Source organism: Vicia villosa, linkage group LG7, assembly GCF_029867415.1.
Source record: "Vicia villosa cultivar HV-30 ecotype Madison, WI linkage group LG7, Vvil1.0, whole genome shotgun sequence".
NCBI lineage: Eukaryota > Viridiplantae > Streptophyta > Magnoliopsida > Fabales > Fabaceae > Vicia > Vicia villosa.
The window spans coordinates 105,884,073-105,956,161 of NC_081186.1; the positions used below are offsets into that span (position 1 = coordinate 105,884,073).

Sequence of the window (72,089 nt, forward strand, 5' to 3'; positions counted from 1 at the left end):
CAGCGTGCCTGCAAATAGTAGTAACTTTGAATTTCTTTCTATAAATACCGATCTTCACCACTCTAACAAACTCCAACTCTCAATCCTTCTTTGTCTTTCCCATTAGTTAGAGCGAAAAGTATCTAATTCAATGGCTGCCTTAAAATTCTTACTCTTTCTCACAGCCGCAATAGCTTTGCTCTTTCTCCTCTCTCACTCCCCCCAAAACAACCACCTTCACCATTGCCTCGAGCCTCATTCCGAGTGGGATGATGACTTCAATTTCACCAACAATATTGTCTGCCTCTTCCCACAAATAGACATCGACCCAACTGATCACTATGTATCCGTCGATGAACTTGCTCACTGGAAACTTCATCATCACCAAACTAACCAATTCCATCGCACCAAGAAAGAGATGATCATTTATGATAACAATCACGACGGTTTTCTCTCTTTCACCGAGTTCCAGTACCGTCTTTCAACTCCACCGCAATACGCAGGTTCACTCTCTACTTTCATTCTTTATTTTACATTTCTTGTTCACTTTTTGGATATGATCTTTTTGGTGCGCTTATCAACATTAGCGTATCGAATAAACTGTTTTTATAATAAATAATAACAAAATTTTAGATTTTTTTTTTATAAAACTAAACTATCATTTTTTTTATCCAATATATCATTTTTTTTATCAAGTCTCTCAAACACTGTTACAAAACTTGGCCGGAGATAAGTTCCAATAAACTCATCCAAACGGTCCTAAAGTGAGAAACAGTGAGTTCTTAGTTTCTCACTGTTTAATTCAATTTGCCACTAAAGTCCAAACACGCCGCATATTCCTCCACTCACCGGAAACGGAACAAACCTCACCGTCTCTATCGCTGCTTTTCACTTCGCACCACCATCCGCTTCTTCCCTGCCATTCGCCAAACTTCGCACCGGCTATTTCAGAAATCCTGCTATTTTGCTTCCTAGATTCGATTGCTTTTTGGATTCTCTTCCTGGATCGGCGTCAAGGTATTCTAAATTTGTTCGGATTGAGCTTTCTTTTTGTTTCTTATTTGGTGAGACGCTTTCTTTTTCCATTTTTGTATGTTTGTTGAAAATATACTTTTTGGTTGAATCTAAGTTGACTTTGAGTGCTGAGTTTTGAGCATAATTTTTGGAATCTTAGAGATTCTTTTTGCTTTTTATAGCTTTTTGGTTGAATCTAAGTTCAGTATGAGTTCTGAATTTCTCACCAATAGGGTTGAGGGAATATTAATTTTTCTGAGGTAAATTTCATAATTTTGAATTGAATGTTGTAGTTTATGTTTTTCCTTTATCAGGTGCTGATGATTCTTTTGGTTATGATATGAGACTGTTGGAAGAAGATCATTTTAATGCATCTGATACAGATGGAGACGGTCGTCTAAACTTATCTGAATTCAATGAGTGAGCTTCTTTCTATCTAGATCTAGCTGCTGTGGTGAATGAATGATGATCCTTTTTTTTAAAACTAATTTTGTTAAATGTGTTGTAGTTTTCTTCACCCGGCTGACAGCAACAACCAAAAGCTTCAACAATGGTTGTCCAGGGAAGAAGTCTGGTAACTCCAAGTCTCCAATCTTGCTTGTTACATATATACATCATAACCTATATGAAATAATCAATGTAAATTTGTCATCCATAATATTGGAATAAATTTTTAGAGACTGGTGCCGGAAATTTCAACCGTATTTGTTTTGGTTAATCTTATTTTTTCTGAAAAGAATGGAAAATCTTAGCTTGTTTGATGTATGCTTATATTTCTTTGTAGGGAGCGTGATACAGACAGAGATGGGAAGGTCAGTTATATAGAATTTGTCAACGGACTCTTTGTTACCATAAGATCCTATGATGAAGAAAGTTACGGTTATTCACATCATTATGATGATTCTAAGAATGTTTATGCTGAGTTTATGTTTTCTCAGCTTGACAAAGATGGTGACGGGTATTAACCTTTTTCTTTTCCCATAATTATTCTACTTTCTTAAAATCAATATGATAATTTCCTAGTAGTATCCATTTGTGTTGGTGTATTCAACTTCCGCTTCAATTTGTGCAGGTATTTATCAGCTATTGAACTACTACCTATAATTGGAAAAGTCCACCCATCTTGGCGTTATTATGCAAGGAAACAGGCAGAGTACTTTGTTTCACAGGTATTGAATTTAACATTATATAATTGCACTCTTATTGTTGATCACGGAGGTCTTTTCAGTCATAGGAACATGTGAATGACTTTTGTTATCACACTGCATTTCATATTTTGAATCAGCAAGCTATGGTATTAAATCACTAGATTCTCAGATAACTTCATGCGTTAATTTCAAGAGTAACCTTTCTATACTGTTATGGTGACAGGCACAAGTTGGCAAATATGGGCATCTTAATTTGAATGAGATGATTAAGAATGCAGATATATTATATGCTGCCATTTTCCGCGATGAGTTCTATTAAGTAAGGACGGTTCTATCCTAACCTACATTCAGTGAAGATTTTCGTTACAGATCGGTGGAGAAGAAAGGGTTTGAAACATTGTGGTCAACGAGTATGGCTTCATAAGCTGGCGGATTACTATTGGAAGGTAGTAGGTTATCGTAAGATTAAGATATTGAGTTGAATAGCAATCTCCTTGTATCAGCAAGGAACAAAATTGGTAGTTAGACTGACTGATGGAAAAAAATGGATATTCAACTGATGTTACTAATATGCGAAGAAGAATACTCATGAAATCAAAAAAGGAGTTGGTGCTGTGCTAAACTCACGTTTGGCAATGCAGCAAGTGAAGTTTTGTTTTATGAACATGTTGCCTTAGTAAATCAAGTCAGTAGCTAGTTGATCTTTAGTTTTTTGTTTTGATTTATTGTTATGCATTATGTTTCTTTTGTTGTCCTGATTTTGTGACTTGGGTCCAAACTCTGTAATTTTGACTGCTCTTTCCTTAGCATTTCTTGTGCTTTGACTAGAGCATAGTAATGTATTTCTTTGCATTTTGGAAATCTGTGAGATTACTATTGTCTTCCTTTGCCACATATTTGTTAAAGGTGCTGCTACCTTTGCTTCAATGAAGAAGGTTTTCATGTTTCAACCTTTTTCTAGATATGTAAATTAAAAGGCAGCTAAACAAGAGTTCATTTTATATGATGCAGCAGATTAGGAATCATGATCAATTGCATCTGAACCTAGTTTCTGTTAAAAAATTTCATGGTCTTAACCTTTCTGTATCATGTGAAGGATTTGGTCTGAGATTATTTTTTTCTTTGTTTGCTTTTTTTTGGGTCGTAGGTAATAAACTTCTGAGTTGAATTTGATAAATTTCTATATTTAGCTAATTCCCACATCATCATTAAGGCAAAAAGAACAACATGTATATAACATGACGAATAGGACAAACTACCAATTTGGTGGTCCTATGACGTGGTCCTATTACATTTATCTTAAAGGTTTTATATGAGAATTTGAAAAGGAACTTTTGAAAAGTGTGATTTGAAAAAAATATAGAGAAAATTTTAATGATTTTTAGAATTGTGTTGTTGTATATTTATTTAAAAATTTAAATATTATAATAATATAGATTACATTTAAAAAATTATTTAAACTTTTTAAAACTTTCATTTTATACAACTTTTTAGTTCTTTAAATTAGACGAATTTCATATTGTGAATGAAAATAAATCCCCAAAATTTTATCCTTCTAAATCATGTAATTGTTTACATTCAATTCAACCGTTTATTTTTTAAAACTCTCTCTCAACTTTTTTCCAAACTCTTGAATAAGAGTATGTTTCCGAATTGATTTTTAAAGGATTTTAGAAAAGACCCTATTTTCTCATATTCTTTTAAAATTACATATTGTGGTTATATTCCATCAAATTGAAAAGGGAATCACGTGAAATGTTCAAGAAGTTCAAAATTTTGATTGAAAAGGATAATGGGAAAACAATAAAGCCTTTGAGGATTGATGTGGTAGAGAGTATACCTTATCTATTGAGATAATCAGCTAGATTTTGATTTTGAATTTCTTATTTGAATCATGGAATTACTTGCCTCGAATAAAAAATAGAATATGAATATAAGACTTTGCTTCTGTATTTCTGATTCCAATTATACAAAAGTTTGGCTCGAATCATAGATGTCTCGATTCGAATCACATAATAACATAACTTGAATAAAAAATTACATGCACATTTTGGATTTTGGTTATTTATTTCTAATTCGCATCATGAATTTGTATGACTCGAATCATGGATTTGTCTGATTTGAATCATAGATGCAATTTTATGAGATTTTAGTTCTTGATTCAAATCATTCACTCCCTCGAATCTAACCATACCTTTTGCTCCTCACTCGAATCAAATGAGTATTTTTTTTTCATTTTGTGCACTCTCTCCACCCCATATAAAAATCATTTTCTCTTAATCTCTCTAGCAAGATGCATATGATTTTGAGAATGATAACACATAACACACTTTTCTCTCAAACTTTCAAAAATTCATTGAATTTTTGTTGTGAGATTGCATGGGAAGAGAAGAATCCGTTTCAGAAGTTGTATACATCCGAAGAGAAGAATCAGATAAAAAAATTGTTTAATTTTCAACATTATCTCAAATATTATGGTTGTATTAAAGGCTCTTTAAAAACAATTATTAAACCATAGTGGAAGACTGCGAATTTTGAATTTTGAATGAGAAACAATTGGAAAGTGAATTAGACAAAAAGCAAGGATGGACATGTTAAATCCCGATATATATATATATATGTATATATATATATATATATATATATATATATATATATATATATATGTATATATGTATATATATATATATATATGTATATATATATATATATGTATATATATATATATATGTATATATATATATACATATACACATATATATATACATATATACATATATATATACATATATACATATATATATATATATATATATATATATATATATATATATATATATATATATATATATATATATATATATATATATATATATATAGATATATATATATATATATATGTGTGTGTGTGTGTGTGTTAAGTGAAAATGTTATTTTTATGTGAGAATTGCAGGAATAATTATTAACAATTTGATTTAAATATAAAAGATTGGGATTAAAAATTTCATATGTGATTCTTTTCATTATTTATAAAAAAAAAACCAAACAAAAAATAAATAATATTTGGCATGTAAAATTGAGAACTTATAAGTTGAACACTTAAAAAAAGAGAAAAATAAAAATAAATGTAAAAGTGCATTAAAGAACATTAATTATAACTTTCACAATACTTGAAAATAAAATTAGAAAACAGTAAATTATTGCATATATTTGATTTCTGAAAACAATCTTTGCTAATCATAATGCCTTTCACGGCTATATACAAAAGACAATTTGTATGTTTATATCAGCATTTCAATAGTCAATCACGTCTCAAAGCACTTTCTTAAAAAATAAATTAAATTTGTCCATTATTAGATATGTTTCGTCATTAGTTTGACATGTTTATATCATTAGTTATGCTTGTATTTGAGAAAAGGAACCATTGATAAAGTTGAGATCAGAACACAATAGTATTGGATACATGGTGTGTGGCTGAAAGATGTGGAGCAAGGTTGTTAAAATCTCGATTTAAAACCTAAACTCTATAGATTTCACGTTTCTAGGTCAGCATTTCATGTTAAATCGCAGGTAAAAACCTTTTTATGTAAAATCGTATTCTGGAACGATTTTACGTGATTTAAATCTTTCGAAAATCGGTGAAATCGTGTAAAATCATGTAAAATCGTTGGATTTTACTCTTTGACATGATTTTACTTTTTTTTTGTCAAAGTTATAAAATCACATGTTATATTTTGGCCCATAAATTTTCTCTATGGATTTTTAATTTTATTCACATTCATATCTTGATTATAATACTAAAGAATTTTTAACATTTGGAGATGGATTTAATCAAGTCGAATATGAATGTTCTAATTAATGAAGATGATGTTGTAGATGGATTGAACTTTAGATTAAGGTGAAAAGATTTGTTTTTTTGAACTTGAAAAACTTATGAAACTATTGTTTTTTTTATAATCTTTTGGATGTTACATTTTATGATTTGGTGGACAATTTATGTAATTTGATACTCCCTCTGTTCCTTTTTAAGTGTCGTTTTAGAAGAATTTTTTTGTTTCTATTTAAGTGTCGTATTATAATTTAATGTTATAATTTGTCATTTATACCCTTATTTTTTCAATAACTCCACCTCAAATTTTTGAATTAGTTATTGGAAAAAGAGAGTGTATGATTGAATTTATTTAGAAAGAGAAAAATAAATAAGGGTATAATAGAAAAAGTAACTCTAATAATCCACTATCTTGGTGGAAGAGCTTTTTGCTAAAACGACACTTAAAAAGGAACGGAGGGAGTACATGTTAGTGAATATTACACTTTATTATGATGATATAGTATATTTTTGTTTTAATTAAGTTAACATTTTAAATAATTAATGTATTTAGAATATTACATTAGTATACATATATATCGTATATATACATTTAATATAATTTTAATATGAGGTAAACTCCATGATTTTACGTTTCGATTTTACGTTTCGATTTTACCTAGGTAAAACGAGTTAAGGTAAAAATTCGATTCTGACAACCTTGATGTGGAGGATGTGGCTCAGCCGCCATTGTTGAATTGAAGTGAAGCACAATACTACAAAAAGCCTAATCCAATGAAATTAATAGAATTCTTTTCACGTACATTGAATAGCCATGGAAGAATAAATCCTAATCACCCAAACAAGATTTTTTTCAAAATTGAGAGAAAACGAAAATAGCATGGGAGAAAAGTCTTCAAAAGAAAAAGTTTGAGTTTGAATTGTGAGTAATAAAAAAGTACATCCAATCTTGTTTTAAATTTTGTGGGTCCAATTGATGTTGTTAAATATATGACAAGTGTAAGAAATAGAAACAAAAGTGTACTTGTCTTTCTTGTGAGAGGATAGATAACTTAGTTGTGATGGCGAGAGGTGATGTATGCATTGAGCCATTTTCTATACTCAGTCAAGGTTTGTTCGAACCACTAATAATGGTTATGTGAATGACGTCACCAAACACGTAAAGAACGCCGTTTGTCCTTTCCTATAAAACAGGACATTATCTACGTTGTTCTGTTTAACAGGCGACGGTGTGGTTAGGACATGATCATATAAAAATGGGACCGCCGTGTGACATTAAAAATAAAAAATTCAACACTCAAGATCTGATAAGGCTACATAGTAATTTGGTTTTCTTTGAAGCGATAAGAATATTAAAACTTGTAAACAAAGATAAATTTTGAGATTTGATGTACATCCCGGAAAATGAATATAGACCGGATTGTAGCCATTTTAGACGGGGTAGTTTTGAGGATTCGGTACGATAGAGGTGATTCTAAGAGTGACAAAACGGGTCCGGTCTTTTGGGTATATCTGTTTTATCCGCATTTTTGTGCCGGACGGACTAAGATTTTAGACCCCATCCTCTAATGTGACCGTCCCGCTCCGTTTTTTATGTTGGTTTTTGCGGGCATGAGCATTAACAAACTTTTTGCATTTTTACGCTTAAAAAGTGATATGTCTGTGGGTTTAGCCCTCCCTCACTTTTTGCGAGGCGGATCAAAATTTTAGGCCCGTGCCTTCAACTATGACCGCTTGCCCCGCCCCGTTTTTTTGCGGACATGCCTGTTTGCTACCCCTAATTTAGATAGACAAGCATTTATGAATCATTATAGCATGATATCAACACATTCAATCGTAAATGTTTTTTATGAATCAGATCAATGACCATGAGTATTTGTTACGGTGAATAATGACACTTAAAGCCTTTGTCCTGGATTAGGTGGCCTGAAACAAACATAAAAGGAAAGTTCAAGGGATGAAGAAGGTTGAGCGAGTTCTTTCATAGAAATAATTCTCTGCGACTTTTTCTGACATGCTTCAGAGGAGTTATAAATTAGCATTCTTGCATGAGCATTTGACGTTCGCCGTGTGACTTGATAAAATTGTCTTGAGCCACAAGTTCAAATCCTTCTAACGATACTGATGATGATGGCAGCAAATCGGTGGTGAGTGCAAAAAATACGTAAAATATGTAGACATTTATTAACTTATTTTACAAGCCATTAATATAGATATGGATGTTCATAGACGCAAGTCAATCCACTAATTATATGTACTCGTTCATTTATGGGTAATACCCGACTCAACTCACGTAGATTTGAGTCAGGTTTTGAGTTTGAGTTTCTTACTTCGTAGACTCATTGTTAGCATGAGATTTTTGACTCAAGTACATTTAGACAAGAATGGAGATGTGAGATAAATGTACAAGCTAGGCGCAGGTAGCTAAATCATAATTTTGACAAAAAAAACACAGAGATTCGGCAGCAAGAAAATTGATTCTCGACAGAGAAAGTTGGAGGACTTGAAGGAGTTTTTTGACAGCAGTAATGATTTTACATCAATTCAAGAATTGGAGGCACGTGGAAGAAAATCATATGACAAAAGTTCATGTGATAGTGTACGTAGGGGTGTTCATGGGTAGGGGCCAACCTGCAAATCCACTTATCAAATCAACTCAATCCTTATTTTTAAACCCACGAACCCGCAAACCCAACCCATTAACATGTCACTCTATTTTTATTTTATTCTATTTATAAATGATCTAGCATAAATCTTACAGTGCATATATTTTTTTAAATTATAGTTTACATCATTTGTATATTTTTTTGACTTGATCTGAATCGTAAAAGAATTTTTAGGTATTAAATGATAAATTTTATTCAAATTAAATACAAAATTTTATGAATTTTTTTAATGTTTTTTTAAAATAAATGAGTTAATTAAATTGATAATTTATTTAGAATTTAAAAAATATATTTAGTGGGTTACCCACAAATCCAACTCATCCCAACCCATTGATGAGCGGGTTGGTTTGGTTCGGGTTTAGTCTTAGAAGTACGGGTTGAACACTCAACCTAAACCAATGACTATTGATTGGGTCGGGTATTTAATTTAATCAGATTAGACCCAATCCAACCCACGAACACCCCTAAGTGTACGTGTCTAATGCTAGAAAGGCGACCATTATCGATAATTAGTGATGTAAATAGTTTATAAACATATTTCGTTTATATGACGGAGGTTCATATTTTTTATTTTTGTTCTCTATAGAATTCAAACAACATAGTTAAAGAGATAAAGAATTTGTGAAAAATGTATGAATCTGCGTGCCACTTTTGATCTAAATATTTTTACTCGATTTCTTTTATGATATTTCTTCATTTAATTTACCCTTTCAAGCGATTCTTCATCTTACTTCTTGGAATTTTGATTCAATTGTTTTACATTCAAATACTAAGTTATCAGACACAAATACATTTTGTCAAACTTTTTTGCACAACTTGTTCTTAGAATTTTTTCAAGTTTAATCCCTTAGGTGAACTAAACTTGTGATTTGTTTACTAAGAATACAAATAAACAAATTAGTACGCCCAAAAAATTCTTTCCTTCCCTAAAACGATGCTCCAAATACAGAAGAACAATCAATCAAAGCGACACTTGATGGTGTAGGAACTTCAACATCTATTGGAGTAACCCCTCCAGTTATAAGTCATATGTCAGTATCGACGACATTATTAGAAGTGGTGGTTCCTCCACCGTAAGTAACAAGTTTTCCAGCTACTCCCAGAGTTACACAAATCACTATAGGAGACCATATGCATTCTTTCCTCCCAAGCTTTATGCTACCCATTGATAGTAGAGAGTATCCATATGGCATGCCAACTACAATGATGGCAGACCCAAAAGCTAATGCATCTACGTATACAAATAATACAATGACTATTGCATCTCCTCTTAATCAATACTTAGCATCAGTATATGCTATAAGCAATACTAGTCGAATGACACAATCTCAAGGAGGGTTGGAATATATCCCATAAGTTATGCCACCCTTAACTACAAGTTCCCTATTTCCTTAAAGGCAACAAATGGATGATAGTACCCATGATATGGTTAATATGCTTACCCAACAAATTGATATCATGTGTAATCCTCTAATTAAAAACACAAACGATACTTACCAATAATTGGCACATAAAATGGCTCGAATTGCTAATTTCTTAAGTGCTTCTCAAGTGCCCATTCTTCCAGTTCCTAATAAACAAGTGCCACAACAAGTTATTCCATAACCTTTTGAACAACCTATAGCTAAGGCACCCCAAAAAGACTTGAGTCGAAATGGCCCAGATGTATTATTGGTCAATAGGATTCAGGATGCATATCAAGTGGTTAGGACAGTCCAACCAACAACAACTTTTTGGGGGGGGGGGGGGGGGGGGGGGGGGCAAAATAACATAGCCAATATGACTGAAAAAATCCTAGCCCAAAATGTTGTTAATTTTGGTTTCATAGGCCAAACTCCATTTCATCCTTATCTGAGTATGTATTGCAAATTGAACTTCCAAGGGGTTGGAAAATCCCTAAGTTCACTATGTATGCAGGTGATGCTAGTGAATCCATCGTTTGGCATATTGCTCGTTATCAATCAGAGGAAGGTGATTTGACAAATAATGAAAACTTAAAGATGAAATATTTCCCCAATTCTTTAACTAATAGCGCTTTCACATGGTTTACCCCCCTTCCTCCAAACTCCATAGACAATTGGAATCAACTAAAAAGAGTATTCCATGGGCAATTCTATGTGGGCCAGTTGAAAATTAGCCTAAAAGAATTTTCCAGTGTGAAGAGAAAATTCTCTGAGTCAATAGATTATTATCTCAATAGGTTTAGGTTAATAAAGTCGAGATGTTTTACTTAAGTTCCTGAAATTGAGTTAGGCGAGATGACTGCATGTGGCTTAGACTATTTAATTAGGAAGAAATTAGATACTCAATATATAACGAACATGACCCAAATAGCATACAGGATTTGAAAATTCGAACAATTGAAGGCTGTAAAGGCTAGATCAAATAGACACTCTAGGAAGGAAAAAGTTGCTTATGTAGAAACGGGGGAAAATGATCAAGATAATGACATAGTTTTCGAATGTATTCTTTATTTTGTTTTACCTTGTATAACCAACACAGGTAAGTGTCACTACTGGGGGTAGGAGAATAGGGGAACACACGATTGGGATGTTCCATGAACTCCAATTCCAAACTATTATCTTCAGACACACAAGGTTTGCCTGATGGTGAACTAAGGAATAATTTTTCCAGTTTGGTGGGTTTCATAGGTGATTTGGGTGGAGGACTCAGAAATGCATGAGTGATACTAGTGAGAGAAAAAGAGATTAATACCTGGGAATTCTAAATGGATTTTTTTCTTCTCCATTAGAGGTTCTAGAACATAACTACGTTTGTTGATGATGACGGATCCTTGGAGATCAGAGGCCCACGAAATTGGGAGTTGTTTCTTTGTGATAGAAGAAGCCATTTTTCTAATGTTTGAGCAGAAGAAGAAAATAAAAGTTGCAGAAAAATGAAAGCTCTCATGTTCATGAAAAAATTGTGAAAGAGAAGAAAGAAAGGAGGAAGATGTATATATAATCATGGAATACATTTTTTCAATTTTCTCCTCTAAATTAAAAACACATAAAATTTTGTTTTTTTGGATTAAAAATAAGTAAATTTCTTTTAATAAAGTTAAATCTCGTGGCCCATGATGGTCTAGTAAATTGGAATCATGATGACAGTTTGTGCGCACGTTCTTGATGTGACGGTTTACTGAAAGAGGTCATGATGGCGATGACGTATGCAGACTACCTTGAACAATGTGGAGAGTTTTACTATAAACACCACCTTTCTTCCATATGACAACATGAACGAAAGTGGCATTTTCATGGGGGATCTGTTAGCTTGAGAATTTTAGTGTAGCATTTTTCGTCATGAAAGTATGATACAAAGGTATGAGATTGCTAAATGTAAAATGACTTATTTATAGTTTTGACATATTGATTACTTCGACTGAGGTGGTGAGTTCGAATGACCTACTATGTGTTTTGGGACTTAGCATATTCTTGAGTTCAAGTATTAGATGACCTATAGACCCACTAAGTCTGGTTTGGAGGAATCTCGGAAACAACTCTACAAGATTATGACCACTCTCTCTTCAAAACATGTTCAAAATCTCAAAAAAGGTTTGTAGTGACTTGACATATTCGACAGAGTCAGTTAGAGGACTTTGATCAGTGCATCTTGATGCACATTCTCTTATATTTTTACTTAGGCATTTATTTACTTTATTTTGGTTATTCTTATGTTTTATTATATTTTTATATTTTACTTTATTTTTGCCTTTAATTGATTTTCGTACTTAATTTTCAGCTTCAGTAGCTTTCACGGAAACGATCATAGCTGGTGTTTCAGGAATCCGATTGAGGCGTTCTAATAATTTCCGGAAAGCTAAGAGAGAGAGCTACGACTTTTGGGTTGGATTCGAAGTCAGATTCGGAGCCTATATTTTCCAAATTTACGTTTGAAGCTGCTGTATTATATTTTATTTTAGTTTTGGGTCGTTAGTTGGGCCTGAGTTATGTTTTTGACCCAGTTGGGTTGTAAACCATTTGGTTCTCTCTAGTACCTAGGTCTGGTCGTACTATTCACTTTTTAATTTTTCATGAAAAATATTTTGGAAGTAGAACCGGTAGATTAACCTGTTAAAATCACTTATTTCAATAATCACTTTTTTTCAACTTTTGTCAATTTGATTCTAAACCAACCAACCCCCCTCCCCCCAATTCGACTTCGATTAATTAATATAATACAAGAATCCTTGTGAGACGATATTCGAGTTACCGTTACTGTTACTACATTTTTTTATAAAATTACTCGTTTTTGATCCGTGCGCGACAGTGGATCAGACTTAAAGATGTTTTCGGCAGAAGCAATCAAGATATTTCAGGGCAGGTGTTGACATGGGTAACCATTTGTAGCAGTTCAAGAATTGAAGATATGTGGAAGCAAAGCAGCAGACAAAAGGGCACATAATGGTATACATTTCGATATTTGGAGAATTGATTCTTGTCGACGATTATGGATGTGTGTAATATATAAGCTGATTTCGTTCATGTAACAAGGGTTCACAATTTTCGTAGTTATTCTGTATAAAATTCACGCATCCAAGTTTCGGAGATAAAAGGTCATGAGAAATGTATGAATCTGCGTCCCATCTTTAGTTTTAGCAATTTTACTCATTGTTATTTGCCATTTTTCTTTATTTTGCTTTATCCTTTTATACAATTCAACATGTTACTTGTGAATAATGTTATTCACTTGTTCTAATCTTCAAGCAAACACACATTTTTTTTCAAACTTTCTACACAAACTGTCAATAGGATTTTTTTCGAGTTTAATTTCTTAAATGAACAGAAACTTATAATTTGATTTACTGAAAATACGTGTAAACACCGACTTGGAATGTAGAGGACTGTTGGATGTGTTGGAGATAAGGAATTCCTGCTTTTGGGTCCTTGATGGTCTAGTGTTCCGGAGAATATTCTAGAAGCTTAGTGAATACTTGATTTGGATCCAAGACATTTTCTTATGGTGTTAAGACTATAAAAGGGATATGACCGACTCAAAATTCCTTCCAACCGATACCTCTTAATAGCGATCTCAACATAAATGGACATTTAACTTTTCTACTACAAGTAACTTGAGAGAAAATCTTATTCATGTAGTTTTCTCCCCTCTCACAACCCATAATCAATTTTTATTTTCTTCCCTTTTGTCTAATAGTAATAAAAAACAAGATCATGCTCTCTCCCAATATATTGCGCCTATGATAACACATCTCTTGAATAGAGAAATATTTGTCAAAATTGAACATATAATAAATCAGTAGTAAATAACATAACTCGATTAAAATTTTCAAAAATTAAAATAAAACATTATAGAAGTTTTGTCCGAATAAATATTGAGGTAATAAATGACATTGAGAAAAAACTATATATCCTAATAGGAAAGGGAAGTTGGGATTATTAAGGTTGATTCAAGTATTTTTAACTCAAAAATGATATTCAACTTAAATGTGATAAAGTTGAATTGAATTTTGAGAGATTTTGAATAACATATATTTTTATATTTGTTAAAGGCAAAATGAATAAATTGAGAAAGTAGAAGCAAGCACTAAGGAATCCATAGCTTATGGTTATGGAACACATTGAAATAAGTAGAAAAGACAAATAAAAATGACAAAGGGAGAACATGATTGTTGAAAAAGAAAACATGAGAGTTTGAAACTAAAAAAAATCAAAAAGGTAAACGCCGTTGCAAACTGGGTAAAGAAAAGAAAAGATGCTGATAGTGTCAATGTCAATCCACTTTCTTAATATTACCTGAAATAGTAACTTCCAAACAACACACGTGTGTCTCTACTCTCGCTTTTCTATAAATACCCCCTCTCTCTTTCTCACCAATTCAATTCAACCTTCTCTACCTCTCTTCCATTTGGTAGTGAGAAAATATCGAATTCAATGGCCATAAAATTCGTACTCTTTCTCACAATCGGAGCAATAGCTTTGCTCTTTCTCCTCTCCCACTCCTCCCAAAACAACCAGCCCCACCACTGCCTCGACCTCCATTCCGACTGGGATGGAGATGACGACTTCAATCTCACCAACAATATCCTGTGCGTCTTTCCAGAAATCGACGTGGACCCTACTGATGAGTACGTCTCCGTCAACGAACTTACTCAGTGGAAACTTCATCATCTCCAAACTAAGCAATTCCATAGCAGCAAGAAGGAGATGATCATTTACGATAAGAATCACGACGGTTTTGTCTCTTTCACCGAGTTCCAGTACGGTCTTTCAACTCCACCACAATATGCAGGTTCTCTTTCTACATTCATTCTTTCCATTTTTTGTTTGTTTTTCCAAATCATCTTTTTTATTGAATGTAAATTAAGTTCAAGTTCTTAGTTTCTTACAGTTTAATTCAATTTTCCACTAAAATCCAAACACGCCACGCCACACATTCCTCCACTCACCGGAAACGGCTTAAACCTCTCCACCGTAATCTCACCGTCTCTATCGCTGCTTTTCACATCGCACCACCATCTGCTTCATCCCAGCCGTTATCTAAACTTCACACCAGCCGTCACTCATTTGAAGTTTTAAGTTGGGTTTCAGAAATCCTACCATTTCCTTCCTAAATTCCAATGCTTTAAGGATTCTATTGATGGATCGGAGTCAAGGGATTTTAGGGTTGAGGTATTCTAAATTTCTTGGATGAATTTCATAATTTTAAGGATTCTTACTTTGTGGATTTTGAATTTCTTGCTTGTTGTGAAAAACGATACCAATAACAAAGTATAATAGGGAATTATAGGGGAGAAGAAGAACACAATAATTGGTTATAACCGTTATTCTTTTACTTTCTCTTAAAACAAGATTACAAGTTTACAAGAATAACAAATAACCTCTCTCACCCTAAATTAGGATTTGCAGCTTAGCAATGATGAGAGACTAGTATGCTATTTATAATAAAACCTAACATACTAACTAATGGGCTTTTACAGCAAGGCCCATTACACAAGTCAACTTAATAAACAAGCTAACTTAACAAATTAGGGTTTAAACACTAAAACCTAATTTAACATGCTAACAACCCTAGCATCTTCGACACAAGCATGTGAACAACCTTCGACTTCATGCTTAACCCTGTCGAACCAAGAAGCTACCCTTCGGCCATACTAGAGTTCGATCCAAAATCTCACAAATCTCCACCTTGGATCTAACTCTACAACATCAAGGGAACAAACTAGCTTTCTTCATGCAGCTTTATCAGCTGCATACAGTGGAAAAACTTGCAACTCGGCAATGTCTTGGTGATCATATCAGCAGCATTGTCTTCAGTCGAAACCTTCAGCACTTGGACTTCTCCACGCTCGATTACTCCTCTGACGAAATGCAGCCTCACATCAACGTGCTTAGTTCGCTCATGATAGGCTGAATTCTTCGACAGGTGTATTGCACTTTGACTATCACATTTAACAGTGATACCTCGACCTTGAAGTTTCAGCTCCTTCGCAAAACCTTCAAGCCACAATGCTTCTTTCACAGCTTCAGTTAATGCAATGTACTCCGCTTCAGTGGTTGATAGAGCAACAACCTTCTGAAGTGTTGCTTTCCAACTAATTGCTGTGCCAAACATAGTGAAAACATATCCAGAAATAGATTTCCTGGAATCAATACAACCTGCATAATCAGAGTCGACATATCCTTCGATTACTGCTTTACTATCTTCACCCAAGGCTCCACCATAAATTAGGACTCTATTCAGAGACCCATTTATGTACCTTAAAATCCACTTCAATGCTTGCCAGTGAGCCTTTCCAGGATTCGCCATGTACCTGCTTACAAGACTTACTGCGTATGCTATGTCGGGTCTAGTACAAACCATAGCATACATCAAAGAACCAACTATATTAGCATATGGGATGCTATTCATATAGGCTCTTTCGACATCAGTACTGGGACACTGATCAATACTCAGCTTGAATTGAGGGTTTGTTGGAGTCACAACTGGCTTCGAATTCGACATACCAAACTTTTCAAGAATCTTCCGTAGATATGCCTCTTGAGATAGGCATAACTTCGACTTCTTTCTATCTCTTCGAATGTCAATTCCAAGAATCCTGGAAGCAGCTCCCAGATCCTTCATATCGAACTCCTTATTGAGTTCAGCCTTCACCCTCATCACATCTTCGACACTGTTGCTTGCTATGAGAATATCATCCACATAAAGCAACAAAATAACAAATGAATTACCAGGTCGAAATCTGAAGTAAACGCAGTGGTCGAATTGACTTCTAATGAAACTTATGCGTGCCATGAACTTGTCGAATCTCCTATTCCACTGTCGAGGAGATTGTTTCAGACCATACAAAGATCTCTTTAACTTGCACACATAATCTTCCTTCCCCTTTTCGACATACCCTTCAGGTTGCCTCATCAGGATCGTTTCATCTAGATCACCATACAAGAACGCAGTCTTCACATCCATCTGTTCCAGTTCAAGATCGAACTGTGCCACCATGGCAAGCAACATTCGAATGGACCTATGCTTCACAACAGGAGAAAACACATCATTGAAGTCGACACCTTCTTTCTGAGTGAAACCCCTTGCAACTAACCTTGCCTTGTATCTTTTCGACGTCACTCCTTCAATTCCTTCCTTAACTTTGAAAATCCATTTACAGCTGACTAACCTTGCCCCAACAGGTTTCTTGATCAGTTCCCAAGTATGATTATCATGAAGAGATTTCATCTCATCATCCATGGCCTTCAGCCATTCAGTCTTATTTTGACTCCTCATAACTTCCTTATAGTCTCTAGGTTCTTCGTCTAGAACCTCACTTGCAGAGATTAAGGCATAAGCTATAAGATCTGCATATCCAAGTCTCTGAGGTGGCTTGATGACTCTTCTCGACCTATCTCTCGACAATAGGTAGTCATCGTCAGTTTCCTCAACTTCAGCATCTTCTGCTTCTTCTTCGACTTCATCTGGGATATGCAATTCAGCATCAACATGCTCCACCTCAACAGGAATTTCTACCTGTTCCAGCTCTTCGTCAGATGTTTCTGTACTTCGACCAACATCATCAGTTTTCTTAAAAGCCATTTCAGCTTCATTGAAAACTACATCTCGACTGGTGATACACCTCCTGTGACCTGGCTCTAGGCACCATAGCCTATAAGCTTTGACTCCTTCAGGGTATCCCATGAACATGCATTTCAGAGCTCTAGGTTCGACCTTGTCTTGCCTAATGTGAGCATAGGCTACACAGCCAAATACTCTCAGTTTGTCGAGATCTGGTGGATGTCCCGACCAAACTTCTTCAGGTGTCTTCATATCTAACGCTGTCGAAGGACATCTGTTTATCAGATATGTTGCTGTCGAAACAGCCTCAGCCCAGAACACATTCTTTAACCCCGCACTAGTCAGCATGCATCTGACTCTCTCCAAAATAGTTCGATTAAATCTTTCAGCCAAACCATTTTGCTGTGGAGTACCTGCAGTAGTTCTGTGCCTTGCAATACCAAAGGCAGCACAAAAGCTGTCGAATGCCTCATTGCAAAATTCAAGGCCATTGTCGGTTCTCAACCTCTTGACCTTCCTGCCAGTCTGATTTTCAACCAGAGTCTTCCAACTTTTGAAATTCTCAAAAGTTTCATCCTTAGTCTTCTGGATGAATACCCATAATTTTCTGGAATAATCATCTACTATGGATAGAAAATACCTTGCTCCTGAATGTGATGCACACCTTACAGGCCCCCAAAGATCAGCATGGATGTAATCAAGGGATCCATGTGTTCTTTGTTTGCCTTTGTTGAACTTCATTCTGCAAGATTTTCCAAGTACACAGGGTTCACAAAACTTCAGCTTTTCGACTTTGTCTCCACCAAGCAAATTTTGTTTCCCTAATTCGACCAGACCCCTTTCACTGACATGGCCCAATCTCATGTGCCAGATTTCTGTCTTCGACAAAGGTTTCGTGGATACAACATTTGTCGAACCACTTACAACTTCAGCCTCAAGGGTATACAAGCCTTGTTTCTTCACGCCTCTCAAGACTTCCTTCGAACCCTTCATGACTCTTAGGATATTTTTCTCTCCTTGGAAAACATATCCTTTCTTGTCGAATTCACCAAGAGAAAGCAGATTTCTCTTCAAATCAGGAACAAACCTGACTTCAGTCAACAACCTTATTGACTCATCATGGAGCTTGAATCTAATAGATCCAATACCTGCAATCTTGCAAGCCTTGTTGTTTCCCAGCAATACTGATCCACCATCTTGATCACATAATTCCTCGAACAAGTCTTTGTTTGGAGTCATGTGCCAAGTGCACCCTGAATCCATAATCCACTCTCTTCTCGAGTCACTGCTTGAAACTACAAGAACATCAGATGATTCAAAATCATCTTGAACAATGGCTGCATTGCCATTATCCTTACCTCCATGATCTTTCAGGCGTTCAGGGCACACCTTTCTTGTGTGACCCTCCTTCTTACAATGATAGCATCGAATGCCAGATGCTTCGCCACTGTAAGACTTCGACTGGCTTTTGCCTTTCTTCTTGTCGAACTTACCATCCTTTCGTAAGAGTTTTCCTTTAACGGCCAAACCTTCGCCAACAGTCGAAGGTTTATGCTCCTTTCGTTCATTCAAGTCCTTAGAGTACAAGGCTGATTGAACTTCTTCAAACGTCAGGGACTCCCTTCCATACAAGAGAGTTTCTTTGAAGTGAGCATGTGATCGAGGCAAAGAACACAATAGTAACAGCGCTTGATCTTCATCATCGATCTTCACATCAATATTTTCAAGATCAAGAATCAGCTTGTTGAACATATCCAACTGCTCAGCCAATACTTTGTCTTCAATCATCTTGAATGAATACAAAGCTTGCTTCAGGTAGAGTCGATTTACCAGCGATTTGGTCATATACAAACTTTCAAGTTTCACCCATAACCCTGATGCCGTCGTCTCCTTTGATACCTGCCTGAGAACCTTATCACCAAGGCTCAACAAAATTGCGCTGTGTGCCTTCTCAATCATAGTCGTCTTCTCTGCTGCCGTTAATGCAGCATTCATGGCTGCCTCTCCCTTCAACGCTTCCAAACAACCCTGCTGAACCAGTAGGGCTTTCATCTTCAAGCGCCACAGACCGAAATCATTCACTCCGGTGAACTTTTCAATCTCATACTTTGTTGACGGCATCTTCTCCACGCTCACCGCACCAATTTGTTGTGAAAAACGATACCAATAACAAAGTATAATAGGGAATTATAGGGGAGAAGAAGAACACAATAATTGGTTATAACCGTTATTCTTTTACTTTCTCTTAAAACAAGATTACAAGTTTACAAGAATAACAAATAACCTCTCTCACCCTAAATTAGGATTTGCAGCTTAGCAATGATGAGAGACTAGTATGCTATTTATAATAAAACCTAACATACTAACTAATGGGCTTTTACAGCAAGGCCCATTACACAAGTCAACTTAATAAACAAGCTAACTTAACAAATTAGGGTTTAAACACTAAAACCTAATTTAACATGCTAACAACCCTAGCATCTTCGACACAAGCATGTGAACAACCTTCGACTTCATGCTTAACCCTGTCGAACCAAGAAGCTACCCTTCGGCCATACTAGAGTTCGATCCAAAATCTCACATTGCTGTTAGGATCGATGGATTCTGAATTTTTTCGAGAAATTTCATAATTTTCGGAATCTTATAGGTTCTGACTTCTGATGCTGCTATTTATATATTTTGGTTGAATCTAAGTTGATTATGAGTTCTGAGTTTTGAGTTTCTCACCATTAGGATTGAGGGATTATTAAATTTTCTGAGGTAAATTTCATAATTTTGAACTGAATGTTGTAATTTGTGTTTTTCATTCATTAGGTGGTGATTCTTTTGGTTATGATATGAGACTGTTGGAAGAAGAGCATTTTAATGCATCTGATACAGATGGAGACGGTCGTCTAAACTTACCTGAATTCCACGAGTGAGCTTCTTTCTATCTATATCTATAGCTGATGGGGTGAATGAATGATGATCCTATTTAGATGAACTAACTTTGTTAATTGTGTTGTAGTTTTCTTCACCCGGCTGACAGCAACAACCCAAAGCTTCAACAATGGTTGTGCAGGGAGGAAGTCTGGTAACTCCAATCTTGCTTGTTATTAGCTTATTTGAATACTGGGTTGGTGTAATCTTGCCTGATGTAACCTTTTATTTCTCTATAGGGAACGTGATATAGACCGAGATGGGAAGGTCAGTTATATGGAATTTGTCAATGGTCTCTTTGTTACCATAAGATCCTATGATGAAGAAAGTTATGGTTATACACATCATTATGACGATTCCAAGAATGCTTATGCTGAGTTTATGTTTTCTCAGCTTGACAAAGACCGTGACGGGTATTAACCTTTTTCTTTTCCCATAATTATTCTACTTTCTTAAAATCAATATGATAATTTCCTAATGGTATCCATTTGTGTTGGTGTTGTCAATTTCCATTTCAATTTTTGCAGGTTTTTATCGGCTATTGAACTACTACCTATAATTGGAAAAGTCCACCCATCTTGGCGTTATTATGCAAGGAAACAGGCAGAGTACTTTGTTTCACAGGTATTGAATTTAACATTATATAATTGCACTCTTATTGTTGACACGGAGGTCTTTTCAGTCATCGGAACATGTGAATGATTTTGTTATCACATTGCGTTTCATATTTTGAATCAGCAAGCTAGATTTTGTATTGTAGTCGTAGATGTTATGAAATCACTAGATTCTTGGATAACTTCATGCTTTAATTTCAAGAGGAACCTTTCTATACTGTTTGATGACAGGCACAAGTTGGAAAATATGGGCACCTTAATTTGAATGAGATGATTGAGAATGCAGATATATTACATGCTGCCATTTTCCGCGATGAGTTCTTTTAAGTAAGGACAGTTCTATCCTAACCTACATTCAATGAAAATTTTCGTTACAGTTTGGTGAAGAAGAAAGGGTTTGAATCATGGTGATCTCAACAAGTGTGGCTTCGTGAGTTGGCGGATTACTATTGGAAAGTAGTGGGTAATCGTAGGAAGAAGATATTGAGTTGAATAGCAGAAGCTCCTTGTGTCAGCAAGGAAGATAATCGGGAGTCATACCAATAATGGATCTTCAATAGGTGTTGCTGGTAAGCGAAGAATGCTCATGAAATCAAAAGAGGAGTTGGTGCTGTGCTAAACTCATGTTGGGCAATGATTATGAGCAGGTGCAGGTAATAGGATTACAAGTCAGCAGCAAGTGAAGTTTTGTTTTATTGTTAAGTAGACATCAACTCAGAAACTAGTAGATCTTGAGCATTTGTTGTTTTTGTTATGCTTACTTTTTTTGTCCTTGATTTAGTGAATTGTTTGTTTTTAAACTCTTTGTAATATCTTTTTGCTCTTTTCTTAGCATGACTTGTGCTTGGACTAGAGTTTACTAATGTATTTCTTTGCATCTTCAAAACCATTGGGACTACTAGTACCACTGTTTTCCTTTGCGCTTATTTGTCAAAGGTGCTAAAAGTTACTTTTTGATAAAGAGGATATCTTATAATCTATCTATTTATTTTTGTTCAGTATAGTTTTGATATTTTGTTTTTTACTTTTAAAATCAAAGTTTGTTTGGTTAAAATTAGGGTTTTATACTCCAACTATTATTTAGATTAATATTGATCACTCTTTTGATCACTAAAGATCACTATACAACCCCACTCATTACTGTTACTATCGATCACCAAAATGATCACCATTGCCACCACTTTATCTAACTATAATCACGTATCTGATCACAATTGATTATTATTATAATTACTAGATGACCAATTCTAATCATCATTCTATCTATTTTAAATCACTAACTGTCACCATTACAACAACTATCAACAACCATTATGGCCAGTATTGACAACTACTTCGACCATCACTCTAAACACCATTCTAACCTCTCTGGATCACCCATTATATTCACCTCCGTTCACAAATTTGAACACCAATCTTTCAGTGACTCACACTATAGCCACCAACCAATCCACATTAAACTATCTCTAATCATCACAAACAACTAAAACTACTCATACCACAAAAAATTATCATTATAATCACCACCCGTAACTATCACCGATTACAATTCTGACCACTATCAATTAACATTTTGACGACCACCATTCACCACTTTGATTGACGTTTGCCGACAACAACCACTTTTAGATTCTATTATTAAAATTACCTATATATATATATATATATATATATATATATATATATATATATATATATATATATATATATATATATGACAAAATTTAGGTACAATTCTTTAGGTGTGATTCTTACTATTTTCCAATGAAAATATGACAAATGTACTTAAATATCATTTAGTGAGTGAAAATAGAAGAAATTTGCATACGTGTAAGAGGAAATTAGTCACTTGTCATATGTTCATTGGAAAATAGTAAGAACCATACCTAAAGAATTATACCTAAGTTTTATATGAGAATGTGAGAATGAATCTGAACTATTGGATTTTAAAATAAATGGTGGAAATTATGGTTGATTTTTATAAAGAAAATTTTAGAAATGATATTTGAATACATATAATGTAAAACCTCGACCAGACTCGTGCGATAGCACGAGTTTCCCGATTCATAATGTTTCTGGCAGCATCCTTTCGTCGGGTTATTGGGTCGATGAAAAATGGTGCTGGAATGTTGTCTCGGAGACAGATTTGTTACCAGCTATGGCGAGTGAAGAGCTGAACCATCTTTTAATCATTTTGGCAGAGCTGCAATCATTGCCAAACGCACGGGATTCCTTCATTTGGTGGAGAGATTTGGCTGGATTTTCGGTCAAAAGTGTTTATAAGTGGCTGCCCGGCTCGAGTCTGTTGGGGACTGTGCAGAATCCCACAAACTCTTCGGTTTTTAAAAAACTTTGGAAAGTCGCGGTTCCTTCAAACATTAAGTTTTTCGGCTGGAGATTATTGCTTGATCGTTCGCCAACGCGTATACAACTCGGGAAAAGGGGGATTACATTACCAAATGGTTCTAGCTGTCCTTTTTGTTCTAATGTCGAAGAATCTGCAATTCATCTTTTCTTTCATTGTTCAGTATCAGTCCAGCTTTGGTCAAGGGCATTTATTTGATTGCGCATTCCGTTGTTTAATCTGCAGGGGTCGGTCTTGGAGAATTTCGGATCGTTTGTGTATCCGATTGGAAACTCAAACGATAAGTTTTTGAGGACTTTATGGTTGGCAGCAACATGGATATTATGGAAAGCTAGGAATGATTTGATTTTCAATAACATAGTTTTCGATCTAAATGTTCTGTTTTGTCGGTTAAAAGCTACATTGTGGGACTGATTGAGGTTTTGTAATAGAGACAATATTGAATTATTTTGGGAGGATTGGTTGATAAATCCTACTGAGTGTTTGTAACTCGATGGTTGGATCGTAAAAGTTCGGTAATATTCCGGCTTTTATCTTTGTACTGTTTGGGCACTCCTAGTGCCATATTTTAATATATTCCTTTTGTTTATCGAAAAAACACGTTACGTTATCATTTTAAAAGTTTTTCAACAAAAACTTTCTAACAATAATTAATACTCTCCAGTTTCTTTTTAAATGTCGTTTTAACAAAAAACTCTTCAACCAAGATAGTGAATTGTTAGAATTATTTTTCTTATTATACCTTCATTTATTTTTCCTTTTCCAAATAAATTCAATCATACACTCTCTTTTTCCAATAACTAATTGAAAAATTTGAAATGGTATTGCGAAAATAAAGGCATAAATGACAAATTATAAATGAAATTATAAAACAACACTTAAATAGAAAAAAAAATTCTTCTAAACGACACTTAAAAACGAACGGAGAAAGTAATAATTTTCATTAAAATTAATAATAAAAAATAATAATTACATAAATAAAACTATAAATTCCATTAATTTCTTCCCAACCAAAGTTACCCAAAAAAAACTTAATAAAAGCCAAACCCTTCATTTCCAAATGCTTAAAAAATAATCAATAACAGTGATTAATAATAATTAGTTAAATTCATTGATTTCTGTTATTAAATAGACTAATGTGAACTATGTTAAACTAATGGCCACTTTTTCAAATGACCGAAAAATAGGCGGCCAAAATTTGTAATAAATAATAATTGCCACTTACCAAAATTACAAAAATTGGCAACAGAGCATCGGTGTGGTGGCATTATATTGTGAAGCCATTTTCCGTCAGAGAATAATAATATTTAAATTCAATAGATGTAACCACCGTTTGCAGCAGATAGCAACGTAGACAAAAAATAGCAACAGAGAGATTCAGGCAAATTCTTTGTACCCATACATTTAAGTTGTGTATGGTATTTTTATGTAAATTTTTATAAAATTTAAAGGGTCATGCTAACATGTGTCATAAGGGCACATGTTAAGATACTATAATTAGAAAAATTTAAAAATAATTAAATACAATAAAGTCTTATTTAAAGTTTCGATCAATACACGCATTCCAAGAAAATATTTCTATAAATATCTTATTATCTTGTGCCCTTGGGGCATATGTTAGCTTTTCCCAAATTTAAATTTATTTTAAAATAAATTAAGATAAAAAATTGATAAGAAATACTAATAGTTATTTTGAAACAACACAAGTGTTTTCTATAAATCCCTCTATATCTCACCTTTGTTAGTACAAAAAGAAAAGTATCTAAATACAATGGCTGCCATAAAATTGATACTCTTTATGACTGTCGGAATAATAGCTTTGCTTTTTCTCCTCTCTCCCTCCCCCCAAAACAACCATTCCCACCACTGCCTCCACTTCCATTCCGACTGGGAGGATGATGACTTCAATCTCACCAGCAATATCGTTTGCGTCTTACCAGAAATCGATGTGAACCCAACTGATCACTATGTATCCCTCGATGAACTTACTCACTGGAAACCTCATCATCACCAAACTAACCAATTCCATCGCACCAAAAGCATGATGATCATTTACGATAAGATTCATGACGGTTTTGTGTCTTTCACCGAGTTCCAGTACCGTCTTTCAACTCCACCACAATACGCAGGTTCACTCTCTACTTTCATTCTTTATTTTACATTTCTTGTTCACTTTTTGGAAATGTTCTTTTTGGTCTGAAAAAGAAATTCCTATGGGCTTGTTTCTTCGAGGTTTTTTTGCTGTATATATACTTGGAAATATGTTTTAAGCTTGAATTTAAACTGAAAATGAGTTCTGATTTTGAGAAATTCCTATGTTCTTGTTTCTTCGAGGTTCTTTTGCTGTATATATACTTGGAAATATGTTTTAAGCTTGAATTTAAGCTGAAAATGAGTTCTGATTTTGAGAAATTCCTATGGGCTTGTTTCTTCGAGGTTCTTTTGCTGTATATATACTTGGAAATATGTTTTACGGTTGAATCTAACCTGAAAATGAGTTCTGATTTTGAGAAATTCCTATGGGCTTGTTTCTTCGAGGTTCTTTTGCTGTATATATACTTGGAAATATGTTTTACGGTTGAACCTGAAAATGAGTTCTGATTTTGAGAAATTCCTATGGGCTTGTTTCTTCGAGGTTCTTTTGCTGTATATATACTTGGAAATATGTTTTAAGCTTGAATTTAACCTGAAAATGAGTTCTGATTTTGAGAAATTCCTATGGGCTTGTTTCTTCGAGGTTCTTTTGCTGTATATATACTTGGAAATATGTTTTAAGCTTGAATTTAACCTGAAAATGAGTTCTGATTTTGAGAAATTCCTATGTTCTTGTTTCTTCGAGGTTTTTTTGCTGTATATATACTTGGAAATAAGTTTTACCCTTGAACCTAACCTGAAAGTGAGTTCTGATTTTGAGAAATTCCTATGGGCTTGTTTCTTCGAGGTTCTTTTGCTGTATATATACTTGGAAATATGTTTTACGGTTGAATCTAACCTGAAAATGAGTTCTGATTTTGAGAAATTCCTATGTTCTTGTTTCTTCGAGGTTTTTTTGCTGTATATATACTAGGAAATAAGTTTTACCCTTGAACCTAACCTGAAAGTGAGTTCTGATTTTGAGAAATTCCTATGTTCTTGTTTCTTAGAGGTTCTTTTGCTGTATATATACTAGGAAATATGTTTTACGCTTGAATCTAACCTAAAAGTGAGTTCTGATTTTGAGAAATTCCCATGTTCTGGTTTCTTAGAGGTTATTTTGCTGTATATATACTTGGAAATAAGTTTTACGGTTGAATCTAACCTGAAACTGAGTTTTTTGTTTGAATGTTGTATTTTTTGTTTTTCTTTCATTAGATGGTGGTTCTTTTGATTGTGATATGAGACTGTTGGAAGAAGAGCATTTTAGTGCATCGGATACAGATGGAGACTGTCGTCTAAACTTCACTGAATTCTATGAGTGTGTTTCTTTCTATCTATCTACATCTAGATGCTGTGGTGAATGAATGGGAATCCTTTTTCTATGAACTAATTTTGTTAAATGTCTTGTAGTTTTCTTCACCCGGCTGACAGCGACTACCCAAAGCTTCAACAATGGTTGTCTAGGGAGGAAGTCTGGTAACTCAAATATTGCTTGTTACATATATACATCATAACCTACTAGAGACTGGTGTCTAGTATTAAAATTTTGGACAGTATTGGTTTTGATTAATCTTATTTTTCTGAAGGGAATGGAAAATCTTCTGTTGATACTTTATATACAATAAGCTTATTTAAATACTGGGTTGGTGTACTCTTGCTTGACGATCCTTATATTTCTTTATAGGGAACGTGAAACAGACAGAGATGGGAAGGTCAGTTATATAGAATTTGTCAATCGGTTCTTTGTTTCCATAAGATCCTATGATGAAAAAAGTTACCGTTATTCACATCATTATGATGATTCCAAGAATGCTTATGCTGAATTTATGTTTTCTCAGCTTGACAAAGATCGTGACGGGTATTAACCTTTTTCTTTTCCCATAATTATTCTACTTTCTTAAAATGAATATGATAATTTCCTAGTAGCATCCATTTGTGTTGGTGTTTTCAACTTCCATTTCAATTTGTGCAGGTATTTGTCAGCTATTGAACTTCTACCTATAATTGGGAAAGTCCATCCATCTTGGCGTTATTATGCAAGGAAACAAGCGGAATACTTTGTTTCACAGGTATTGAATTTAACATTATAGTAATTGCACTCTTATTGTTGACAAAGGTCTTTTCAGTCATCGGAACATGTGAATGATTTTGTTATCACATTGCATTTCATATTTTGAATCAGCAAGCTAGATTTTATATTATAGATGGTATTAAATCACTAGATTCTTGGATAACTTCATGCTTTAATTTCAAGAGTAACCTTTCTATACTGTTATGATGACAGGCACAAGTTGGAAAATATGGGCACCTTAATTTGAAGGAGATGATTGAGAATGCAGATATATTATATGCGGCCATTTTCCGCGATGAGTTCTTTTAAGTAAGGACAGTTCTATCCTAACCTACATTCAATGAAGATTTTCGTTACAGTTCGGTGAAGAAGAAAGGGTTTGAAACATGGGGATCTCAACAAGTGTGGCTTTGTAAGTTGGCGGATTACTATTGGAAAGTAGCGGGTAATCGTAGGAATAAGATATTGAGTTGAATAGCAGAAGCTCCTTGTGTCAGCAAGGAAGATAATCGGGAGTCTTTCAAATAATGGACAAAAAATGGATCTTCAATAGGTGTTGCTGGTAAGCGAAGAATGCTCATGAAATCAAAAGAGGAGTTGGTGCTGTGCTAAACTCATGTTGGGCAATGATTATGAGCAGGTGCAGGTAGTAGGATTACAATTTAGCAGCAAGTGAAGTTTTGTTTTATTGTTAAGTAGACCTATTGAATCAACTCAGCATCTAGTAGATCTTGAGCATTTGTTGTTTTTGCTATGCATAATGTTTACTTTTTTTGGTTGTCCTGATTTTGTGAATGTTTTAAACTCTCTGTAATATTTTTTGCTCTTTTCCTTGCACGACTTGTGCTTGGACTAGAGTTGAGTAATGTATTGCATCTTCAAAAACCAGTGAGACTACTAGTACTACTGCTTTCCTTTGCGCTTATTTGTCAAAGGTGCTACCTTTATGCCACATCTGTTGAACTAATTTGTACTTGTAGAATGACATAAAAACATGGGCAAAATTGTCTGAGACGCATAATTGCAGTCAGATCTGGTTGCGGAGACTACCGCATCAGCATATTACGACCGCAGTTACGGTTGAACACAGCAATTTAAAACCATGGTTTGGACTCATATATAGGATTATGATTACTAGTGCTTTGCAATAGCTATAGTGTATATTTAGTTGGTGTTTAGATGCTTTTTAACATTGTAGAGTGTAGAGATGAAACTTTGCCATATAATAAAAAGTATATTGATTCATTTTAAACAAAAATGTCATCATGTGACAAAAAAAAAAAAAACCCTACAGCATGCATGCTGAGCTCATGATTAATAACTGTGAAGAAAATTCATGGTACAAACTTCAGCTCTACTAAAATAACACACTAACAACTACTATGTGACTACAAAAGCATAGTAATATTACAACACTCAATTTAGAAACACACTAGAAGCATAGAAAAGTTATCTGTATAAGTAACCCTATGTAAATTGTGAAAAGTATATAAATTGCCATACTCGGTAAATAAATTGGACCTTCAGCATTAACTTCCATGTGTTGAATGAAATTGAGATACTGTGAGCTGTTTATTGGGCTGACCCCTACTCCTCTCAACAACATTTCTTGCATGTACCCTGATTTCGGTGTTCCTGATTCCACAGTAACCTTAATTTTGAACTTTGACTGATTTTTCACCCGACTATTTAGATAGCGAGACAAACCTTGATCATACAGTAGATACACATGATCTGATTTAATTCCAAGACTAGGTCTATCCAAGTAAACTTGAATATTTTCATCGTCACCATCAATACTAATATTAAATCTCAAAATGAAACCCTGTGATTCGATTTGTGGAACAATGAAGCAAAAAACAAAGGCCAGTTGATCAGAGGAATGATTCACAAAAGAGAGATCAATAGTCATGGAATCACCTTTTGTCCTATACACCAGCCATTTTGGAACACTGCTTCCTGGATACACATAAGTGCCTTGAGCATCATAATTATGATCATCACTAGATGTAGATATTTGCTTGTGTGCAAGTTTCATCATGTTAATCTGTGCATTCAATTCTATTTCTTTCAGAGAATGTTGATCCAGTTTCAGGCAATTCCAGAAGGCAACCCTTGTTTTGTTTTCCTTTAACATTTGAAGAGAAGTTGAAGGGAAAGTTACATTCTCCAATGATACACAATCACTTGCATCTAGAGTTATCAATGATAACGGTAGCCTTGGTAGACTTCGAAGGTTCCAACAATTTCGTAACTCTAGATGTCTCAGCATAGAAAGATGCCTCATGCTTTTAGGCAAGTTCTCAATGGAACTGTGTGAAAGAAGCAACTTTTCAAGTTTCTTTTGGAGTCCAATAGAAGATGATAGTTTTTTGATACCTGTGAATTCTAAATTTAAAATTACCATTTCCTTTGAAGTTACTGAGAACTCCTCTAGTGCAGTGCAACCGGCAAGGGATAGATAACGAAGGGAACTCAAATGGATGTTGCTTTTGAGGCTTGTGAGGGAAAAACATCCACCTAGATCCAATTTCTCAAGCTTGTTGAGAGTAAACACAGATGGATGTATACTAGTCAATCGCACACACGCGCGAAGATCGATCGTTGCAAGATTTTTAGCCCTTGACAAGTCTGGAAGCTCCACCAGGTTTGTAGATAAAGTCAGTATTAGTTCCTTTAAATTCACAACATCCTGCAGTAGTTACAAACATAGATCACCATATAAACATGTTTTAAGTATAAGAATGCACAAAAATGTACAATTCTTGTAGCATATTTGATATATACACATGCATAATTTATTACCTTATCTCCATGCCAAAGTTTTTTCACTTGGCTGTACTGCAAGTTTAACACAACAAGTTTCTCCGCAGTAAACTTAGACGGTAAGGACTCCAAAGGGTAATATGCCCATCGAAGATATTTGAGTTCATTTGGCAAAGATTCAAGCCCTTGAGGAAGATACGAGCTCCACGGAAATTGGAGAAACACGTAAAAGTACCCTTTACTATAAATATCCAGATATTGTAGTTTGATCATCTTAGAAAACACTTCGGGGTTTAACTTCAGATCCTTTATTATCGACAAGTCGGTAGCTATGCTTCTAATAGCCCTACTTCCCTGCAGCAAACAAATTAGTACAAGATTCTCAAACATCATTGTAACTTGTAAGTAACTTTGCCTACAAAAAGTTTAAATCATAATATACATACCTTGTTATTTTCAAGTACTTCTTTAATATCAGAAGGATCGAGTAGGTGACTTTGATGTCCAGGATCTTTATTGGATTCTTTGCGAACAATTCCCCAAGCTGTTTCTTGTATAATGCTATGCATGGACACAACATCATCCGGAGAAATAGTTATAAGAGCTTTATTTTTCAGTCTTTCTAACTCAAAACCCATCGAATCACCATGATCATTTAACAACAGTTTTATGTCGTCAACTTTAAGACGCAGTCCTTCTAAAAAACACGCAATGTCCAAAAGTATCATCTGCTCATGACAATCTAGATCGTCGTAACTCAACTTGATAATATCATCAATTTTTTTAATCGGAGCTTTTTTAAGCTTCGTCAACTTGCTTTTCCATATACTTTTATCTTGTCTATAAAGATGTTCACCCAAAATTCTAAGAACAAGTGGAATTCCATTGGCGTACTTGACAAGCTTCTTGGACAACTCATAGTACTCCTTTTCATATGTTTGGTTTTGTTCAAAGGCATACAAATTGAAAAGACTAAGAGAGTCATCAGTGTCTAATGCCTTAACCTCATATATATCCTTAGCAGCAACCATCTTGGCAAGTACTTGCTTGTCACATGTTGTTACGACGATTCTACTGCCTTTACCAAACCAATCAAGGTTTCCAATTAAAATTTCTAGTTGCTGTGGATCATTGACATCGTCAAGAACAACGAGAACCTTCATACGACGAAGCCTCCTCTCGACAAAATAGGGCAATCCATGTTGCGTATCAATTTTCAAATCTTGTTCCGCAAGTAAAGTGGAAAAAAGATCTCTCTTTAAATACATATGTCCATGTGTTCCCCATTCTTTTCTTATCTCAGCCTTGAAGTATGAACCTTCATAGTCTGAATATAGCATGTCATATATCACCTGTGCAATAGTTGTTTTGCCTATACCATTCATCCCCCATATTCCAATAACATGAACATCTTGTGAATCTAGTTTTAACAGTGATTCCACTTGGGATATTTGTTTTCCAATTCCAACAAGCTGTTTTGAGCTAAATTGACGCACTTGATCCAACCTCTTCAACACATTTTTAACTATTTCTTTTATAAGCTCTGCATCATTTCTATAAAATAAAAGGAGGAAATGTATTAAATCTAATTATATTTATTTGAATGTCTTGGCCGTTATCATATCTTTAATTTTATCATTTAGGAGTTATCATCAAGACATACTTGGTCATATATATATATATATATATATATATATATATATATATATATATATATATATATATATATATATATATATATATATATATATATATATATATATATATATATATATATATATATATATATATATATATATATATATATATAATTCTCATTATTAAAAGAACACATAAATACACAATAACAACACCTTTACAAAATCCCATAACTCGGAGGTTATTCATATTCATATTTAAATTTAATTATTAAAAATCGATTAATTATTAATATGGTTTTAATCAAATGTATATTTTTGATATTTTATTAACATGATTTTAATCAAATCTATTTCTTGGATATCTATATTCAAAATAAAAATCAAATTAATCTATTTTTAAAACAAATCCAAAGAAGATTTAAAATTAAATTATGATAAAAATAAATTTTCTAAAAAGAATATTTTAAAAAATAAGATTTATAATTTTTTTTCTTTTTTTAAAAAATCATATAACAAAAAATAAGATTTTCTTTATTTTTGAATAATAATATTTTTAAGAAAGTAAAAAAAGTACAATTTTTTTATTTGAATATGATTTTTTAAAAAAAATATTTTCTTAAAATAAAAAAGATTAAATAATATTTTAATTAATATATAAAAAACAATATATACTACATACCCTCATATTATACAAAGTGGTATTTGTTTTTAATTGGATTTATGTGGTGGTTGAGATTAAGTAGAGAGAAAACTTTTAATTTATTTTTTAATTAATTAAAATTTTGTGATTGGTTGTGTGTAAAACAATTTCTTATATCCGTGTCCACCTAAGAATTTTCCTTAACGTGCAAAATATTTGAAATTAAAGCAAAACTTACACATAATTTGATGAATGAAACCCACTGACATCTGCTGCTTTCTTCAAAGCATATCTCCATTGTCGCACCTTGCTCTTACTATATTTCATCTCATGTTCATCAAATTCAATTCCATAACTTCCATTTTGATGCCTCACAACTCTGGGGTCCACTTTATAGAAAACCGGCAACAAAACCTGTCCTTTTTTCTCCCTACACTCCACAATCTTCACCAACTCATCCAAACACCACGATGAAGAAGCATAGTTTTCAGAGAATATAACCAAAGAAATCGAAGATGTTTCGATTGCTTCAACAAGTGATTCTGCTATTTCGTCTCCTTTTACAAGCTTATTGTCTATGAAGAAAGTGATTTTCTTCTGGGACAAAGCTTCAACCAAATGAGCAAGAAAACCGTGGCGAATATCTGGACCGCGAAAGCTAATGAAGACATCACGTTTGTGAATTTGAGGAACATGACAGGATTGGAATGTTAATGGATATGAAGAGTTTGTGTTTGTTGCTTCAGCTTTCAATGTCAACGTGAATGAGAGACAAATAAAAAATACACTAATGATGTGCATTGGATCTTCCTTTGTTTGTAATCTACATAAGACAGCACAACAAAAGATAGTCAACGAGAGAATTATAAGAGAAATTAATGAAAATTAAGTAACCATATTATTGCTTACATCAATTTCCTTGAATGAATATCACCTATTGAATGACTACTAGTATAGATCCGGTATATATATAGTATAAGACAGATTGGATTTGAATATTACTATTTCTTTGACATTTGAAAGTTTAACTACTCTTTCTTGTGTGTTCCCAAGAAATTAACTAACTAGTGCGAATTGCCAATAAAAAAATGTATACAAAATCAAATGTATTAAATTTGAAATTTATACTTAAAATTATTTTTGAGTAAAATATATTTTAAATTAATAACTATATTTATTTATCTATGAGATACAACATTGCTATGCATGAACCGAGCCTTTAAATTGTATTTAAAATATCAATTGCTGTAGTGCAAGAAAACCAAAAGTATCAAAGACAAATGATATAAAAACATGTTGATTGTCAAAACACGCTTTATCATGTTTGACCACTTTACTTAAAGCGGCTTTTAGGGATGTTTGTCCCCTAGTAAAACCTCTAGTCTCCGGTCTCACCAAAGGAGAAACTTCAATCAAGTCCACACATGCATGTTTTTTCTCATTCTCGAATGTACATCAGAACATCTACTGGCCTAAGTGTCGATCTCCCATCGGATAATATTTGGCATGATCATATATTTATAAGTGAGGTTAATCATCACCTTTCAAGTCGGTTTTGTAGTGTTGAGTTAGGTCAACCGAAATTCTTAGATGATATCTAAGTTGAGTTTATGATCCGTTAGGTCATTTACTCTCAAATTTCTGCTATCATGCCATCCACTATTAAATCCAAGGGATTATTCAATACATCTCATGGAGTATGCTATACGACCACATCCAATGATTTTATAGAGTGTTACACCCTTACATGACACAAATGCAAAAGGAGATTCCCGAGACCAACTCATCAAGAGATCTTAAAAGAGGAGCATGCAAGGGCAAACCATGTTGATGTGTTGCTGATATGTTATTGTATTGTGGCTATCAAGAGAGAGGCCATAGCTACGAGCGAGTTTGAGAAAGATACTCTTTAGATGGCACCACTCTACAGGTCATCTAAGCATAGACGTGTCACGCGTTGCAATTTAGGAGGCACAAGGGGAACATATACTTCAGATATACACAATGGTTGTCTTTTATTTTGTATTTTGATATTAACATCTTGATATTTTGTATTATGGTCCGTTATATTTTATGAACATTAATGTATGCATGGTTTATCAACATTTTTGTTTGAATATTTGATCTTATTATTGAATGACAAGTGTTTATGTTTTATTGTGGAATTGATTAATAAATGACTTGTAATGTAAGATTTATTAAAAAATGTCAATTTTTTTAAAACTTATTATCTGTGTAACATTTTGTCACACAATTAACCCAAAAGAATGGATGATAGATTTGTTTTAGCCGGTAAATATAATAATATTAATTTATAGAATCTCACACATACAAATGTAAAGTTTCAAGATCAAATATTTTATATAACAAAGAAATAAATTATATTATTCTTATTATCGGTGTTAATTTCAAATATGATATGAGTCATATTTATAGATATCCATATTATTCTTAATAATTTTTTTTTTAATTGATGAATATCCATATTATGGCATTTATAAAGCTATATTTTTTATTTGAGAATGCTATTATGACACTGAATCATACACCTACACCACACTTTTATACAATACATATATATTTATTATTTTTTTAATAATTTATTATGTCACTTTAATATTTGTGCAACACAAAAACAAAGGATAGATGCGGTGTAATTTTCTACGGTGTAACAATTGAGTGTACGTATAGCATCTCTCTTTTTATTTATATTTAGTTGAGCAAAACTATATATGATGTTTTCTAGTCACATTTTTTATGCATATATTAGTTACGATCATCAAACGTATATATACATGTTAATGATTGACTAATAATATCTACATGACTTTGATTATGGCTACTCGTTTCAAAAAGTCTACACGCGCCCTTACGGAAAAAAACAAATATGTTCATCATCATCAGTGATATTTGTTGTAATGAGAAACGAAGCAACGAATTCACATGGAGCTGAACAACCCAGAGAAAATCTAGAATTTTGAGTTAGGAAATGGTGAGTGGCATTTAATTAAGAAAGTCATGGAGTAAGGTTGTGTGAATCAAATAAAAACTCTAGACAATTAACTGGTCTATGTTCTGAAAATATATAGGTTTATAATCAAATTAAATAGCCTAAATAATTTTACATTCATCCTTCTATATATGACCATCCGTCCTTAAATATAAAACCTCGTAGATAAAATTACGTTAATTAAGAAAATTGGTTAGAATATTAAATTTATTGACTATTTGTATAATTTTATAAATTTATTTTTAGGAGAGAGAAATAATTGATTTTCATACATGTGTGTTTAATATTGATTGCAAAAAAGTGATATAATTAAAGGTGTGTTTGGAGAAAAAAATAATTAATCCATTTTAAAAGTTGAAGAGAGTCTTATAATTAAGAACAAAGTTAATAATTAAGTTATCAAGTGTATGTAAATTACAAGCTAACAGGAATAAATATAAATATGAAATACAGTGAGAAAATCTTTAATCTTTTCAATCAAAAGATGATCTATTATAAGGAGGAGACCAACTCTCTGATCCATTACAATCAAGAATTCCACCATGAAATTACAAATAATTTACTAGAAACCAACTCATCAAGTTTATAAGAATACTTTCTAATTTCTATTAATTTGAGACCAAATCATTCTAATTCTCGAAAATTAATTACTCAATGCCAATGTATTTATAATTGTTTTTTAATCCTTAGATTACAAGGAAAGATTATCAAAATACTAAGATCAGAAACTTTAAGAATTTATCTCTATATTGCTCTCTAGAAAAAACTCATATCACAGTAAAATGATTTAAACAACTTAAGTATGACACATAGATTCAGACTTCCTCCTCACACTCCTCACACCCATGCTAACTCTAACACCCAACACATAATTGACTAGTATATTATGCATAAAACTTTAAAATTGATACTGAGTATATACAAAAGCTAAAATACAAGAAGATCCATATTAAAATATAACATGAGATTTTACATTGAAATATAAAACATGTGTCTTCAATGGATCTGCACAGCGGAAAAAGAATTGACAAGGTCTTCGAGCCATCACCGCATCCAAGTCTTCAATCCAAACCTGCTACCAATCAGACGCTACTATACTGCACCTGAAAAATTATAACATGATTGGGGTGAGATTACTAAATCTCAGTGAGTCCTCCTATCCTATGGGTCCACTTGGATCTAAAGGAACATGCATCACAAAACCGAATCCACCGTTGATTCGGGGTTTATCCTCACGTCCGGTACAAATACGAAGCAAACAAGTGATTCGTCCACCATTGGACTCATCGCATTACAAATATACAATTTGTACAACAAACAATGTAACCCTCTATTGGAAGCCCCATAACTATCCAATGCGGAAAAAACAACAAGAATGAGCAACAACATCCAATATACAACCCGTACCCGTGTACGGGGAATCCAAGAGTAAGTTACTCGCCTGCTAAATAGACTACTCATCCACACTCTCGGTGAGTTACACCCGTATATCGCATCAAGAGACTTACACAAGCACATCGCAAGACCGATCAGATACTCTCCCTAAATGGAATTCATCTACACCGTAACATTGCCTAAGTGGCGTACGGCCCTATCGTTGGTCTCTACGCCGATGAGTTAACGTCGAGTGCAACACGCCATCTTGACAATACGAGCCCACGGGGCGAAAGCCTAGTGATTATCTACGTGACTTCACTAGAGGTGAGTTTCCCGAGAAGTGCATCCAACATGGTACCACTACCTCACCATACCAAGCACACAAATGTTTAACATGCTAGAGGAAACGACCTATAAGACCCTCATAGCGGCATCGCAATGGTAGCTCAGGTGCGTAAGACAATACCCAGATCACACGACAAGGTATCCAAGATCACACAACAAGGCACACACTAAAGCTCACACATCATTAGTCGTGGTCTTAAGCGATTTACCATCTATTAGCCAACCTACTCTGATTCTAGCACCGAGATCACACAACACGGTATATATCATCACAATGGAAAAACCACCTCCGAGAGTTCAACCGAAACAAACGGAAACAAAACACAATTCCTTCATATGCATAATGATTACATACAACTCGTAGCATATCATAGCATATTATACTAAAACAGCTACCAACACTAAATCTCTCATGCACGTAAACATTAGAATACACCAGAACAGTCGAGGAGGAGTCCGGTTCCAATTACGGGACCAAACCACACTCAAGGGAATAAACAGAGTTTCTGTATCAAACAGCTTCCGCTAAGCGACCTTGGTCCGCTTAGCAGGCTCGTGATAGTTTTTATTTACAATCAACATCCGCTAAGTAACCAGGGTCCTCTTAGCGGGCTCACGATACTTTTGTTTTATGAACAGCATCCGCTAAGCGACCTTTAGTCCGCTTAGCGGAGAAGCAATTTCTCATAAAAACTCAGAATGTATCAGTTCTGCGATGGGGTTTTCTAACCCCTTCAATACCATCTGCATGCAATAATTATAGCAAATATATCCGGTAATTAACATGTACAACTAACAATTATCATAAATTTCATGTTAGCATCAAGAATCATGGACTATTACTCACAACCCTTTTTCCCCAAACATAAACCCTTGCATGTCAAACCCCAAGTCTCTAACTAAAGACTCACCTTGGATTTAGAGAGGTTAAAAAGGTATTAATTCTGCCATTGGACTTTCCTTTTGATCAAAACTTCACCTTCAAGCTCACCAAACCCGTAACCCCTTCTTCCTCAATTTCAGCATGGATTCACTAACTTTGAACTTGATTATCTCCTTCAATAAAACACTTCTAAAAGCGAATTAATATATCAAATCAAAGGGAATTTCATGTAGAATCCAAAACTTTAAGAATTACCTGATTTGGAGTTGTGAGCTGAAAGTTATGGCCCAATTAGTGAAGGTTGTACCATGGTTGCGAAAATGAATTTGGAGTTGGGTTCTTGAGTTCTTCTCTTATTCCTTTATTCTTATATTTGCACAAAAATCTGAATTGTAAGGCCTAACTACCAAACAAGGTCTTATGTTCACATGCAAGCAATGTTTAAGGTCCAATGTACCCCTCAACAAAGCCAAAATTACCACCTTGCCATTTGGTTAGCTTCTAACCAATACCCTTTTATTCCAACCAATGCCATTTAATCCCACTACTCTACTAACTACTTAATATTCATTCTTAGGTTAATATGTGCATTCTAAATATCAATTAACCGATCAAATGATACTTACCGGTGCCGAAGGATCGGGGTATTACATTCTCCCCCCTTAAATAGAATTTGACCCCGAATTCTCCACCGTCACCACGGAAACAAACTCCTGGAGACTTCCTTCGACGAGGGGATATAATTCCCTTACGTTTCCTCCTTAGGTAGCCCTTCGACTCTGTCTGAGTGTCGTCCCATCCAAAGAGACTTAATCCGCCAACACTAACGCTCCACAATTCATGATTAGGAACCTTAATCTTAAAAAAATACGTCCATCAAGTATTTCACGCTGATATACTTGAAAAAGATCCTTCCAAGGTCCTACACCTTCACTGCTCTATACTAGACTTCTAGAACTCCAGAAATCCTAGTAATCCATTCATGTCGGATATCCTCCGTTCAATCTCTGATGTGCTCACCCTTGTTCAACATGCATTACTGATTCACTCAGCTCCTTGAATTATTTCCCATATTCAAGAATTCCGGCCACAATATTCCTTTCTGCGACGACACTTAAAATTACTCTCCATAAGAGTCCATACAGTTGTTAGGTGATCGCCAAATTCCTTGGTCTTAACTTCCGGTTCCCAAAGTCTTAGGATGGTTTGTTCCGATTTTACCTTTACCCATACAATCAAGGCTTCTTACTTTAGTTCTCACTTTGATCTTTAGACGTAACAGTCGTCACAACAAGCCACAATGGTGTAACATTCCACAACTATAGCCTTGGTATTTAACAACTTCACATAAGGTTTCTCCCACAAAGGGTAAATTCTAACGGTTAACCTGTAACCACGATTCAAGTCTTCATACACGCCCACAAGTGCACAAGACATAACCACGAAGGACCTGCGCCAATTGAAATCCTTCACTTATACTCGATATTGTTAGACGCTAGGCTTAGGATCTAGAGGGGGTGAATAGATCCTGCAAAGTTATTTACGGATTTTTAAATACAATTTGGCGAAAGTGTTTCGGGATCGACTCGCATCTATTCCGAACCGCTATTGATAGGATCGGATATGCTATGAAACCAATAGAGAGTTATAATGCTAAGTGAAAAGGAATGCAAGGGATCAATTTTAGTTAACGTAACGAATTGTTTGAATAGTTAACTTGATTCACCTATTTCTTATGAAAATATGTTTGATGAAAATAGCTAAGAAGAAGTGATCTACATAGAACAATATGAAAAATATCCTATGCAGGCAATTTTTCAAACACTTGGTGTGCGATATTTAATTTGGATTCTTAATCTACGTGTGGTAACTTGTGATTATGATTGCAGGTTCTATAACACAAGCTTAACACTCAGATCAATATCAGATTAACTATTGTAAACCAGAATTAAATGGCAAACATACGAGAAAAGATAAATGCGATAATGAACACGATATTTGTTCAGGCAGTTCGTCGATACGTCCTCGCTACGACTACATCTGCCCCCAACTCCAAACGGGAATTGAGAAATCTTTCATTATTATTTGAAAAAGGTTATTACAAGAGAATATAAAGCAATGAACAATAAAACCAGTTTTATGTTGATTCTTTATCTCCTCTTCCCTTGATCTTAAGCAAGATCAAGTCAACTTTAAGAGCTATCGTTGATTCTTCTTCTGCAGTGTATTGTATGAGCGAACCCTTGTTCTTCAACCTCTACACTCAGCTGAATCCTTGATGAAGCCTCTGGACAAAAACCCCCAAAATCACCTTATCTCTGAGGGCAAAATCTTCAGATTTTATTCACCAATAACCCCACAAATCTTCACCCACAGAAACACTCAATTCTTTTCCATGGACGTTATCACTCTTGATCATAAACCCTCAGCACAAGAATTGTTATGTGTAATTGTGTTGGAGTAGAAAGAAGAGTGAAGATGAGAAGATCTTGTGTATCTTTCAGTTCTTGGTGTTTTTTTTCAATAGTGACATAAAACAATATATATATATATATATATGTAAGAGAAAGAGGAAACAAAGCTTGGAACACCCAAGAAAATAGAACATTTTTGCGCGATACGTCGACCTGAAGAATCTGCGGGTCGACCTAAATTGGACATAAATCTGTTATGTGTGTGTGTTCAGTCTGCGTCGACCTGATGTAGCTGTGGGTCGACCTAAATTTGGCAGAAATCTGTTCTATGTGTGTGTGTGTGTTCAGTCTGCGTCGACCTGGGTCATTCAGGAGGTCGACCTAAAATGAGCAGGGCCTTATTCAATGTTTGTGCTTCTAGTTACGTCGACCTGAAGCCTTCATGAGGTCGACCTAAATTGTCCAGAACTTCCAGGATAGCTTTTCAATGCTGTGAGTCGACCTAGATGTTTAGTTGAGTCGACATAAAATATTCAGAACTGTAGAAATACATTTCTTCATCTTTTTAGTCGACCTAATACTTTTGATGGACATTTTAAACAGTTAATCCTTTTTTGTTTTGTGTGGAGAGATATTTGACATGATTCAAAAACATTGTGGAGCATGCTCTTGGATTTACATACTCCCCCTTTTTGATGACACCAATTATCTTTGAAAACACTAGATGCACGCGCCCCCCGTACTCGCATATCTTCCATACATTGTTGTCTTGTGTTTTCTGCACACAAAACGTAAGCTCCCCCGTGCTTTACTCCCCCTTTGACAACATCAAAAATATATATGAAAAAATAGATAAAAACACCAATTAGATATAGACATAATCAGCACACAAACGATAAAATCAGTACACATACAATTAGCACAATCCAGACGCTAACAAACAAAAAAAAAACAACATGACATGAAATGCAATGCAATGTGATGAGATGATGACTATAGTGGGGCACCAATAGACTTCCTGACAGTCTTCCACCTCGGTAATGACCTCTTCCTTTTCCGATATGGCGACCATCTTCTACTTGTTCGAGTAACTCAAGGACGCTCTTGTTGAGTGTGTGGAAGCTTTGACAGAGAGCGGTGTGACGAGCAGTGGAAGTCTCCTCAAAGTGATTTTGTCTGTCGGTGTGGGTAGATAAATGCTTCGAAGTCACTCCTATGTTCTTGGGCTTGGGTCTAGAGAGCTTGAAGTTGTAGTTTTTGAGCATCATACCGTTGTTGTTGAAGCAATTGCATATTTTCAAGCATTGCAATAACAATAGACTGATATTGCTGTTGTGTAGCCGTATAACCCCACAGAACCTCATCTGTTTGAGGCGGTACATACTCCTAGTTGGAATTATACTCATGAGAGTCATCATGCATCTCATGATCGTCCAAGTTGCTGTCAGGTTCAACCAAAACATTGTCATTTCCACCTTGTTGGTAGAATTCAGCCGGATCATCATAATTGTAGATGATTCTACCCGTTCCTTTTTGAATGAGGTAATAGGACTTGTTTACTTCATCCCAATGATAACCCATGAGTGTCATGGTGGTTTGGGAGAATTCTTGTGAGGGTTTTATCTTGATAAAGCTTAATCCGTCAATGGTTAGACCGAAGTGATTCACAAAGGTCTGGATCATAGAGCTGTAGCGCATAACAATAGGTCTCTTCTTGATTTCAAACAATTTGTCGACAAGAAAGTGTGGCCAGTTGATTTGAATCTTCTTTTCAAGCAGATACATTAGGAAAACCTCATCCCTTTCAATCATTGAGTATCCCCTGACTTTGGTCGGAGGATTCGAGATACAATCCAATTTAGAATTCTCAGATTCCTCTTTAGATGACCTGCGGTGATTGTTTCGCTTGGTTGGTCTAGTAATGCAGGATCTTTAAGAATTAAACGCATGTATGATTGCCAGTCATAGTCATCAAAAGTCATACCGTCCACTATACGGGTATCTGAAGAAGTTATAGTGATGCCAAACACAGTTTTCCACACAAAACGATCGACAAGGTATGAGCGTGAACCCATCTTAAACCAGAAGCTACACCTATCATGGTTGTGTAAACCCACATAGAACACACGAATTACATCCTAATTATACTTAGTGTCACACTCAAAAAAATTGTCAATTTGCTGATGATTCAAGGGATTAACAATTTCAGGAATATGCATTTTGGCTGCTACCTTAGGGTAATACACATATTGCTTAATGAAATTCCTTTTCAAATGAAATTTTTCATAGTCAGCCCTACAGTCAGGATGAACCAAGTCCAGAGCACTTATCGGAGTGGAGGATCACCTAGAGGCGATTTCCTTCCCTTTTCTAGACTTGGGAGGCATAATTTGATTGCTTGATAATGGTTGTGATAAAGGTTTGTTGAAGCAAGAAAACTTGGTTGGAAGAGGGGAATTAGGGCTTCCGTAATGAAAAATGAGAAGAGGAAAGGAATGAAGATGCATAAAATAGTGTTGGATCCGGGTCGACCCAAATAGAACATGATATATTGACGTAAAGCGTGATTGCGTCGACTTAAAGTGAACATAAAGTCATGTTTTAAAATCAAATCCCGATAGGTCGACTCACTTAAGGAGTACGTCGACGTAAACTGATCAGAATTTTTTAGTTTTGAAATTGTTCACGATGGATCGACGCATCTTTATTTTGGGTCGACGTAGAAGATCCAAAATGCTTTTGCAAAAACAAATGTAATGCACACATGAAATGTATGAAGGAACCATGTGATTAACATAAACTTGTACTAATAGAATGTGTTCCTCTTTTCTTTTAATGAAGAGAGTATTGTCAACTTTACCCCTAGAGTACCCTTGACTAAGTAGAAATTTGCTTAAACGCTTATACCAAGCCCTAGGGGCTTGCTTGAGTCCATATAAAGCTCGTTTCAACTTGTAAACATGTGTGGGGTACTCATGATTTTCAAAGCCGGGTGGTTGAGCTACATAGACTTCCTCATTAATATATGCATTTAGGAAAGCACTCTTAACGTCCATTTGAAATAGTTTAAATTCTTTTGAGCAAGCATAGGCTAATAAAAGACGTATTGCTTCAAGGCGGGCTACGGGAGCGTACGTCTCCTCATAATCTATGCCCTCTTTTTGGTTGTAGCCTTGAGCCACTAACCTTGCCTTGTTTCCAGTGATTACTCCATTTTCATCAAGTTTATTACGAAAAACCCATCTAGTACCTATTACTTGATGTTCTCCCGGATGAGGGACAAGGTCCCATACATCATTTCTCTTAAACTGATTTAATTCCTCTTTCATGGTGTCATACCCCAAAATTTGCCCTCTCATTTTTAAAGACAAAAATATTCAAATGCGAAAATAATTGAAGAGAACACCCTAAGCTTTCCAACAAATTCAAAATTATTCCCAATTAATGAAAATTGAGAAAATTATGGCTGATGAAAGTTGGGAAATTTTGAGTCAGTGCATAAAATCCAAATTGAGAAAATTCATTATTGGGCCACAGTTTTAATCCAATCACCCCTTAAATTGTTTTATTTCAATTATTTTGATTTATTCATCTAAATAATTCAAAATAAGAAAAATAAAATAAATTAAGCTCTTAGTGAGGTCCAAGCCCATTTTCCTTTTAACCTAATGTTTTCTTATAAATAACTAACAACCCTTATTTTTAACCATTCACCAACCATTCACTTCTACCAAATTCTCCGTTCTCATACACTAACAATCAACAACTCTCATAATTTTACACCCATCCACAAAAAACCCTTTACCACTGTTTCTGACTGTTACGAATAATCTTCCGTCACTCTAATTCCGGTTGCAGCAGAGTGATAAATTTTCCAGCCTATCAGCCGAATTCTGAAACTACTGTTTCGATTTGCTCCGAATGTTTTCCAGAAGTTCATAAAAAAATCGAGGAACAATACTCCTTTAGAATAGAATTCTAAAAGGTTTCGACGCTCAAAATCGCAAATTCCTCGTTTTTATATTTTATTTGATTTAATTTCTATTTTCATATTTTCAAAAAAATCTCAAAAAATTTGTAGCTTCGTTATCTTATTTTATTTGATTTATAATCAGGTTTCCTATGGATTGTCCAAGTGGAAGGAGCTTCATCCCTTGGCCTCAAGGGGTACCCCAAGTGTTTTTTTGGCCAAAAGCCTTTTGGATTTTGGCCAAATCAAGGTTATTCGTATTTGGCTAAAAACCTTTTGGTTTTTGACCAAATCAAGGTTATTCGTAATTTTGGCCACAATTTAATTTTCTAAACCCCAATTCTTTTTTTATCTTATATTATTATTATTATTTTTATTATTATTATTATACTATTATTATCATATTCTTATTATTATCATTTTTTTGCAGGCACTTCCTTTGGCCAAAGGAGAGCGGGTGTAAATCTTATCTCCCATTTCCTACTTCTCCTTGATAACCTTGGTAAAATCTCAATTTTCCCCCTATTGACCATAAACCATATTTTCCTAGGTAAACATAAAATTTTTAGGTTTTAACTTTTGGTTTAATTATTTTTTAGGCTAACTATATTAATTAATGTTAGGTTTTTTATTTAACTTTGATTTAATTTTTAGGCTTATAATTAATTTAGAATTAGGTTTAGCGTTAACCCAAAGACCATAAAAAACACTAAAATGTATAATAGGTAGGTGTTGTCCATTAACATTTGTCTAGGTTTAATCTTAGGTGTTGTCCATTAATATTCGTCTAGGTTTAACCTTTAGTTAATTAGGTTTTTTAACCAAAATAATTAATTTAGTTAATTAGGTTTTTTAACCCATTAAGTTTTTGACCCATTAGGTTTTTTTTCCCGATTTAATTAATTAGATTTTAACCAATAATTAATTAAGTAATTTAGGTTTATAATTAATTTAGTAATAACCTTTAGAGTTAGGTTCTTATCTCACTTATTTTCAAACATCAATTTGTTTCAATTCGCGATCTTCTCTTCTCATCTCATACTCTATGATTCTCGCATGTGTGTTAATTTTTAATCATTTAATTACTTATAATTTTTATTCATTTAATTATTTATTTAATTGTTCATTTAAATTCTAGAAGGTGTATAGGTTGCCAATTTTTTTTGATGTAATAGTAATTAGGATTTTTATTTTTCCGCACTCTCCCGTTTTGGTTATGTAATCCCCCATCCCGAAGCCTTGTAATAGCGTAGGATTTACTTTTTTTGCTTCTACTTTCCGCACACTATAAACTGTTATGGACTGTGGACTTTAACTGTTAGATGCATGTTAATAGGATTGTATGGCAAGACTAAAAGCAACCTAGAATAACCCTAATTTTCAGGATTAAATTAATCAATCACTTTTTGTTCACACACTCACCTTTAAGGTAATCTCTCTTATGCTACCTTTCGATTAAATAGTCAAGTCCCTCAAATGTCGGGATACCTTAGCCTGTTGCCTTCGATTCAAAAATCATCATAAAGATCATAGTCCCTTCGAGTTGCCTACGATATAAATGATCTTGTCCCTCAATTAAATGATGATAGTCCCTTCGAATGCTAAGGTATCCTTACTTGTTGCCTTTATGATTATTCACATCTCATAGGACTTCCTACCCTCTTTATGGTATGGATAGTCCCTATGACGATCCGATGACCCTTCGATGACCCGCACATCCAATGCATAGGACTACCTATCCTCAAATGGTATGGATAGTACTATCACCTAAGCAAAGACTTAAAGAACGAGTTAGACCTTATAAATTTAGGGTAGCTACCTCCTAATTTCTTGCTCAATTCAAAACTTTAAAGGCTTTTCACACCTCCTATTTCAAAACAATTTCAAAGGCTACACTTTGTTTACAAAGTTAAAGTCCTTTTTCAAATTGTTTTTCTAAACACACACTACACTCTTTTAGGAAATTCAGACAAAAACAAGTGAGCTAAGCAATTATGAGCCCATGGATAACCATAGATACAAAGGGTGCTCATACCTTCCCTTTGTATAACCTACCCTCGGAACTCAAAATCTTTTAAAGGTCTTTCCTGTTCTTTTTGCCTTTCCTAATCGGATAAAATAAAAGTCGGTGGCGACTCTTGCTATCCGCACATTTGAAAAAGTCAGTTCTCCCACCGTATTACACATGGCCATTAACCAATGCTCATCAAGTAATGCTTCCTTAGCGTTTTTCGATTCAACTTGTGAAACAAAAGCAAAATGATAACAAAAGTTACTTATCTGAGAGCGCGTTGTAACGCCCTTCGTGATATCACTTAGAATGTTGTCAATTGGATGATCTTTTAAGGTTCTCCAGGCTTTGGGAAGTTCCTCGTTGCTTGAGGGATTTGCTTCTTCCACTTTGTCATGAGTATTGTCTTCCTTTTCTTTAATAATCTCTGGCTTGGGTGTTTCTACTTCTTCTTCGGTATCCTTTAGAATATCTTCAGAGGACAAGCCTGCATTATCAAAAGAAATACCTTTCTCAACAAATTTTGGGTAAGATTCATCAAAGGACACGTGAACGGACTCTTCAACTGTAAGTAGTCTTTTGTTATAAATCCTATAAGCTTTACTAGATTGAGAGTATCCAAGAAATATTCCTTCATCCGCTTTAGCGTCAAATTTTCCAAGGTTATCTTTCCCGTTATTTAACACAAAACATTTGCAACCGAACACGTGAAGGTGTGAAACATTAGGTTTTCTACCTTTTAATAGCTCATAAGGCGTTTTGTTTAATATAGGACGTATGAGTATCCTATTTAAAACATAACATGCAGTACTAATAGCATTTGCCGAAAAATATTTAGGTAGACTTCCTTTAGAACACGATTTTTACGCTCCACAACACCGTTTTGTTGTGGAGTTCCAGGAGCTGAAAAGTTATGATCAATACCATGTATCACACAAAAAATTTCAAAATTAGGATTTTCAAATTCACCTCCATGATCGCTACGGATTGCAACTATATTTGTATTCATTTTATTTTGACATAACCTTGCAAATTGTGTAAATACAGAAAAGGTTTTATCCTTACTGAAAATTCTGGCATGACAGACTCGGATGTCAATCCTGATGTCAAGACATCTGATCTGTTATTAATGTAGCACCAGCAGAATACAAGGATCCCTCATTATTTAATTACTCTTAGGAAAGAGTCAATGAGACATGGGATCACAAATGTTCAGCATACATAACCAGATTATAATTTTTACATGGTTCTGTACAGGAACAACTAACACTTCTAACACAGTTAATTGTTAACCCAGTTCGATTCTAACTAACCTACTCTGGGGGCTACCAAGCCAGGAAGAAGATTCCACTATCTGTAGTACTATTTTATATAAACAACCTCTGGTTTACAGATAAACAACCTCTGGTTTACCTAGTCACTACCCAATGAAATCTCTATCTCAGAACTCCATCCAAGATAAGAAAACCTCTGCTCACTCCCTGGTGATACCTAACTATTACAACCCTGCAACAACTATTTACACAATTAACAATGAACACATACTTGATCTGCTTCACAGCTTCAATCAAGCTTACAATACTCAACTCTTACCTACAGGTTTCGAGTGAGGACAATCACTTCTCTAACCTACAAGTTTCGAGAAGGACAAGGCAGCCATCCTACAACCTGGGTGGTCTCCCTATAGAAACCCTAATGACTACATCATTAAAACCAGGTTTTCTATTTTTAACTAGGTTACAAAAGTTTCCTATTTATAACCTGATCCCAATTGGACTTGGGCTTACAAATCGCAGCACTCTGGCTGTTACAAATATGCAGAAAATATTCTGCTACAAATATGGTCTTTCAATCCTGAGTTTCCTAAATTAGAGACTGCTGAATCCAATCTTCAGATCTGATTCTTCCTGAATCTTCAATCTTCTGATCTGATTCTTCAATTATTCTTTTGACCTTTAAATATGCGCCACATAGGATTACATAATATTCACATAGAATATTCTGTATCTGTTAAGTACAAACTGAATCTTCCTTCCAGTTCTGCAGGGGCGATGTCATGAGTTGATGTCATAACATTCCATCTAACACGTTGCTTGTACATGTTTTGTTCTTTATAAACTTGAAAGATTCACATTATTATTATGTTTTACTGCTATTATGTTTTAACCAAACATAGATGCCAATCAGCCAATAAAAGCACTAACAATCTCACCTTTTGGCATATTTTGGCTAAAACATAAAAATGCAGCAAAAACATAAAAACTTCAAGACACCAAGGAAGAACAGAATTTTACATTCTCAGAATTGGGTTTACCTTCTATTCTTCAGGACTTGAACCACATCATAACATCGCCAGTCTGCTACAGAAGCAAAAACAGAAGATGGTATTCTTTTCCCCCTTTTTAGACACAATATGACAAAGAAAGAACCGATGTCATAATATGCAGTGGAACATCTTCATGCAACACTGATGTTCACGAGGAAGATGATGGGAGAAGCCCTGCGTCTTGGAGGACCAATGGTGGCATAAGAGACCCCTTCCTTAGTCTTGTACCAGAAACCAAATCCTAGCATAGACCTCGAGAGAGGACTTGAGTGAAAACTGTCCACCAGTCCTAGTAACTCAGAACACAAATCACAATTGTGTTCATAACTCATATCACAAATCTTAACGAAAATGATTCCTATATTGAAGGTTGTATATAGTGGAACATCTTTGTTGTTATTGTAGAAAAACCCATGGTAGAGACCATCAACATCCCTAGCCCGTGTTTTTCTTTTTCTGAGATGGTTTTGGTACAACAACCCATCACAATACTAAACCCAGACTCGACTCACAAGAACGCACACAAACGATATTTTGAGAGAGTTTGATTTCTGCAATTCACGGAGATGCTATTATATAGCAAATGAAGATTGTAGGAATTAACGAAGGTCTTTGGTCTTGTTCAATGGTCAAATGGTTAATTAGGAAACAGTTCCAAAAGCTATTACTCTTTCCAAAGCAGTTTTTGACTGTTTTTCTGATAGGAGTTATCTTGAATTACCAGTGCATGCATAGTCATTGAATGAACTTTACACCGACCGCTGATGTGTAGATAAACTTCAATTCAGATTTCCTTGTTTGACTGTGAAGATTCAATGTCTTTAAACATGTCATGCCATTATGTCAGACATTGTTACTTTTCTTTCCTTCAGACACATAGCCCAAGATTCCGTAAAAGATTAAGACAGAGCATCATTTGGACCAATTAACAGACTCCCTACTTACTCACTAGTCATAGACATAGACTTCTGTTGTTTTTGTACACCTTGAGACTGTTAGCACACAGCTACCTCATTAGTGTAGAGAAGGAATAATGGTTATTAGTTGCACATGGTTGACTTGAACCATTCAAATAACTGACAGAAGTATCACATTTTCTTCATGACGTAAAAGTATTTTTAACCAAGAATTTTCTCTTGACAAAAGAAGTTACTCCCCCTATCCGAGATAGTATGAGCTCCCACAAACGGAATAAGCTTGAAATGATTAATGGAAAATATAAGACTCATCTTCATATCTTCAAGAGCCGCACCCTCTGTTCAACAATCCTGCTGAACACACTCATTATGGAAAATTTGTTCCTCACAATAAATACTTACACTAGAAGTAGAATGTCATAACATTATGTGTGACATTTGTACTACCAGTATTCTCCACAAGTTTCATCCCCTTTTTATTTTCAACAGACCCTTGCCTAAGAACTTATCTCCTTCAGAAATGATCAATAGATGACCCCTTGATACTAGAATCACACACAGAGAGGTTGCCACAATCTCAACAAACAGAACTACCACTCCTGGAATTTTGTTGAGCATAACCCTACCATGTTTGAATCAGATCATGGTCTGCTTAAGATACTTTGAAATCCTTCATGATAAGGTGTTTTTCAATCTCACACATTGATTAACATACTCCTTGAACAGAAGAGATTCTCCTTTATCCTTAGATGTGTTGATCCGACCATAGAACTTTTGTCTTCATAGTCATTTTCACTAAGTGAAGTCTTCATCATGAAAGTAATTATGTTTGGCCAGAACATATTACTTACATCCAGATCAGAACCTGCCCATTCTAATCCACATTATGTCCAAACTGCCACTCTAGACAATAATGTTGCTTTTTCAAACTTCTATATATTCCCAGTCCTTCTACCAGGAAATATGTACTTCGTGATGTTGATACCTAAGACACAAGTTCATCTGAACTCAAACAAACTCTTGACTATCCATAGAGATAACACTTCTCTATAGAGGACTTGGAACACAAGAAACGAATTGTGTTCACGATTCGAAACAAGACTCTTAATTCTTTACCAAACAGGTTTAAAGAATGACCTCAGACTTAACAATGCCTGAACACTACCCTTAAACCCTATGATTGACTCAAATAGACAATCATAAGCTAGACTCTAGACACTTCTAATATTCAAAAGAAGAACATGAGGGACTCAAACAAGACTCAAACAAAACGAAAAGACTCTATACTCCTGAGAAATTTAAATAACATACCTGGACTTCACCCAAAGTCTTGATCAAGAAATGTTATTTGAGAACAAACTGCATCAGGTGGACTTGTGCATAGGTTGGATCATGCACTTGGATCAGAACAAGTGACACACACCATCAATTCATGTCGTCAGATGATAATGCAAATAATATTCTTTGCTGGTCTTTGATAATAAACATGACTTGAGTTATGTTCTGAGGTTTTTGTGTGACTTTGTTCTTCTTTCTTCAAGATTAGTCTTTGAAAGACTTTTCAAATGAATAGAAGTAGAAAAACATTGTCTTTGCTGATCTTCATACTCCTTTACTCCCTCTGAGATATACAACTTTAGGACATCTTCGGTGTTTGTCCTTGAAGTTCTCTTCATTTGGAATTTGCCACAGATTCCAAGTTTAGAAACCTCAGTTTGCTTGCTACACAAGATCCAGATTCCCACATTCTGTAACTTGAAATAGAAGAAACTATGATTGTATAACCATAAACTGATCTTCAATATACACGTCTGAGTTGTTTTATACAGACTTTGTAAATATCCAGCTCCCACCAAGATATTTAACAGAATCAGTATCCCACATCAGAGACTCTTGCCTTCTTCTTTGATGTGTGAAGATAATTGAGAACTCATGGTTGTAAGAACTTCTTCTCAGCATCCAGGTTCTAAACCTAATAAGTACTAAGTCTCCCGTTAAAGTACTTACCAACTTTTCAATTAGAATTTGCTACTCATACTAGGTCATTCTGACTGATTACCTCTTCACATTTATACTTTCTGTTCTTGGCAAATACAAAAAAAAAATAACTGAAGATCTTGAGATGTAACATCAGATGTGACATCATCCTTCATGGTTCTTGGTTAACATCTTAAATGTCAAATTGACAATACTCAGGTTAGTAACAGAATAATCCAATAGTCAGCAATATCCAAACACATCAAGGGATAAATAGCCAGCATCTCAATAACCTTTTCTTCAGACTTTAATTCTGATTTTGAGATGACGGATGTCATGGTCTGTACCTATAGAGGAGATTCCCTCAGCTAGGTTTCTGGAACAGACTTAGTCATAACATAACACTGGATTTCAGATCCATCTGACTTCCTTGATTTAAAATCATACTACCCTTTCTGGATAACAACTAGGGCAGTACACATTCTTAACCATATTTCACTGTGATTGAGACACAGTATTCAGCTCCAACAACTGCTCTATGGTTATGAATACTTATCTGGTTTCATTGATCAGAGGAAACTTACAGATATAGGCTCTTAAAAAGTACAACATAAAGGATTAGAAAGGAATACCTTAATGAGTTTTTCTTAGTGGAACTGAGCACATGTTAATCGTGTCCTGATTAACTTAGCCAGATGTCTCCTCTTCCAGACCAGGAGTAGGTTCCAAACCAATGTTCTCACACTACATTAGTTTAGCACCAAAACATCTATTCTTCAACTGGTAGATGCATACCAGTTCTTAATGTCCCAACATCAGATAGGACATCTATTCCTCCTTCTAGGAACACTTCAACCTTGAAGATTTCAAGGTACACACTTGCAGATAATTATGAATATCATTGATCAGGTGACATTCATCAACTCTAATAAACCATGTGTTAGAACAAGATTTGTTCTGATCAATTATCTTAGTTTTGATGATAACAATAATATGAATTTTGCTTAAGATAATATGGTACTCTAATCCAATGCAATTTCCTTTTCAGGAAATATATAAAGAGTATGCATAATTCAGCGCTCAGAAGCTTTGTCTCAAAGGGTTCAGCATGCAACATCAGAACATGGTCTGGCAAGACATCAGAAGATGGTCGAAGCAGAATCAGAACATGGGTCTATGGAAGCATCAGAAGAACAAGAGATCAGAAGCACTGAAGTTCTGATGGTATCACGCTCAGAAGCACTTCAAGGTCAGAAGATCAGAAGATGCTTTGCACCAAGCTGTTTGACTCTGATGATATTCAAACATTGTATTCACAAACATCAGATCAGAAGGAAGTACAAGTGGCAAGCTACGCTGACTGACAAAAGGAACGTTAGAAGCTATTAAAGGCTACGTCAGTAGACACAGCGTGAACAAGGCTCGAGGTAGTTGACAAAAGCGTATAACATTAAATGCAATGCTGTACGGAACACGCAAAGCATTAAATGCACTCAACGGTCATCTTCTCCAACGCCTATAAATATGAAGTTCTGATGAGAAGCAAGGTTAACGATTCTGCATAAAACAACTCATATTAACTTGCTGAAACACTGTTCTACTCAAAGCTCAGAATCTTCATCTTCATCAAAGCTCACTACATTGCTGTTGTAATATATTAGTGAGATTAAGCTTAAACGTTAAGAGAAATATCACAGTTTGTGATTATAGCTTTTAAGAAGCAATTGTAATACTCTTAGAATTGATTACATTAAGTTGTAAGGAACTAGAGTGATCGTGTGGATCAGAATACTCTAGGAAGTCTTAGAGGTTATCTAAGCAGGTTGTAACTAGAGTGATCGTGTGGATCAGAATACTCTAGAAAAGTCTTAGAGGGTATCTAAGCAGTTGTTCCTGGAGTGATCAGTGTGTGATCAGAAGACTCTGGAAGACTTAGTTGCTGACTAAGTGGAGAACCATTGTAATCCGTGCGATTAGTGGATTAAATCCTCAGTTGAGGTAAATCATCTCTGCGGGGGTGGACTGGAGTAGTTTAGTTAACAACGAACCAGGATAAAAATAACTGTGCAATTTATTTTTATCTGTCAAGTTTTTAAAGCTACACTTATTCAAACCCCCCCTTTCTAAGTGTTTTTCTATCCTTCAATTGGCATCAGAGCGCCGGTTCTAAGGTGCAAGCACTTAACCGTGTTTAGAAAAGATTCAGGAAGAGAAAAACGCTTCAGTAAAAGATGGTTGATGAAAGTGAAAAGTCTACACCTGCATCTACATCTGGCTCTGCTGAGCAACACAACGGTAACAATGGTTATACTAGACCGCCGGTATTTGATGGTGAAAACTTTGAATACTGGAAAGATAAACTGGAAAGTTACTTTCTTGGTCTAGATGGTGATCTATGGGATCTTCTGATGGATGGTTACAAACATCCAGTAAATGCCAGAGGCGTAAAGCTGACAAGGCAAGAAATGAATGATGATCAGAAGAAGCTCTTCAGGAATCATCATAAATGCAGAACTGTTTTGCTGAATGCTATCTCTCATGCTGAGTATGAGAAGATATCTAACAGGGAAACGGCCTATGACATATATGAGTCCTTGAAAATGACTCATGAAGGAAATGCTCAAGTCAAGGAGACTAACGCTCTCGCTTTAATCCAGAAATATGAAGCCTTCAAGATGGAGGATGATGAAGACATTGAAAAGATGTTTTCAAGATTTCAAACTCTTACTGCTGGATTGAGAGTTCTTGACAAGGGATACACCAAGGCTGATCACGTAAAGAAGATCATCAGAAGCTTACCCAGAAGATGGGGTCCTATGGTGACTGCATTCAAGATTGCAAAGAATCTGAATGAAGTTTCTCTGGAAGAGCTTATCAGTGCCTTGAGAAGTCATGAAATAGAGCTGGACGCAAATGAGCCTCAAAAGAAAGGTAAGTCTATTGCATTAAAATCCAATATCAAGAAATGCACTAACGCTTTTCAGGCTAGAGAAGAAGATCCTGAAGAATCAGAATCTGAAGAAGAAGATGAACTGTCCTTGATCTCCAGAAGGCTGAATCAACTCTGGAAGAACAAGCAAAGGAAGTTCAGAAGCGTCAGAAGTTCAAAGAAATTTGAACGTGGAGAATCTTCTGATGACAGAAGATTTGACAAGAAGAAGGTCATGTGCTATGAATGCAATGAGCCTGGACACTTCAAGAATGAATGTCCAAAACTTCAGAAGGAAAATCCCAAGAAGAAGTTTCATAAGAAGAAAGGTCTTATGGCAACCTGGGATGAGTCAGAAGATGAGTCAGACTCTGAAGATGAGCAGGCTAACTGTGCGCTGATGGCGACAGAAGATGACGGATCAGAATCTACATCAGAATCAGATTCTGAAGAGGTATTTTCTGAACTTACTAGAGATGAGTTAGTTTCCGGTCTAACTGAACTTCTGGAACTCAAGTCTCAGATCAGTCTCAAATACAAAAAGCTGAAAAAGCTATTTGAATTTGAAACAAAGAAGCTTGAGTTGGAGAATTCTGAATTAAAAGAAAAACTTTTAAAATTATCCAATAATGTTGGATCTCCTTCTGATTCAGAAAAATCCACTCCTAGTCTAAACCATATTCTGAAAGAATATGATTTAAGTTTCAGGAAGTTCTTATCTAGAAGTATTGGCAGAAGTCAGCTAGCTTCTATGATATATGTGAAGGATAGAAAAACACTTAGAAAGGGGGGGTTTGAATAAGTGTAGCTTTAAAAACTTGACAGATAAAAAATAAATTGCACAGTTATTTTTATCCTGGTTCGTTGTTAACTAAACTACTCCAGTCCACCCCCGCAGAGATGATTTACCTCAACTGAGGATTTAATCCACTAATCGCACGGATTACAATGGTTCTCCACTTAGTCAGCAACTAAGTCTTCCAGAGTCTTCTGATCACACACTGATCACTCCAGGAACAACTGCTTAGATACCCTCTAAGACTTTTCTAGAGTATACTGATCCACACGATCACTCTAGTTACAACCTGCTTAGATAACCTCTAAGACTTCCTAGAGTATTCTGATCCACACGATCACTCTAGTTCCTTACAACTTAATGTAATCAATTCTAAGAGTATTACAATTGCTTCTTAAAAGCTATAATCACAAACTGTGATATTTCTCTTAACGTTTAAGCTTAATCTCACTAATATATTACAACAGCAATGTAGTGAGCTTTGATGAAGATGAAGATTCTGAGCTTTGATTTGAACAGAGTTTTAGCAAGTTAATAGGCGTTGTTTTGGTGCAGAATCGTTAACCTTGCTTCTCATCAGAACTTCATATTTATAGGCGTTGGAGAAGATGACCGTTGAGTGCATTTAATGCTTTGCGTGTTCCGTACAGCATCGCATTTAATGTTATACGCTTTTGTCAACTACCTCGAGCCTTGTTCACGCTGTGTCTACTGACGTAGCCTTTAATAGCTTTTAACGTTCCTTTTGTCAGTCAGCGTAGCTTGCCACTTGTACTTCCTTCTGATCTGATGTTTGTGAATACAACGTTTGAATATCATCAGAGTCAAACAGCTTGGTGCAAAGCATCTTCTGATCTTCTGACCTTGAAGTGCTTCTGAGCGTGATACCATCAGAACTTCAGTGCTTCTGTTCTCTTGTTCTTCTGATGCTTCCATAGACCCATGTTCTGATTCTGCTTCGACCATCTTCTGATGTCTTGCCAGACCATGTTCTGATGTTGCATGCTGAACCATTTGAGACAAAGCTTCTGAGCGCTGAATTATGCGTACTCTTTATATATTTCCTGAAAAGGAAATTGCATTGGATTAGAGTACCATATTATCTTAAGCAAAATTCATATTATTGTTATCATCAAAACTAAGATAATTGATCGGAACAAATCTTGTTCTAACAATCTCCCCCTTTTTGATGATGACAAAAACATATATAAATGATATGAATTTGCGATCAGAAAGAACAGACGGCAAAAGACAAATTACACAGCTATAGCATAAGCATATGAATATGTCTCCCCCTGAGATTAACAATCTCCCCCTGAGATAAATAATCTCCCCCTGAAATAAATACTCGAAGAACTTTAATAAAAGACTTCCCTGATTATTTCGGTAGAGACGATCACATAAGCTTCTGTCTTTAGAGAATTCATAGCTTCTGACTTCTGCTTCCATTGGACAGCTTCAGAACTAGAATTTCTTTAGATCCCTAGAACACTCACAGCTTCTGATTCCTGCTTCCATCTAGGACAGCTTCAGAACTTGAATTTCTTTGATCTTCTGAACATTCACAGCTTCTGACTTCTGCTTCCATCTAGGACAGCTTCAGAACTTGAGTTTTCTGGATCTTTAGAACATTCACAGCTTCTGATTTCTGCTTCCCTCGGATAGCTTCAGAGCTTTTGAATTTCTACCAACATCACTTCATGCTAGATTTGTATCAGAACATTGTTGAATGTACCAGAGCATCATCAGAGCATCTCTACATCCTGAAATGTTACAGAACAAAAACTAAACGACAAAAGTCAGCATGAACGAGTCAGAACATAAAATGTATATTAGAACACATGATATGTATCAGAGCCATATAGGCTAAAATAATGTATCAGAGCAAGTAGAATTTTGTCAAAGCAGATAGACAAATATGGATCAAATTCTATTATCAGTGCTTCTGATTCATTCTTCTTTCTTGCTTCTGATCTCTGAAGCTTGACAGCACTCAGCTTGCTTCAGTTTCCATGGTTTTGCTTCTTGTGTTTGCTTTGAAGATTCTCTTCACTTCTTTATACCTGCAAAACACTTAAACCATATAGAACTTGCAGTTCTTGTTAGTAAATGTGTGGGAACTTTACCCAGCAACTGATAGATTAATCAAATCATTTATCATTTATCTTCTCCCCCTTTTTTGTCATATCATCAAAAAGCATATTTCAAATGCAAAGCAAGAGACAAATAAAATCACTGGAATGTAAAGCAAAGAAACTTTTTATTGATAATCAAAAGATATTACAAAAGGTTCCTATGTTTAACAAGATGAGAAACATTCCTAGCAAATACATAAAAAGTCATCCCAAGAGGAAATGACTACAAAAATTAAAAACAGCACCCTAGCAAGACACACTCCGTGTCAACCCATCAAGAATCCCTGTGGACTCTTGTCTTCCAGACTGGAACCTCCACTGTAGGAGAGATCCAAGAGTCCAAAGAGGAAGAGAGGGACAGTTCACAGACAGAGAGCTAATGTTGCAAACGGGGCTTTCCCTTAACATAGAAGTTAAGAATATCATTCTTAACCTCTTCCCATAACTCAAGAAAGTCTTCTGTCTTTGGGTGAAAGTTGATAACAACATCAAAGAAGAGGTCTGACTTGAGAGGTATTAGGAGAGCCATCCCGAGATATGCAGAGATCTGTCGCCTTTGAGTCATAGATCCTCAACAGACTTAGTATGAACGCTAGGTTTGAGCTAGGATTTTTTTAAAAGTAAGAAAGACTTGTTTGAGCAAGAGAAGAAAACGGAAGAGAGAGAGAAATGACTTGAAGAGGAATGCAAAGTGAGAGAGATATAAGAGGAAAAAGAAACGTTTGAAAAACATAAAAAAAAACTGAAAGAGAGTAAATGATGAAAAACATTTAATGTTACGTGACGTGAGGAGAGATAATAAAGACGAATGAGGTGACTAGCACAGTTACCTATGGTCGGCGTCCCTTCAACTGCACGCACACTTATCCATGAACAGTAACGACAGGTTTACCATCCCGAGATAAAACGTTACAGCTGTTTTGCTTTAAAAGAGGTTCTGAATCAACTTAGACAATGAAACGTTAGTAATAACCGAATCATAATTTCTAAAAGATTTCAATCAGAACTTCTGATATAAAAAGAAATCCACATTCATTTCAGAAGATACTCATACGTAAGAACTTCTCATCTTCTCATTCTGGGCATAAATCCATACTGATGTTCTTCAGAATGAACTTAAACCTATCTTCAGCCAGGGGTTTTGTAAAGATATCAGCCCATTGATGGTCTGTATCCACAAAGTTTAAAGATATAACACCCTTCTGAACATAGTCCCTTATGAAATGATGTTTAATCTCAATATGTTTAGCTTTTGAATGAAGAATAGGATTCTTAGATAAACATATAGCAGAAGTATTATCACAGAATATAGGAATGTTACTCTCAAATATCTGATAATCTTCTAACTGACTCTTCATCCAGAGCATCTGTGTACTACAACCAGCAGCAGCGACATATTCTGCTTCTGTTGTTGATAGAGCAATAGTTGCTTGCTTCTTGCTATACCAGGAGATCAAATGACTTCCAAGAAATTGGCAACTTCCCGAAGTACTCTTTCTTTCAATTCTGTCTCCAGCATAGTCAGCATCGCAGAATCCTACTAAGTTGTATTCTTTAGATTTTCTGTAAACTAAGCCAACATTAGTAGTACCTTTCAGATACCTTAGAATTCTCTTAACAGCAGTTAAATGAGATTCTCTAGGATCTGATTGGAATCTAGCACACAAACAAACACTGAACAGAATGTCAGGTCTAGAAGCAGTCAGATATAGAAGAGATCCAATCATACCTCTGTATAACTTCTGATCTACCTTCTTACTTACCTCATCCTTACCTAGGATGCATGTTGGATGCATAGGAGTTTTGGCTTCTTTGCAGTTTAGAAGATTAAACTTCTTCAGAAGTTCCTTCACATACTTGGTTTGGTGAACATACGTTCCTTCTGATGTTTGATTTATTTGTATTCCAAGGAAATACTTGAGTTCTCCCATCATGCTCATTTCAAACTCAGCCTGCATAGACTCAGCAAACTCCTTTCCAAGTGTAGCATTAGATGTTCCAAAAATAATATCATCTACATATATTTGACAAATTAAAATATCCCTTTTAAAGGTTTTACAAAAGAGAGTAGTGTCCACTTTTCCTCTAGTGAAACCATTATCCAGAAGGAAAGAACTTAAGCGTTCATACCAAGCTCTGGGAGCTTGTTTCAATCCATACAATGATTTCTTTAGTTTAAAAACATGATTAGGAGACATAGAGTCTTCAAAACCAGGAGGTTGATGGACATAAACTTCTTCATCTATATAACCATTTAAGAAGGCACTCTTAACATCCATCTGATAGAGAGTGATATTATGTTGAGTGGCAAATGAAATTAATAGACGAATAGATTCTAACCTGGCCACCGGTGCAAAGGTTTCTGTATAGTCAATCCCTTCTTGCTGACTATAACCCTGAGCCACCAGTCTGGCTTTGTTCCTTACCACTTCACCTTTCTCACTGAGCTTGTTTCTGAAGACCCATTTTGTACCGATTATATTGAATCCATCTGGTCTAGGAACAAGATCCCAAACATCATTCCTTGTAAACTGATTCAGTTCTTCTTGCATAGCAATTATCCAGTCTGGATCTTCTAGAGCATGATCAACAGAAGTTAGCTCGATCAAAGATACAAGACCTAATTGACAGTCTGCATTGTTCTTAAGGAATGCTCTTGTTCTGATTGGATCATCCTTCTTTCCAAGAATGACATCTTCTGAATGACCAGAGATGAGTCTGGATGATCTTCTGACAGATGGTTCTTCAGATATGCTTAGATTCTCCAGAGAAGCTGATACTTGATCTTCAGATTCTTTGCTCCTGAGAAGCTCTGCTTCTGATGCGTTGCTTCTTGGCTCAACAACTTCTGATATATCAATATCCCAATCTGCAAAATTATCAAACTGCTTTGGTTTTTCAGAACCAAGCTTATCATCAAACCTGATATTGATTGATTCTTCTACAATCAATGTTTCAGTATTGTATACTCTGTAGCCTTTTGAGCGTTCAGAATATCCAAGAAGGAAACATTTTTGTGCTTTGGAATCAAACTTACCAAGATGATCTTTAGTGTTCAGAATAAAGCATACACATCCAAAAGGATGGAAATATGAAATGTTGGGCTTTCTATTCTTCCACAATTCATAAGGAGTCTTATTTAGAATAGGTCTGATAGAGATTCTATTCTGAATATAGCATGCAGTGTTTATTGCTTCTGCCCAAAAATGCTTAGCCATATTGGTTTCATTGATCATGGTTCTGGCCATTTCTTGCAGAGTCCTATTCTTTCGTTCTACAACCCCATTTTGCTGTGGAGTTCTAGGACAAGAGAAATCATGGGCAATACCATTTTCTTTGAAGAATTCTTCAAAGGATCTGTTCTCAAATTCACCACCATGATCACTTCTGACCTTTATGATTTTACACTCTTTTTCAGATTGAATCTGAATGCAGAAATCAAAGAACACTGAATGAGTCTCATCCTTGTGTTTCAAGAATTTTACCCATGTCCAGCGGCTATAATCATCTACGATGACTAATCCATATTTCTTCCCTCTGACAGATGCTGTTTTGACTGGGCCAAACAGATCAATGTGCAAGAGTTCTAATGGCCTTGAGGTAGAAACAACATTCTTGGACTTGAATGCAGGTTTGGAGAACTTGCCCTTCTGACATGCTTCACAAAGAGCATCTGATTTGAATTTCAGATTAGGGAGTCCTCTGACAAGATTCAGTTTGTTAATCTGAGAAATCTTTCTCAAACTAGCATGACCTAATCTTCTGTGCCAGACCCACTGCTCTTCAGAAACAGACATAAGACAAGTCACCTTCTGACTCATAAGATCTTGCAGATCTGTCTTATAAATGTTGTTCTTCCTCTTGCCTGTAAATAGGATTGAGCCATCCTTCTGATTTACAGCCTTGCAAGACTCTTGATTAAAGATTATATCATAACCATTGTCACTCAATTGACTGATAGATAAGAGGTTATGTGTTAATCCTTCTACAAGAAGTACATTAGAAATGGAAGGAGAGTTACCAGACTTTATAGTTCCAGAGCCAATTATCTTGCCCTTCTGATCTCCTCCAAACTTGACTTCCCCTCCAGACTTAAGCACCAGGTCTTGGAACATAGACCTTCTTCCTGTCATGTGTCGTGAGCATCCAGAGTCCAGGTACCATGACATGTTGTGCTTTGTCCTTTTGCAGTCAAGGATATCTGCAATAGGAATAATCTTATCCTTAGGTACCCACATCTTTTTGGGTCCTTTCTTGTTAGATTTTCTCAAGTTCCGATTGAACTTGGGTTTAACATTGTAAGCAATAGGAGGAACAGCATGATAATTCTTAATGTGAGTTCCATGATATTTCCTAGGTTGTGTCACATGCTTTTTGGTGTGTGTTATGTGAAAACTTTGAGCATGTGAAGTGTGCCTAATATCATGGGAGTGGCCATACTTGAACTGATCATACAATGGCTTGTATGTGAATTTCATTTCATCAACAGGTTCAAGTTTGTATGGGGTTTCACCCTCAAAACCAATGCCGACTCTTTTGTTTCCAGACACAGCATATATCATAGAAGCTAGCTGACTTCTGCCAATACTTCTAGATAAGAACTTCCTGAAACTTAAATCATATTCTTTCAGAATATGGTTTAGGCTAGGAGTGGATTTTTCTGAATCAGAAGGAGATCCAACTTTATTGGATAATTTTAAAAGTTTTTCTTTTAATTCAGAATTCTCCAACTCAAGCTTCTTTGTTTCAAATTCAAATAGCTTTTTCAGCTTTTTGTATTTGAGACTCATCTGAGACTTGAATTCCAGAAGTTCAGTTAGACCGGAAACTAACTCATCTCTAGTAAGTTCAGAAAATACCTCTTCAGAATCTGATTCTGATGTAGATTCTGATCTGTCATCTTCTGTCGCCATCAGCGCACAGTTAGCCTGCTCATCTTCAGAGTCTGAATCATCTTCTGACTCATCCCAGGTTGCCATAAGACCTTTCTTCTTATGAAACTTCTTCTTGGGATTTTCCTTCTGAAGATTTGGACATTCATTCTTGAAGTGTCCAGGCTCATTGCATTCATAGCACATGACCTTCTTCTTGTCAAATCTTCTGTCATCAGAAGATTCTCCACGTTCAAATTTCTTTGAACTTCTGAAGCCTCTGAACTTCCTTTGCTTGGTCTTCCAGAGTTGATTTAGCCTTCTGGAGATCAAGGACAGTTCATCTTCTTCTTCAGATTCTGATTCTTCAGGATCTTCTTCTCTAGCCTGAAAAGCGTTAGTGCATTTCTTGATATTGGATTTTAATGCAATAGACTTACCTTTCTTTTGAGGCTCATTTGCGTCCAGCTCTATTTCATGACTTCTCAAGGCACTGATAAGCTCTTCCAGAGAAACTTCATTCAGATTCTTTGCAATCTTGAATGCAGTCACCATAGGACCCCATCTTCTGGGTAAGCTTCTGATGATCTTCTTTACGTGATCAGCCTTGGTGTATCCCTTGTCAAGAACTCTCAATCCAGCAGTAAGAGTTTGAAATCTTGAAAACATCTTTTCAATGTCTTCATCATCCTCCATCTCGAAGGCTTCATACTTCTGGATTAAAGCTAGAGCTTTAGTCTCCTTGACTTGAGCATTTCCTTCATGAGTCATTTTCAAGGACTCATATATGTCATAGGCCGTTTCCCTGTTAGATATCTTCTCATACTCAGCATGAGAGATAGCATTCAGCAAAACAGTTCTGCATTTATGATGATTCCTGAAGAGCTTCTTCTGATCATCATTCATTTCTTGCCTTGTCAGCTTTACGCCTCTGGCATTTACTGGATGTTTGTAACCATCCATCAGAAGATCCCATAGATCACCATCTAGACCAAGAAAGTAACTTTCCAGTTTATCTTTCCAGTATTCAAAGTTTTCACCATCAAATACCGGCGGTCTAGTGTAACCATTGTTACCGTTGTATTGCTCAGCAGAGCCAGATGTAGATGTAGGTGTAGACTTTTCACTTTCATCAACCATCTTTTACTGAAGCGTTTTTCTCTTCCTGAATCTTTTCTAAACACGGTTAAGTGCTTGCACCTTAGAACCGGCGCTCTGATGCCAATTGAAGGATAGAAAAACACTTAGAAAGGGGGGGTTTGAATAAGTGTAGCTTTAAAAACTTGACAGATAAAAAATAAATTGCACAGTTATTTTTATCCTGGTTCGTTGTTAACTAAACTACTCCAGTCCACCCCCGCAGAGATGATTTACCTCAACTGAGGATTTAATCCACTAATCGCACGGATTACAATGGTTCTCCACTTAGTCAGCAACTAAGTCTTCCAGAGTCTTCTGATCACACACTGATCACTCCAGGAACAACTGCTTAGATACCCTCTAAGACTTTTCTAGAGTATACTGATCCACACGATCACTCTAGTTACAACCTGCTTAGATAACCTCTAAGACTTCCTAGAGTATTCTGATCCACACGATCACTCTAGTTCCTTACAACTTAATGTAATCAATTCTAAGAGTATTACAATTGCTTCTTAAAAGCTATAATCACAAACTGTGATATTTCTCTTAACGTTTAAGCTTAATCTCACTAATATATTACAACAGCAATGTAGTGAGCTTTGATGAAGATGAAGATTCTGAGCTTTGATTTGAACAGAGTTTTAGCAAGTTAATAGGCGTTGTTTTGGTGCAGAATCGTTAACCTTGCTTCTCATCAGAACTTCATATTTATAGGCGTTGGAGAAGATGACCGTTGAGTGCATTTAATGCTTTGCGTGTTCCGTACAGCATCGCATTTAATGTTATACGCTTTTGTCAACTACCTCGAGCCTTGTTCACGCTGTGTCTACTGACGTAGCCTTTAATAGCTTTTAACGTTCCTTTTGTCAGTCAGCGTAGCTTGCCACTTGTACTTCCTTCTGATCTGATGTTTGTGAATACAACGTTTGAATATCATCAGAGTCAAACAGCTTGGTGCAAAGCATCTTCTGATCTTCTGACCTTGAAGTGCTTCTGAGCGTGATACCATCAGAACTTCAGTGCTTCTGTTCTCTTGTTCTTCTGATGCTTCCATAGACCCATGTTCTGATTCTGCTTCGACCATCTTCTGATGTCTTGCCAGACCATGTTCTGATGTTGCATGCTGAACCATTTGAGACAAAGCTTCTGAGCGCTGAATTATGCGTACTCTTTATATATTTCCTGAAAAGGAAATTGCATTGGATTAGAGTACCATATTATCTTAAGCAAAATTCATATTATTGTTATCATCAAAACTAAGATAATTGATCGGAACAAATCTTGTTCTAACAATATGCTGTGTCTGGAAACAAAAGAGTCGGCATTGGTTTTGAGGGTGAAACCCCATACAAACTTGAACCTGTTGATGAAATGAAATTCACATACAAGCCATTGTATGATCAGTTCAAGTATGGCCACTCCCATGATATTAGGCACACTTCACATGCTCAAAGTTTTCACATAACACACACCAAAAAGCATGTGACACAACCTAGGAAATATCATGAAACTCACATTAAAAATTATCATGCTGTTCCTCCTATTGCTTACAATGTTAAACCCAAGTTCAATCAGAACTTGAGAAAATCTAACAAGAAAGGACCCAAAAAGATGTGGGTACCTAAGGATAAGATTATTCCTATTGCAGATATCCTTGGCTGCAAAAAGGACAAAGCACAACATGTCGTGGTACCTGGACTCTGGATGCTCACGACACATGACAGGAAGAAGGTCTATGTTCCAAGACCTGGTGCTTAAGTCTGGAGGAGAAGTCAAGTTTGGAGGAGATCAGAAGGGCAAGATAATTGGCTCTGGAACTATAAAGTCTGGTAACTCTCCCTCCATTTCTAATGTACTTCTTGTAGAAGGATTAACACATAACCTCTTATCTATCAGTCAATTGAGTGACAATGGTTATGATATAATCTTTAATCAAGAGTCTTGCAAGGCTGTAAATCAGAAGGATGGCTCAATCCTATTTACAGGCAAGAGGAAGAACAACATTTATAAGACAGATCTGCAAGATCTTATGAGTCAGAAGGTGACTTGTCTTATGTCTGTTTCTGACGAGCAGTGGGTCTGGCACAGAAGATTAGGTCATGCTAGTTTGAGAAAGATTTCTCAGATTAACAAACTGGATCTTGTCAGAGGACTCCCTAATCTGAAATTCAAATCAGATGCTCTTTGTGAAGTATGTCAGAAGGGCAAGTTCTCCAAACCTGCATTCAAGTCCAAGAATGTTGTTTCTACCTCAAGGCCATTAGAACTCTTGCACATTGATCTGTTTGGCCCAGTCAAAACAGCATCTGTCAGAGGGAAGAAATATGGATTAGTCATCGTAGATGATTATAGCCGCTGGACATGGGTAAAATTCTTGAAACACAAGGATGAGTCTCATTCAGTGTTCTTTGATTTCTGCATTCAGATTCAATCTGAAAAAGAGTGTAAAATCATAAAGGTCAGAAGTGATCATGGTGGTGAATTTGAGAACAGATCCTTTGAAGAATTCTTCAAAGAAAATGGTATTGCCCATGATTTCTCTTGTCCTAGAACTCCACAGCAAAATGGGGTTGTAGAACGAAAGAATAGGACTCTGCAAGAAATGGCCAGAACCATGATCAATGAAACCAATATGGCTAAGCATTTCTGGGCAGAAGCAATAAACACTGCATGCTATATTCAGAATAGAATATCTATCAGACCTATTCTAAATAAGACTCCTTATGAATTGTGGAAGAATAGAAAGCCCAACATTTCATATTTCCATCCTTTTGGATGTGTATGCTTTATTCTGAACACTAAAGATCATCTTGGTAAGTTTGATTCCAAAGCACAAAAATGTTTCCTTCTTGGATATTCTGAACGCTCAAAAGGCTACAGAGTATACAATACTGAAACATTGATTGTAGAAGAATCAATCAATATCAGGTTTGATGATAAGCTTGGTTCTGAAAAACCAAAGCAGTTTGATAATTTTGCAGATTGTGATATTGATATATCAGAAGTTGTTGAGCCAAGAAGCAACGCATCAGAAGCAGAGCTTCTCAGAAGCAAAGAATCTGAAGATCAAGTATCAGCTTCTCTAGAGAATCTAAGCATTTCTGAAGAACCATCTGTCAGAAGATCATCCAGACTCATCTCTGGTCATTCAGAAGATGTCATTCTTGGAAAGAAGGATGATCCAATCAGAACAAGAGCATTCCTTAAGAACAATGCAGACTGTCAATTAGGTCTTGTATCTTTGATCGAGCCAACTTCCGTTGATCATGCTGTAGAAGATCCAGACTGGATAATTGCTATGCAAGAAGAACTGAATCAGTCTACAAGGAATGATGTTTGGGATCTTGTTCCTAGACCAGATGGAGTCAATTTAATAGGTACAAAATGGGTCTTCAGAAACAAGCCCAAAATGAGAAGATGAGAAGTTCGTATGTATGAGTATCTTCTGAAATGAAATTTTTTTTAGAAGTTCTGATTGAAATCAATTAGAAATTGTGATTCAGTTATTACTAACGTTTCATTGTCTAAGTTGATTCAGAATCTCTTTAAAAGCAAAACAGCTGTAACTGGCTATCCAGATGGTAAACACGTGTTCACTATTCCTGGACAAGCGTGCGTGCAGTTGAGGGGACGTCTACTTAGGTAACTGTGCAAATCACGTCTTTTGTCATTATTATCTCTCCTCACGTCACGTAACATTAAATGCTTTTCATCATTTACTCTCTTTCAGTTTTCTTTTTATATTCTTCAAACGTTTCTTCTCCCTCTTATATTTCTCTCACTTTGCATTCAGTTTCTTTTTCGTTCTCTCTCTTTACATTCATATTATAAACCCTAGCAGTTTCCAATATCTGCAAACTTCATCATGAATCCATCGTCAAGCTCTGGGAATCTAGATAATGATCGGAAACAAAAGAGAAAGGCGACTGCTGAACCAGAAACCAAGCCAAAAAGAGTAAGGACCACCTATGACCCTCTCAAAGTGAATCCGTTTGAAGCTATGATGTCTGGAAATTACTCTAGACGTACGTATCAACCCCTTGACGGTATCCCTCAATCACCTCCCTCTTCAAAGACCTCCACCACCTCTTCCTCCTCATTCATCCTCTCGGAACCACCTTCTTCACCATCTGATATCCCCTCTCCTTCAACCCATCCATCAGATATTTCTTCATCTTTCTCACACCCTTTTCCCACCAGAACACCTAATCCCTATAGTGTTGTTCTTCCCGACTCCAGGTTTACTGTCAACCCTCCAACCCCTACCACTCAATCATATCTGGAGCTTTTACATTCTGATGTAAATGGCTGGTTGGAGATTCTGGGTGCTGCTCACCTTAACCATCTGGATGAGTATGCTACAAGCAACCTTTGGGATACCTTTCGTCAGGATTTTCTGGTTAGGGCTACAGACACTCAGAGAAGGATCATGTCTGAAGCTCCTGGTATTCGTGGTCTTCGGTTGGAAGTTGGTGAAAGCAGCTATCACCATCTCATCAGGAACAGAAGTGTTCTTGAGAAGAAGATACCTGCAGATGAGTTGGAAGAAGAAAATCTCTGCAGAGACATCGTGGTGTGGAAACCATGGTTTCCTGTGCTGACTGGAGATTTTCAGTGGCTGTTTAACTGGTTCAGAATGAACCCGTCTGAAAAAGCACCTCACATGGTCTTTCCAGTAGTGGTTTATCCTGCTGAAGTTGCTGGTCCTACTCCTCTAACAAACCTTGCGGCTATTCTTCAAGCGTTGGAAGATGGAACTTCTGAGCTGCCTGAACCAGAATATGCTAAGGCTACTTCTGAGTCAGACTCAGATGAGGAAATGGAAGATGCACAAGCTGGAGATCTCTCAGAAGATCACCCTGCTGAGATTGCTGTCTCTTTTGGCAGAAATTCAGGTGCCTCTTCTTCTGGTGAAACCTCAGCTCTGATGGAGACCTTGGAAGCCCTTCATCAGAATCAAGCTATGCTGGCTTCTCGTTTGGACGCGCAAGAAGTAGCCATTGCTGAGTTTCGCTCCTTCATGGCAAGGCAAGCTACAAGCACCGACGGGATTCATGATGTTCTGGCGCGGATTTTGCGTAGGCTAGGATCTTAGTCCTTTGGTCTTTGTAGTTTTCTTTCCTTTATTGCATCTGTTTTTCTGCATTCCTCTCTTGTAATCTTTTTTGATTATAAATGAAAAGTTTCCTTGTTTTACATTCCAGTGATTTTTTTTGTCGTTTTATTCATCTGAATCTTTTGAAATATTCTTTTTGATGTTATGACAAAAAGGGGGAGAAGATAAATGATAAATGATTTGATTAATCTATCAGTTGCTGGGTAAAGCTCCCACACATTTTCTAACAAGAACTGCAAGTTCTATATGGTTTAAGTGTTTTGCAGGTATAAAGAAGTGAAGAGAATCTTCAAAGCAAACACAAGAAGCAAAACCATAAGAAGTGTTATTCTGTAAAAAGAATAAACTCATGGAAACTGAAGCAAGCTGAGTGCTGTCAAGCTTCAGAAATCAGAAGCAAGAAAGAAGAATGAATCAGAAGCACAGATAATAGAATTTGATCCATATTTGTCTATTTGCTCTGACAAAATTCTATTTGCTCTGATACATTATTTTAGCCTATATGGCTCTGATACATATCATGTGTTCTAATATACATTTTATGTTCTGACTCGTTCATGCTGACTTTTGTCGTTTAGTTTTTGTTCTGTAACATTTCAGGATGTAGAGATGCTCTGATGATGCTCTGGTACATTCAACAATGTTCTGATACAAATCTAGCATGAAGTGATGTTGGTAGAAATTCAAAGCTCTGAAGCTGTCCTAGAGGGAAGCAGAAATCAGAAGCTGTGAATGTTCTGAAGATCAAAGAAACTCAAGTTCTGAAGCTGTCCTAGATGGAAGCAGGAATCAGAAGCTGTGAGTGTTCTAGGGATCTAAAGAAATTCTAGTTCTGAAGCTGTCCAATGGAAGCAGAAGTCAGAAGCTATGAATTCTCTGAAGACAGAAGCTTATGTGATCGTCTCTACCGAAATAATCAGGGAAGTCTTTTATTAAAGTTCTTCGAGTATTTATTTCAGGGGGAGATTATTTATCTCAGGGGGAGATTGTTAATCTCAGGGGGAGACATATTCATATGCTTATGCTATAGCTGTGTAATTTGTCTTTTGCCGTCTGTTCTTTCTGATCGCAAATTCATATCATTTATATATGTTTTTGTCATCATCAAAAAGGGGGAGATTGTTAGAACAAGATTTGTTCTGATCAATTATCTTAGTTTTGATGATAACAATAATATGAATTTTGCTTAAGATAATATGGTACTCTAATCCAATGCAATTTCCTTTTCAGGAAATATATAAAGAGTATGCATAATTCAGCGCTCAGAAGCTTTGTCTCAAAGGGTTCAGCATGCAACATCAGAACATGGTCTGGCAAGACATCAGAAGATGGTCGAAGCAGAATCAGAACATGGGTCTATGGAAGCATCAGAAGAACAAGAGATCAGAAGCACTGAAGTTCTGATGGTATCACGCTCAGAAGCACTTCAAGGTCAGAAGATCAGAAGATGCTTTGCACCAAGCTGTTTGACTCTGATGATATTCAAACGTTGTATTCACAAACATCAGATCAGAAGGAAGTACAAGTGGCAAGCTACGCTGACTGACAAAAGGAACGTTAGAAGCTATTAAAGGCTACGTCAGTAGACACAGCGTGAACAAGGCTCGAGGTAGTTGACAAAAGCGTATAACATTAAATGCAATGCTGTACGGAACACGCAAAGCATTAAATGCACTCAACGGTCATCTTCTCCAACGCCTATAAATATGAAGTTCTGATGAGAAGCAAGGTTAACGATTCTGCATAAAACAACTCATATTAACTTGCTGAAACACTGTTCTACTCAAAGCTCAGAATCTTCATCTTCATCAAAGCTCACTACATTGCTGTTGTAATATATTAGTGAGATTAAGCTTAAACGTTAAGAGAAATATCACAGTTTGTGATTATAGCTTTTAAGAAGCAATTGTAATACTCTTAGAATTGATTACATTAAGTTGTAAGGAACTAGAGTGATCGTGTGGATCAGAATACTCTAGGAAGTCTTAGAGGTTATCTAAGCAGGTTGTAACTAGAGTGATCGTGTGGATCAGAATACTCTAGAAAAGTCTTAGAGGGTATCTAAGCAGTTGTTCCTGGAGTGATCAGTGTGTGATCAGAAGACTCTGGAAGACTTAGTTGCTGACTAAGTGGAGAACCATTGTAATCCGTGCGATTAGTGGATTAAATCCTCAGTTGAGGTAAATCATCTCTGCGGGGGTGGACTGGAGTAGTTTAGTTAACAACGAACCAGGATAAAAATAACTGTGCAATTTATTTTTATCTGTCAAGTTTTTAAAGCTACACTTATTCAAACCCCCCCTTTCTAAGTGTTTTTCTATCCTTCACCATGCCATTATGAGTGGACTTGAGAGGATACTCAAGTATCTTTGACACTTTAATTTTAGCTGTCCATACCTGCCATACATTCTGTTGAACCTTCATAACCTTAGGGTTCCTCAGAGACTATGCAGCGGAAAAATAATCATATATCAACAGAATTCACACAATGCTTACTTTAAGTGTTAGTAGTAAGCATGACAACTACAGATTGATTGCTACTCAACCTTCCACAATGCTTGCTTTTGCACCAAGCAACTGATTAGACCAAACCAAAGTCCTGACTTAACAAACTCATAAAAAGAGGTTACTTTATCAATATCTTCACTCCCGCATGAAGGTTTTGATGAGCTTCTTCTCTATTCATAGATACCAGTTGAATTTGTTTTTAAATTCAAGTTCTTCACTCCCGCATGAAGTCCTTGGACTTAGCACTCCTCGTTCCAGCATCACAGCTCTTAGGTCAGGTTGGTCTAATCATATAGGTCCATCCTCCACTTCAAGGGACCATACAATATGAACATTCTTTGTTCAAACACTCTTCTGCTTTTACCACACCTAGAATTTATCACTTATTGATCTCATCCAGAAACAAACAGGATGCCTGCTCTGATACCAATTGAAAATTTTGGCATGACAGACTCGGATGTCAATCCTGATGTCAAGACATCTGATCTATTATTAATGTAGCACCAGAAGAATACAAGGATCCCTCAATATTTAATTTATCTTAGGAAAGAGT

At 35.6% G+C, this 72,089-nt stretch overlaps 4 protein-coding genes across 5 annotated transcripts; 3 read left to right on the forward strand and 1 right to left on the reverse strand.

Annotated features, from left to right (window-relative positions):
- Positions 1-58: 58 nt before the first annotated feature.
- LOC131616412 (uncharacterized) lies at positions 59-3,002 on the forward strand. 2 transcript variants are annotated; one of them, XM_058887736.1, is made up of 7 exons: positions 59-482; positions 931-996; positions 1,308-1,413; positions 1,502-1,567; positions 1,778-1,951; positions 2,066-2,162; positions 2,365-3,002. In XM_058887736.1, the coding sequence occupies exons 1-7, from the start codon at positions 131-133 to the stop codon at positions 2,458-2,460; spliced, it is 957 nt and encodes a 318-aa protein (XP_058743719.1). In that variant the 5' UTR covers positions 59-130; the 3' UTR covers positions 2,461-3,002. The 2 variants fall into 2 exon arrangements, with proteins under 2 accessions (XP_058743719.1, XP_058743720.1); XM_058887737.1 differs by lacking the exon at positions 931-996 and having other exon boundaries at positions 60-482.
- Positions 3,003-14,469: 11,467 nt separating this feature from the next.
- Positions 14,470-22,417, forward strand: LOC131616414 (uncharacterized). The gene is made up of 6 exons (XM_058887740.1): positions 14,470-14,885; positions 20,472-20,574; positions 20,665-20,730; positions 20,816-20,989; positions 21,104-21,200; positions 21,422-22,417. The coding sequence occupies exons 1-6, from the start codon at positions 14,528-14,530 to the stop codon at positions 21,515-21,517; spliced, it is 894 nt and encodes a 297-aa protein (XP_058743723.1). The 5' UTR covers positions 14,470-14,527; the 3' UTR covers positions 21,518-22,417.
- A 2,846-nt stretch (positions 22,418-25,263) lies between these two features.
- On the forward strand, positions 25,264-28,646 carry LOC131616413 (uncharacterized). Its single transcript, XM_058887738.1, has 6 exons — positions 25,264-25,684; positions 26,907-27,009; positions 27,102-27,167; positions 27,376-27,549; positions 27,664-27,760; positions 27,976-28,646. The coding sequence occupies exons 1-6, from the start codon at positions 25,327-25,329 to the stop codon at positions 28,069-28,071; spliced, it is 894 nt and encodes a 297-aa protein (XP_058743721.1). The 5' UTR covers positions 25,264-25,326; the 3' UTR covers positions 28,072-28,646.
- Positions 28,647-28,754: 108 nt separating this feature from the next.
- LOC131616410 (disease resistance protein RPV1-like) lies at positions 28,755-33,745 on the reverse strand. The gene is made up of 5 exons (XM_058887735.1): positions 33,718-33,745; positions 33,047-33,631; positions 30,975-32,082; positions 30,568-30,882; positions 28,755-30,454 (listed from the first exon to the last, which is right to left on the reverse strand). Exons 2-5 carry the CDS (start codon positions 33,607-33,609, stop codon positions 29,195-29,197), a joined length of 3,246 nt encoding a protein of 1,081 aa, XP_058743718.1. The 5' UTR covers positions 33,610-33,631; positions 33,718-33,745; the 3' UTR covers positions 28,755-29,194.
- Positions 33,746-72,089: the final 38,344 nt, after the last annotated feature.

Bases quoted from the DNA above. Each gene is read 5' to 3' on its own strand.
- LOC131616413 (XM_058887738.1), top strand. From the start codon at position 25,327: ATGGCTGCCATAAAATTGATACTCTTTATGACTGTCGGAATAATAGCT. The intron at 27,550-27,663 runs GTATTAACCTTT...CAATTTGTGCAG, and splicing joins CTTGACAAAGATCGTGACGG to GTATTTGTCAGCTATTGAAC. The intron at 27,761-27,975 runs GTATTGAATTTA...TTATGATGACAG, and splicing joins CGGAATACTTTGTTTCACAG to GCACAAGTTGGAAAATATGG.
- LOC131616410 (XM_058887735.1), bottom strand. From the start codon at position 33,609: ATGCACATCATTAGTGTATTTTTTATTTGTCTCTCATTCACGTTGACA. The intron at 30,883-30,974 runs GTATGTATATTA...TGTTTGCTGCAG, and splicing joins AAGTACTTGAAAATAACAAG to GGAAGTAGGGCTATTAGAAG. The intron at 30,455-30,567 runs GTAATAAATTAT...TAACTACTGCAG, and splicing joins AACTTTGGCATGGAGATAAG to GATGTTGTGAATTTAAAGGA.
- LOC131616414 (XM_058887740.1), top strand. From the start codon at position 14,528: ATGGCCATAAAATTCGTACTCTTTCTCACAATCGGAGCAATAGCTTTG. The intron at 14,886-20,471 runs GTTCTCTTTCTA...TTCATTCATTAG, and splicing joins AACTCCACCACAATATGCAG to GTGGTGATTCTTTTGGTTAT. The intron at 20,575-20,664 runs GTGAGCTTCTTT...ATTGTGTTGTAG, and splicing joins AACTTACCTGAATTCCACGA to TTTTCTTCACCCGGCTGACA.
- LOC131616412 (XM_058887736.1), top strand. From the start codon at position 131: ATGGCTGCCTTAAAATTCTTACTCTTTCTCACAGCCGCAATAGCTTTG. The intron at 997-1,307 runs GTATTCTAAATT...TTCCTTTATCAG, and splicing joins CTTCCTGGATCGGCGTCAAG to GTGCTGATGATTCTTTTGGT. The intron at 1,568-1,777 runs GTAACTCCAAGT...ATTTCTTTGTAG, and splicing joins TTGTCCAGGGAAGAAGTCTG to GGAGCGTGATACAGACAGAG.